Source organism: Lathyrus oleraceus, chromosome 7, assembly GCF_024323335.1.
Source record: "Lathyrus oleraceus cultivar Zhongwan6 chromosome 7, CAAS_Psat_ZW6_1.0, whole genome shotgun sequence".
NCBI classification, from domain to species: domain Eukaryota; kingdom Viridiplantae; phylum Streptophyta; class Magnoliopsida; order Fabales; family Fabaceae; genus Lathyrus; species Lathyrus oleraceus.
Genome location: NC_066585.1, coordinates 306932799 through 307004887, shown reverse-complemented (window position 1 = coordinate 307004887; position 72089 = coordinate 306932799).

Sequence of the window (72089 nt, the reverse complement as noted above, 5' to 3'; positions counted from 1 at the left end):
CGAACTTCAAGTGCCCATAACTTTCTCATGAAAATCCAAATGATGCAAAATTTGAGTCTAAATTGATCATCTTGAAAATATCTACAACTTTGATGTTGGAGGTTTTCCATTTGAGGCTTGCATCATTGAAACAAAAGGGCTTGAAGATGCTTGCTTTTGGTAAAAAAATTCAAAGGGAACCAAGACATGTTTTGTACCCAAACCTTCACAGCCAATTTTCATAAATTTCCAATTGCCAAATGAATCTTTGCCCAACATGACTTTTGTTCCTTATTTCAAGGGATTTCCAACCATTACTCACATTAATTTTTTGGACTTTCCATGAGTGAGTTTCGAAGAGCTTTATGTTTATGTTAATTTTTGCATTTCACATTATAAGTTGGTGTGCAAGCTTGTACAGTCCCTTGTGCACGTCCAATTCACTTCTATTTGATCTCAGGATGGATTTCCATTCATTCTTGGGCCTTACATGCGCCTGTACAAGCCCATGCAAGGAGGATTCAAACTTCATGCACACGAGGGAAGCATTGCCTTGCATCACATTTCAGCTATAAATAAGTGCTCATTCTCATTCAAATGGCAACCAAGTGGAGATCTGAATTGCTGCTGAATTTAAATCCAAACCCTCACTAAAGGAAGTTTCAGTTTTCATTCTCTTTTTCAAGCTTGAATTTCAACATCATTAGTTGATTTTCAAATCTCAATTCCTTAACCTAGCATCACCATCACACTTCCAGAGCAAAAGTAGATCAAGAGCTTGGAGAATTCGTGTTGTTTAAAGCTCCATTTCAGAGGTAGAACACCAAATTTTCTTGATCTAGGTCTTGCAATACAATGTGAATTCCTTTGGTTTGTGTTGTTTTCTGAAGTCCTCATACATGAGGCAGGCCAGTGGTGGTCTTAATTTTGCAAATCGTGTTATTTTAGTTCATGCACCATGATCTTCAAGCTGACGTTTCTCTCTAAATAGGAACTGTGAGGATGATCCATGGTTACAGGGGTGATGTACATCACCTCAGCTTCATTTTGATGTCCTCAATTTTCATTTTCATTAAACTTCATTTCCCTGTGCCTGGTGGCCGGATCTGGTTAGATCGTCGGAGAAGATGGTGGTTTCCACCACCATCCCCACGTGGTAGCTTTAGGGCCATTGGATCACGCTTCAACGTTTTAATCTTGGCCTTTCTTTGTGTTGACTCATTTAAATGTAAGGTGTAGCGCGTTTGACCAAGGCACACCATGTGAACGCGCCTCTGAGCCCTTGATGCCTTGCCACGTCAATTAATGAAGTGATATAATATTATAAAAATAGTATTATTAAATTATTAAAATTAAATGAGATTAATTAAAATAACTTTATTCATAGGATAAAAAAGTTAATATTTTCTTAGAAATTTGCTTTTATTTTGACCAAAAAAAATAAAATAAAATAATTATTAAAGATGTTAAATTAAATATTTTTTCTCACAACTATTCAATGGAGTGTAATTTAAATCCACTTTACGAGTTTAGAAGGAAAGAAAGGGTTTTGGTAAAAAGAACAAAGAAACATAAATAAAATAAACAATGACTTTTTTTTATAAGCTAAACAATGACTTCTTAACATGAGTCTGAGAGTTTGTTGATAAAGCACTGGTGTATCATGGGTTTATGGAACTACTTAAGGATGATCAATAGTTGAAGACAGAGTTGGAGCTTATAGGAGATTGAGGTTAAGGATGATGGTATTCTTCATGGATTGTTGAGGATCAGTTACAAGATGTATGTTGAGAAATGAAGTCTCAAACTTTACATCCATCATCTGCGTACCAGTTGATTTGAGTTGGTTTGTGTAAAGAAGAGTTGGACCTGGGGTCACATCAACCTATTGTGTTTCCTTCACTATTTTATTGTGTATGGGAGTATGATTTATCTACTGACTTTACTGAATGTGTAGTGTGAATCTGATTCATGCTGCTAACTCTTGTGTGAATAGGTTTTACCTGGTGTTTTAGGTTCAATTTGTTCCTATCATGTGTGTGCACACATGCTGAAGCATCAAACTCATCATCTGGACCTCGATTGTGCGTGTTAATATGTATGTTACTAGTATCTTCTACTGATTCTGACTTATCTACTAACTATGTGTTCATGCATGATTGATATTGTATATGCATGATTGTCTGCTTTAGAGCATTGACTTTTATGTGTAGCTACCTGTGTCTTTTGACACTATGCTACTATTTAGTGATGTTGCTACTCTGAATGCTGCTATGGGTTGGTTGTTGTTCTAATATCTAAAGATATATTTTCTTTTTATACCTTTGCCAATTTATGGAAAAAAGGAGGATAAATGTATGGATGGGACAAGATGTTCACCTACCTGTTGATTTGTAGCAATCACCTGACTTATGTGCTACTTCTATTGATGTTTATGTTGTTTTTTCTGATGATTCTATTAGGTGATATGATGTGTTATTTGTGTTTTTCATGAAGAGCGCATCTTGTAGTTGTTTTAGCGAAAATTTACCAAATTGGGAGATTGTTGTTCCCTTTGGATTTGATGCATTAGGAAAAATAACATATGTACAAGATGTATTTTAAGCAACATATGGAACAAGATGTTCCAACATGTGTTTCAACATCTGACTTTGTTTCCAATAAGAGTTGTTTGTTAAAGTGTTTGACAAAACTATTTAAGCAATATGCTTAAAGTTTGGGTTGCGGTTCTCTTCTGATGTCCTTCAGAAGTGTTGAGGTGCTGACTTCTTCATATGATCCAAAATTTTGCTTTTGAGAAGAATTTTGTGTTTATAATCCAAAATCTACTATAAGAGATTTAGATATGTTCCAATCAAAGATGTTTTGATTGGATGTACCTTCAAGGAAGGTTTGGTCCAAGAACTACTCTACAAAGAAGACTTATATGAAAAAAGAGTCATTTTTGATGCTATGGTGTAACATGTGGAACACGATGCTCTAACATGTGTTGTACAACACCCGATCTTCATCAAAAAGACATATGTTACTATATGCTGCAACATCTAACAACTATTGCAGTTGTGGTTCCGTATTTTTCTATCCAAGATTCACTCTCATCAGAAGATCTGCAAGATATGGAGAAAAGTTAATTTGGATGTACTATTGCAATATATGGAATAAGATGTTCTAATATGTGCAGTGCAACATCTGGCCTTGGTTCACCAAGCCAATATTATTGCATTTTGGAGTGAAAATCTGGTTTAGATTAGATCAGATTTTTTGTTGTATTTATGCAATGCGTTTGTGTGATTTGTTTGGCAATTATTGAACACCAAATAAATTTAAATGGATATTTAAATTTGAAGTTGAATTAATAACAAATCATATCTTTTATTGGAGAACTTTATGGAAAAAAACAAATCCAATAAGATTATGCTATTATTCTAGACGAAATTAAATCAAAAATCCAAGAAGAAAAGCCCAGGATAACATTGCTATTTAAGGAGACTAGGAAATCACTTTTGAGATGTGAAAGGAGTGGGAGTTTTGAAGATACCTAGTATTAGGGTTTATCTTTTGGGTCTTTATATGTGCACCACTCTAGCGTCTCATTTCATATCATAAGGTGTATAGTTTGGTTTTATTGAGTTGTAAACCTTGTTCAAATACACTAAGTACAACATTCTGGAAAACAACCAGGATAAACATCATTCTTAATCAAATAATCTTTAACAAACAGCAACAGAGTAGTCACCAAATTCACATCCATGATCAAATTCAAACTTTCACCATCTTCAATGGCATGGACTGAAGGAGAAGAGCGATCCAAAGCGCAACGGAATTTAAAAATTTCTCCTTTAGTGATCCTTATGAATGGGCATGATCAGTGATAGAATCGTTACCTCTTGTGGTGATTAAAACCTTTGATGCAGATTTACGGAGTGATCACGAACGTTGAATGGTGACAACGCCTCTACTCAGGCCACACGAACGGATTCCTTCAATCTCAGCGCTAGCTGCTACGAATGAAGGCTTTGAGTGAGTGAGTGAGAGAGAGAGAGAGAAACAAAATTACAACTGCACAAATGCTTCTGCACAATGGTTCTATTTATAGAACCACTTGTGTGGGCTGCAAGCTAAAAGGCCCACTTAAGTGTATGTGGCTCATATCTTACGATATGACAAAATCATTTAAGCGTGTGGTACCTTACCATATTTTGTATTCTACTTAAGTACACCGTACCTTACGATGTTCTACAATTCACTTAAGTGCGTCGTACCTTACGGCGTTCCTTAGTTACTCTATCTCTCATCAATCCGTCCTTTTGTGTGTGACCCTGTAGGTTTTCGCGACATTAGCAATTATATTAAATCACATAGTTAACATAATAAACAGTGAGCGGTATCTAGCAACACATCACTGCTACCCAAGACACGAAAATGTCATGTGATCTGACAAATCCTTTTGTGATAATACTTATGTGTATAATTACCCTTTTCCCCTATGTCTATATTGAACACAAGGCATAGACCGTGTCATCCTTATCCAGTTCAATATTGGGCCCGTAGACATTTATCCTGTTAGGCGGGATGGGAAAATTCCATCTAGGTCACTCATGTCCTTCAGCATGCTTCGTGGAGTACCCATTAACTATATTTATGGTCATCCAATTACGGACAATGTTTGATCAGCAATAAGGCACTCAACTCTACATCTAGGGTACATAGTGGTTTCAGGTCAAAGGGTGGTATACACCATTATCACCATGAGAATAACTTATGACACTTGGCATAACATTCTATATAGTATTCTTATAGCGGGTCAATCTAGTATAAATATTACTCTCAATATTCATACTTATGTTTAAGACTCGATAACTCCTTATCCATGATCCATGAGATGTGATCATCAGTCTATATACATAATAGTCTTAATGTTTTAATCTTATCCCACTTCACAACAAAGCTCACCTACGGGATCTCATGATTAAGTCACACTTGATACATTAAACGGACTAGCTATTTTAGGGACTTTATTAAACAAACATAATAAAGAAAAAGTCTTTTATTATTAATAAATAATTTGATACAAGTACCAAAAGTATTGGCCTCTAGGGATTACACCAACAATCCCCCACAAGCACTAGATACAATCAAGCATACCCCTAATGCTCATAGATCTAGTATGGCCATCATGCTTCTGCTGCGCAAGAGGCTTTGTCAGTGGGTCAGCAATATTGTCAAGTGTAGGTACTCTACATATTTTTACATCTCCTCTATCTATTATCTCTCGAATTAGGTGATAACGCCTAAGTATGTGTTTGGATTGTTGGTGAGATCTAGGCTCCTTAGCTTGTGAGATAGCACCATTATTATCACAATAATGACGAGTGGGATCCACAATGCTACAAATTATGCCAAGTTCACTAATGAACTTTTTGATCCAAACAGTTTCCTTTGCTGCACTTGAGGCAGCAATGTACTCGGCCTCAGTTGTAGAATCAACAATAGTATCTTGCTTTGAACTTTTCCAGCTCATAGCGCCACCATTTAAGCAAAACACATAACCAGATTGTGATCTAAAGTCATCCTTATCTGTCTGGAAGCTAGCATCGGTGTATCCAATTACAGCAAGCTCTTCCTGACCTCCATATATCAAGAATGAGTCCTTTGTCCTTCTCAAATACTTAAGGATATTCTTGACAACTACCCAATGAGCATCATCGGGATCAGATTGGTACCTGTAAGACCCTAATTTTGACCCTAAGATCCCTCATGGCATCATATCATTTGCTTAATGCATTGCCTCAAGGATCATAGCATGTGTGGCTCATTTACCCTATGGGGTGGGACTTGTGTAAGTTGGTTTGAGACCACCAAGCATGCTTGTATTGTACATTATTTATTTTCTTATTTTCTTACTAACCAAAAGCACAAAAATATGTCACTAACTCTTTTTGTTCTGAAGCTCAAGTGATCATGTGCTCCCTTGCTCCTAGGAGGCTCCTAAGCTCAATGAAGTGGCTAGATGAAGATGAGAAAAAGCATGACAATGGTCCACAAAGCTTTTTATCATCATATATGTCTCCCAAGTATCTCAATTTTCCAGTTTGATCAAGATAACCCAAAGGGCTTGAGGATTATTTCCCAAGGAGACCCTAATTCAACTGTGCTTCAACTATGCCTTGCTCATGAAGCAACCTCAACCTATGATAAAATTTAATCAAGGGAAGTTATTTAATTCATTATTTTACGCATATATGAGCCTATGTTAGTATCCTCAATCATCCATTCATCAAGATTTGAAGTTTGGCCTTGAGAAGTTGACACGTCAAGTCATCTGACTAAATTGAAGATCACTGAGATACAACCTTTAATGTGTTTGTCAAATGAAGATGACCCCAAGATGAATAATGTTCTTCATAACCATATGAACAACTTTCATGTTCATCAAAAATACATTTGAAACTTGGAAAGTCATCATTCATTTCAAAACATTATAAGTCATTTGACTGAAACCCTAATTTTGGGTCAACTTCCCAAGGATCCAACTTCCTTAATTTTTATGATTTTGAGGTGATACTAAATGCATTGGAAAGTTTAAGATGTATACTTAAAATGTTATGTTGGACAAAATTTCATAATCCTAAAATAAATACATGTGATAGTACAAACTATTATAGGTCACTATGTACCTAAGTCATTAAATTTGAAAAATGCCTAACTTCAAGTGCCCATACCTTTCGCATGAAAAATCCAAATGATACAAACTTTGAGTCTAAATTGATCATCTTGAAAATATCTACAATTCAGTGTTGGAGGGTTTTCAGTTTGAGGCTTGCATCATTGAAAATGAAGGGCTTGAAGATGCTTGCTTATGGTAAAAAATTTCAAAGGGAACCTAGACATGTTTCGTACCCAAACCTTCACAGCCAGTTTTCATAAATTTCCAATTGCCAAATGAATTTTTTCCCTACATGACTTTTGTTCCTTATTTCAAGGGCTTTCCAACCATTACTCACATTAATTTTTTGGACTTTTCATGAGTGAGTTTCGAAGAGCTTTATATTTATCTTCATTTTTGCATTTCAATTCACTTCTATTTGATCTCAACATGGATTTCCATTCATTCTTGGGCCTTACATGCGCCTGTACAGGCCCATGCAAGGAGGATTCAAACTTCATGCACACGAGGGAAGCATTGCCTTGCATCACATTTCAGCTATAAAGAAGTGCTCATTCTCATTCAAATGGCAACCAAGTGGAGATCTGAATTGTTGCTGAATTGAAATCCAAACCCTCACTAAAGGAATTTTCAGTTTTCATTCTCTTTTCAAGCTTGAATTTCAACATCATTAGTTGATTTTCAAAGCTCAATTCCTTAACCTAGCATCACCATCACACTTCCAGAGCAAAAGTAGATCAAGAGCTTGGAGAATTCGTGTTGTTTGAAGCTCCATTTCAGAGGCAGAACACCAAACTTTCTTGATCTAGATCTTGCAATACAATGTGAATTCCTTTGGTTTGTGTTGTTTTCTGAAGTCCTCATACATGAGGCAGGCCAGTGGTGGTCTTAAGTTTGCAAATCGTGCTATTTCAGTTTATGCACCATGATCTTCAAGCTCACGTTTCTCTCTAAATAGGAACTGTGAGGATAATCCATGGTTACAGGGAGGTTGTACTTCACCTCAGCTTCATTTTGATGTCCTCAGTTTTCATTTTCATTAAACTTCATTTCCCTGCGCGTGGTGGCCGGATCTGGTTAGATCGCCGAAGAAGATGGTGGTTTCCACCACCATCCCCACGTGGTAGCTTCAGGGCCATTGGATCACGCTTCAACGTTTTAATCTTGGCCTTTCTTTGTGTTGACTTATTTAAATGTAAGGTGTAGCGTGTTTGACCAAGGCACACCATGTGACCGCGCCTCTGAGCCCTTGATGCCTTGTCACGTCAATTAATGAAGTGATCCTGTGGCTGCGCATTTTTGCTATTTTTCTTATTTACTGTTAATTTCATTTAATACCTTTTATTTTCAAAAATTCATAAATATTTTATTTGAAGTCACAAAAATATGAGACCAATGCCAAAAAATTTCTTGAAAAATATAGTTTCATATTTTGATTTTTAATTATTTTTGTGACTTCATTTAATATTTTTTGTGAATTATTTGGTTTTTAATAGTTTTAATTCATTTTAAAATACTTTTTGATATTTGAAAAATCCAAAAATATTTTCCTAACACCTATGGATCATGATAAGTACATGAAAAATAGTCTCGTCAATTTCTTAATTGATTTGAGATTTATTTGAGATTTTAATTCATATTGTGTTATTTTTCATGGTTTTGAATTATTTTTAAATAGTTTCTGATTTAAAAAATTATTGAGAAAATTTGTCAAAGTTTGTTTGACCATGTTAGACCTATGAGAATTTAATTGGACTTGTCGAAGTTGATTTGAATTAAATTTGAGGTTTCACCATATTTTGTTTATTTTATTTTGCATTTAATTTTAATTCAAAAAATTACCAAAAAAATGTGGTTGACTTGTTGACTTGTAACATTCATTTCTTTTCTGTTTAGCATTGGTTGATGATGATTTGATTCACTTTTGACCAATTGTGTTTGACACTTGAATTCTCCTTCCATCCATTTCATCTTCATCCCATTCTTTTTTCTAATTTGGCCAATGAGTTAATGTCTTGTGGTTGGTCTTGACAAATGAGAGGTTTAACCTTCTTTGATCCAAACCACACTCAACTTGATCTAAAATTAAGTGAGCTGCTTTGTGTCCAAGATAGGTTGCTTCTTGGTCAAGCAAAAAACCTAAAGTCCATACAAGGCCCTTCCCCTTTTGTTTTGGCATGACAAGTTTTTGGAGCTTGGCTTACTAGTCATGATCTCTAACTTGTGTTTATTTGCCTATAGTTTTATTGACCGACCTCTGATAGGTGTGACTACTACATTAGTCCATTTACGATTGCTTAACATAGCGCTACATTGTCTTATGACAAGCTAACATAACTTCACTAATCACTAACTTTAATTTGAGCATTTAATTTCTTGCAATTTACATTTAATGCCATTTACTTCTTGCTCATTTATTCATATTGCTTTTTACTTTGCTCACTTGAGCACATACTTTATGTTTATGTCATTTTTCTTTTTCTCATTTGAGCTCATTATTGTATATAAATGTATTGTTGTTTTATGTTGGTTTTGCCTTTGTTTTGTGTGGACCCAAAGTCGCAAAGTCTAAAGCTTCTAGGAGATCCTATGTGCATTGATATGGTCAAGAGAAGATGAAAGCAAGCATGGCAATGGTTCCCAAAGCTCTAATCCATCAAATATGCCTCCCAAGTATCTCAATTCATCATTTTGATCAAAGCAAATCAAAGGCTTGAGGCTTATTCCCTAAGGAAATCCTAATTCATCTGTTCATCAACTGTGCCTTGCTCATGAAGCAACCTCAGCCCATGGTCAAATACAATCAAGGGAATTCCTTAATTCATCATTTCATGCATATTTTAACATATTTGAGTGTCCTCAATCATCAATTCATTAAGATATGAGGTGTGAACTTGAGAAGTTGATAAGTCAATTCATCTGACTATTTTGAAATACACTGAGACCTAACTTTTTATGTGTTTGGAAAATGGAGATGACCCCAAGAGAAACAATGTTATTAAGAACCATATGAACAAATTTCATTTTCATAAAAATTTTATTTGAAGCTTGGAAGGTCATCATCCATTCCAATACATTATAGGTCATTTTGACTAAAACCCTAATTTTAGGTTAACTTCCCAAGGACATAACTCCTTCATTTTTCATGATTTTTAGGTGAGACTTAATGAATTGGAAAGCGTAATGTGTCTACTTCAAATGTTATGTTGAGAAAAATTTCAAAATCTCAAAATAAATACATGTGATAATGCAAAACATTATAGGTCACTTTGGACCAAATGCATTGAAATGTGAAAAAGTCCAGCTTCAAGTGCCCATAACTTCTTCATCCAAAATCCAAATGATGCAAAATTTAAGTCCAAATTGATTACCTTTAAAAGATCTACAACTTTAATGTTGAAGAGTTTATCATTTGGAGCTTACATCATTAAGACAGAAGGGCTTGAACATTGGCCAATTTTGGAAATTTCACATATGCATGTTTTGCACCTTACACTTCAAGCTCAGTTTTCATTAATTTTCAAGGCCCAAATGGAGTTTTGATCAACATGACATTTGTTCCTTATGCAACAAGCTTTCCAACCATTACTCATAAGGTAGCATTTCAAGTTTGGACATGGTATTTTCGAAGGCTTGAACATTATGGCAGATTTTGGAAAATCATTTAAAATTGCATTGCATGATCCATTAATACACAATCTGCACGTCCAATTTGTACATGATGATGATCAGCTGCCAAAACAAGTGGAATTGTGCCCTCCATGCTCCTGTACAGGCCCATGCATGGAGGCCCTCTTCACCCATGCAATGCTTTGTTCATGCTTATACCTTGCCAATTGCTATATATAGGAGTGCTTGGCCTCTTATTTCTTCAACTTGAAGGCGCCCTAAATGTTGTGCAATTGAATCCTCACCCACACCAAAGGAACTCACCAATTTTTCTCTCAATTTTCAGATCTAGAATTTAGTTTCCTCGACTGTTTTCTTAGATCTAAAGTTCCTTAGCCTTCTTCGCCTTCATCCATAGAGTGAACTACAAGCTTTAGCACCAAGGAATTGTGAATCCAAGCTCTGCAAATCAGAGGTTTACTTTGATTTTAATTTCTTCGAATCACCTCATATATTGCTTGTTTCTTATTGTTGCTGTGTTGTCTGAAGTCCTCTTCATAGAGGCAATCATTTCATGCTTTGAATTTTCAAAATCCAACAAGTTTCAGTTGAACTCCATGAAATTCAACCTCTGATTTCTCTCTCAATAGGAATCTAGAGTGAATTTGGTTGGTACAAGAGTGATGTACATCACTCCACCTTTTGTTTGGTATCGGGATCGCGCATTTTGGTTGACATTTATTTCTCTGTAAATTTGGACCTTCGCCGGAGCTAGCCGGAGAAGACGGTGGCGCTGGCCACCGTCTGGTTGCCAGATTAAGTCGTGACCGTTGGATCTTGTTTTCAGATCTAATCTGGACCACTCTCTTTTATGACTTTTTTAATGCCAAATGTTTTGCATTGACTCAAGTGTTCGGTGGTCACGCGCACATGATCCGTTTGATGCGCCAGCTCAATTAATGAGCCCTTGATCCAACGCCTCATAATTTTTCTTATTTTTTATTTCTGATTTTAATTTCCATTTTATTTCTTTTATTCTATTTCATTTCAAAAATTCATATCTCTCTCATTATTGGTCCAAAAAATGTGAGATCAATTGCATTATTTCTCTTTTAATTTCTAGTTTCTAAAAATGATTTTTAATATTTTTTATTTTATCATTTGATATTTTTCATGAATTTTCTCTTTTCTGGTTATTTTTAATTCATTTTAAATAGTTTTTGAGATCCAAAAAATACAAAAATATTTTCTCAACCTCTTTGAATGATGATAGATCTATGAAAAATATTCTCATCAATTTATTAATTGATTTGAGATTTATTTGAGATTTTAGTTCAATTAGGTTATTTTTATGCATTTTTAATTGATTTAAAATAGTTTCTTACTTTTAAAAATGCTGAAAGTTTTTGTCAAACTTTGTTTGACCTTGTTGAACTTGGGATAATTCACTTGGACTTTTCAAAGTTGATTTGAAGTGAATTTGAAGTTTGACCTTTCTTTATCATTTTAATTCAAGTTTTATTTTAAATATTAAAAATGCCAAAAATGTTTTATTTGTTTCTTGACTTCTAATCTTCATTTTGCTTTTGTTTTCTATTGTTTGACCTTGATCCTCTCTATCTTTGGTCATGGCTTGTTTATTATCTCATTCCATTCCATTTAATGCACTTTAATATTCTTCATCTTCTTCTTTTTCTTTTTCTTTTCTTTTTTGATCAATGATTTAAAGATTGGTGGTTAGCATTGATTAAGGAGGTTTAATATTCCTTGATTCAAATCTAATTCATTTTGATCTTAGATCAAGTGAATGGCTTTGCATTAAGGATAGGTTGCTTCCTAAATCATGCAAAGGACCTAAGTCAATACAAGATCAATTTTCATCTTCTTTTTGGCATGGCAAGTTGTTGGAGTTTGATTCACTAATCAAGACCTCTAACTTGTGTTGTTGCCTACATTATTATTGACTGACCTCAGATAGTTATGACTTCTACATAAGTTCAATTACGATTGCTTAACATAGCGCTAAATTTGCCTTATGGAACACTAACTACTAACACTAACCTTTAACTATTAACATTTACTTCTTGCACTTTACATTTATGCAATTTACTATTCTTGTACATATTATTCATTTGCTTTTTCCTTTGCTCATTTGAGCACATGTTTATGTTAATGCAATTTGTCTTTTGCTCACTTGAGCACATAATTGTGTATATACTATTGTGCTTGTGTTTTGTTTTGATTGTTGTGAACCAAATGCAAAGAAATGGGCAAATGGACTTAGTTTCTAGGACATTCCCTATGCAAAATTGGAGTAAAAGGACCTTAATGTGAAAGATGGATTAGAAGGACCAAACCTCTAAACTCACTCTTGTCCATTCTTTATTTGCTTCATAAAACTCTTTGATGTGTGTGCTTTTGTGCTAGGGGATCCTATGAGAGCTCAAATTGAAGAATCATTGCCATGTTCATCCAAAGTGAAAGATACAAGAGACATTGGGGATCTTCTAAGAGCTTGTTTGATTATGATTGCTTGAGCTTACACTTATTTTGCTTGCTTATTCCAAAGGATGGGAGCTACTTGGATCATCAATATGATCTCAAGAGAGGAACTCCATTTGTGGTCTTGTTTCTTATCCCTTATCTCTTGTATGTTTAGGACCTTAGCCATTCTTCTTCTTCCCTCCACTCTAACCCAAGCCAAAACTTTTGTGCAAACATTTAACATTTGTTTTCAATATTAGAAACCTAAGCCTTATGCTTTTGATTTTTAAACTTTCTTTTCATAACACTTATTTTGAATTGAATTTTTAAGTCAACTTTGACCATATTTTATAAATACTTTTCATTGGTAAATATAACCCATTCAAATGTTTTTTGTGGTTTCAATGGCCACTCTCTTAATCAAAACTTCTCATAACCTTTAGCTATTAGGTTTGAGTTATCCTTGAGGTAGATGTAATACTCACCTATATCCTTAGTGATGGACAACGAGTCTTCCATGCTTATTATAGGGTTAACCCCTCACTAGCATGTTGAAGTTATCCTCACATGGTGGATTTGTGGTTTTAGGTTGAGTTTTCTCCCTTGGATAACAAAAGACCTTAAGGCTTTTGGACCAATCAATTCACCAAATTGTTTTGAGATTTTTATCCCGAACTACGAGGTTTTGATCATAATCTTTTAAGATGGTACGTAGGCAATGGGTTTATCCATCCAAACACAAAATGTAAATAACTTGTATATTCTCTTCTCATATCTTCAATCATGTTTGCACAAACAATTTTTCACAAAATACCAACCTTTCAACAAATGTGAAAAGGGCTCCCTAGGAGTACCTAGGATGTTTTGGGTGCTTAAAACCTTCCCATTGCATAACCAACCCCCTTACCCCGATGTCTGACATTTTTACTAGTTTTTGATTCAATAAAACTTTTAGGTTTTTGTTCGCTTTCTAACCATTCATTTGGATAAATAGAAGTGCGGTGACGACTCGACTTGTATGGTTTACCTTAGGTTTAATCAATATCTCTAATGGTACCGAATACCCCGCTACACCCTAATTTTGTCCGGGCATTTTAAATTTTTTATAAATTCGATTTTAGTTTCAGTTTGCATCATTCACATGCATTTCATCATGAATAATACCTAAAATATCAGTAAGAATAAACTCTGGAATATACAACTAATTTGGTTAAATCATTTCTTAAGTACGTGCAAAATCAGCTGATAAAAGTTTCAAAATTAAACTTACAGACACCAATATTATTAATCTACGGCTCACATAGTTTAACCTAGTGTACTCGTTATATTTTTCGATGACTTTTTCAGTCGCATTTTAATCCGTATGAGCCTTTTAACCGATGAAAATTTATTTCAAAATTAAAAGAAACATTGTATTTTTTCAATAAGTATATTTTGTGCTGATAATTTTAGTGCGTCCGATTTAATTTTCGGGAAAATTTTCACCCGACATTTATTCATTTTCAGTCATTTTATTTTTATTCTTTCGCCAAAATATTCAAAAAATTTAAATAGGAATATCCATGTCTTTATTTTATTTTTATCACATTCATTTTAAAAATTGTCGATTTTATTTGATTTGATGGATTTAAATTGTTTAAAAGAATTAAATCATCTAGAAGGGGCATTTTAGACATTTTTAAAGTTGGTTACAATTTGTGTTTCTTTCATTCGATCTCGGCCATTAAATCGAGATTAAGCAAAGACCCATATTTGCAATCCATGTAATTTCTTTCTTGCCAATTTTAAAAAATAATTAATTGAATTAATATTAATAAAAACCATTCAGCAAAATCTTAATTCCTCTTCCATGAACGATGCCACGTGTCCGTTTTCAATTGGGGAATATCCATAGGATTCCTCTATTGACAGCTAATGAATTATTTTTCTCACGTGTGATCCATAACGATGGACAACGAGCACTCTAGGGGATCTCTCTCCAACATTAAGAATAGAAAAAGAAAAACTCTGCTGATTCTTTTCGGACACGTCACCGGTCCTCTCTTCTCTCTCTAACAAAAGACGCCTCTTCAAACTTTAAGAGAAAAAGAAAACGAAAAATACAAAGGGAGGCTACTGTTCATCATCTTTACAACTTTCAATCCAAACTCTCCGCCTCAACCAACTCCATCGAAATCACTTTCTCCAAACACCAACTCTGCTAAACTCCACGCTCACCACACCACCTTCAACCGTGAAACCCACCGTCAAAATCGTTATCTCCTTCGAACGCCCCCTACACTGACGTCGACAACATCGACCCTTAAACACAATACTCCATCTCCCTCCGTCCATCGTCAACCTTCCTTCTTTAGCGCTATCCACAAACCTTCCTTGCTCCGCCACGCTGCAATCTTCGTCAAACGCAACCTTCACTCCATCATCCCGTCGACATCACACTTCCGTCTCGCACGACATAATACCACCACTCTTGCAACCCTAGCAACCCAACAAACTTTCAATTTGTGACTCCCTCACTCCTTCATAACTCCGATCTGTTCTCTCTCCCTCCGTCGTTAAACCCACAGGTGATACCCTCGTCGAACACACCATTTTCGAACCTCCTCAAAAACCAACAATGTTGCCTTACTTCCGGCGAATTTCTCTGTTTCGCGTAAACATCAATACCGCGACGACACAATACTTCTCACAACATCAGATTAATATCTCATCTGTTTCTCTTTTCAAAATAATCAAATGTGGCTTAAACGTATTCAGATCTTGGATTCGGTTGTTGGTGGTCTGATGTTGACTTTGATGCACAACAGAGTTTAGAGACTTTGAATCAGTAGTTATTGTAACTGCATGCTCAATTCAAAAGGTGAAAAAATGGTAATGGAGGCCTTTCGATTGACTGGTCCATAAGACAATTTCGTTGAGCAAGAATAGGGACATACATGGTCAAGTTTTCCAAAATTCTTCCATCAACAAACACTACACAAAATGTTCCATCTTCTTCAACCTCCATCCATTGTCTCCTCCGCCTCCATCAACAGACACCTATTGTCTTCCCTTACCTCCTCCGTGAGCCTCCGCCGTGATTTGTATTCTCTTCGTGGACGTGCCCGGTAACACCACGATGATGACCACACATGAAACCTTTGCGGATCCTCCATTTTCCGCTCAAGACTACCGCCGTATCCCTGATTCCGATCGGTACCTTTGCCCTTTTCCTTTTTTTCAAAAATCATTCATGTATCTCAATTGGTTTTCTCAAGGGCCCTTTTGTTTTGGTAGTGTTTTAAATTCGGGTTAGTAATGTTTGGAAAAGTTAGCAATGCAAGTTTTATTGTTTTTGACCCTTTTTTTAATAAAGGTTAAACGAGAAACAAGGAAGCATCATAACTATCTCTATTAATGTTTGTTTAAATTTTGAAAATACTATTTTGATTAATTTGGATTCTAGATTAGTGATGATTATTGGGCTTGGTTCAAAGCAATCAATAAGCATATCCTGCTATACCCCATATTTAGCTATTTCACTCCCTTTGAGTTGTTAACCTTTCATATTTTTATTTTTCGCATATATGTTGAATTGGTGAATGATTGTTATTCAGTCTCGATGTAATCTAATAATGTAATGTAATTTCATGCTTGTTCAAATTTCCTTGCAGTGTGCGAGTTAGACTTTGACCCGTGGATCCGACCATTTTATGTCGTCAATCCACCCAAGTACCTATACATTGATTGTGAATTTTCACCACGTTTCGATCTTTACATGCGATATTTCAACTCTGTTGTCGCTATGTATAAACCGGTTTATGAGCACATGGCGACCAACTCAATTCGATTAGCTAAGTATTCAATATTGTCACTTGTCTCTTTTTTTAAATCAATTAATTAATTAAAGTCTTGATTAATTAGATAATTTTGTTAACTAATTTTAATTAACTTAGTTATTCGATTATATTAATTTTTAATCAAATAATTTTGATAATTAATTTTAATTACCTCAATTAGATGGCTTAATTGAATTTTAATTAATTAATTTTATTAATCAAAAGTTGACCGACTTATTTCACAATCATTTTTCATTATCATTTCATAATACAAATTCAATTCCAAACCACTTTTGAACCACTAAAGTCACACAATTATCGATTCAATCGAGCCTCTTTTTCCATACTTTTATAAGTCGATTTCTTTTAGCATCGCCATCAACCGCACATAGCTTACTCTTGGGCTTTCTTACAATGAGACCTATTTGATTCTAATTTATCGAGTAGATGACTGACTCACTAGATAAAATTTAATTCATTCGCAAACACAAATTTAAAACCTCGATCCAATGTCGAGTATTTTTATTAAAATCAAATTAAATACCTAATCACAATCAAATACTATTTCATTTAGAAATCAAAAAGGGGGATAGTTTTGACTTTACAACTCCTCTCCTCGATTATTTGAATACGAGTTCTCTTACTCGGTTAGTCAAATAATCATCATTTCTAACTCGCCCAAACTTAACCTAATCAAATTATCTTCATAATAATGCAATGAAAAGGGGGATGGTTTTGAGCCTTCAAGTCCTCTCCTCGATTATTTGAATACGAGTTCTCTTACTCGGTTATTCAAATAGTTGTCATTTCTACCCGTTTAAGCTTAACCTAATCAAATTGTTTTCATAATAATGAAATGAAAAGGGGGATGGTTTTAAGCCTTTAACTCCTCTCCTCGATTATTTGAATACGAGTTCTCTTACTCGGCCAGTTAGACAATCGTCGTTTCTTTACAAACCTTAAACCAAGATTAAATCAAATTATTTTCAAAATAATGAAATGAAAAGGGAGATGACTTTGAGCCTTCAACTTCTCTGCTCAATTGTTTGAATACGAGTTCTCTTACTCGGTTAGTCGAACAATTGTCATTTTTCCGCAAATTAATAAATTAATCAAATCATTTTCATAATAAACTATACGAAAAGGGAGATGGTCTTGAGCCTTCGATTCCTCTCCTCAAATGCTTGGATATGAGTTGTCTTACTCAGCCATTCGAGTACTTGCCGTTCTTTCTAAAAATACATTAACCTATTTTCATAGTCACTCAGATGAAAAAGAAAGTGGTCTAGATTCTTTTATTCCCTTTCTCGATTATTAGGATACAAGTTGTCTTACTCGACTATCTACGTAATCATCATCCATTCAAAACACCTTAACTATTAACAATTCCTTTTACAATTAAGGATGAAAAAGGAGATGGTCTAGAGCCTTCGATTCCTCTCCTCGACTATTAGGATACTATAAGACCCCAATTTTGACCCTAAGATCCCTCATGGCATCATATAATTGCACATTGCATTTGCCTCAAGGATCATAACATCTTGGCTCTTTACCCTTGGGTTGGGACTTGTGAGAGTTGGTTTGAGACCACCAAGCATTCTTGAATTGTATATTATTGCTCTTCTTATTTTGTTTACTAACCAAAAGCACAAAAATATGTCACTAACTTTGTTTGTTTTGTAGCTTGAGCAATCATATGATCCAAGGCTCCTAGGAGACCCCTATACTCATTGATGTGGCCAGATGAAGGTGAAAGCAAGCATGAAAATGGTTCCCAAAGCTCTAAATCATCATATATGCCTCCCAAGTATCCCAATTGTTCAATTTGATCAAGATAAACCAAGGGGCTTGAGGATTGTTTCCCAAGGAAACCCTAATTCAACTGTGCATCAACTGTGCCTTGCTCATGAAGAAACCTCAACCATGATCAAATACAATCAAGGGAAGTTATTTAATTTATCATTTCATGCATATTTGAGCTTATGTGAGTGTCCTCAATCATCAATTCATCAAGATTTGAAGTTTGGACTTGAGAAGTTGATCAATCAATTCATCTAACTATTTTGAAATCCACTGAGACCTAACTTTTGATGTGTTTGTCAAATGAATATTACCCCAAGAGAAAACATGTTCTTAAGAACCATATGAACAACTTTCATGTTCATAAAAAATCCATTTGAAACTTGGAAGGGCATCATTCAATTCAAAATATTATAGGTCATTTTGACTGAAACCCTAATTTTGGGTCAACTTCCCAAGGACCTAACTCCTTCATTTTTTATGATTTTGATGTGGGATCAAATGAATTGTAAATTTTAAGATGTCTAATTAAATTTTTATGTTGTAAAAAATTTCATAATCCTAAAAGAAACACATGTGATAATACAAAACATTATAGGTCACTTTGGACCAAAGCCATTGAAATGTGAAAAAGTCCAACTTCAAGTGCCAATAACTTTCTCATAAAAAACCAAATGATGAAAAATTTAAGTCCAAATTTATTGAATTGAAAATATCTACAACTTTTATGTTGAAGGTTTTGTCATTTGAGGCTTGCATCATTGAAACAGAAGGGCTTGAAGTTTGTCCATTTTGGCAAAATTCTCATACACATGTTTTGCACATTGAACTTCATGGTCTGTTTTCATAAATTTCCCAACTCCAAATGGATTTATGTTCAACATAACATTTGTTCCTCAGGTCAAGACCTTTCCAACCATTACCCACATGGATATGTTTCAATTTGGAAAAGTGAATTTTAGAAGAGGAGAATATTTGTGTTCATTTATGGAAACCATGTTGAAACTTTGTGCACAAGCCAATGCTATGAAATATGCACGTCCCAAACACTTCAATTACACTTCAACTTGCATTTTCCATCAAGTTTGGGCCTCCCATGCGCCTGTACAAGCCCATGCATGGAGGCCCTTATTCCACATGCACACGAGTTTGCCATTACTTGTATCACCTATTGCTATAAATACACATGCCTGGCTTCATTCGATTCCAACCTTAAGGCGCCTAAATTGCTGCAGAACTGAATCCCCAACCTTCACTCAAAGGAATTTTTGCTTTTCTCTTTCGATTTTCAAGTTCAATTTTCAACTACACTGGTTGATTATTGAGCTTCAATTCCTTAGCCTAGCTCCTTTGCCATCTCAAGATCACACTGCACCAAAGAATTGGAAGAGATCGTGCCTTGTAAAGCTGCACTTCAAAGGTTGTTGTTCAAACTTTTTTGATTCGAAACTCCTTGGATCTTGCTCATTTATTGTGTTTGTTGGTTCCTCTGAAGTCCTCATGTGAGAGGCAATTGATCTGTGCATTTAATTTCATGAATTGATCAAGTTCAGTATGAACACCATGAATTTCTAGCTCAGGTTTCTCCTTCTATGAGAGTCTAGAGTAGAAACCAATGGCACAGGGGTGATGTACATCACCCCAGCTTTCCAATGATATGAGGATCGTGCATTTTGGTTAAGTTTTCAAAACCTACAAATTCTGGCCGGACGGTGAAGCTCGCCGGAGAAGACAGTGGTTTCCACCACCGTCCCCACGTGGCTGAGTCCTTAGCCAATGGATCTCATTTCCAGATTTAATATGAGCCATGCAATGTTATGACTATTTTAAATGCAACGTGTTTCTCCTTTGACTATGGTCTACCATGAGCGTGCGCCTGGGAACCTTCAGATTGGACACGTCAGTTAATGAATGTGATCCAACGCCTCATGATTTTTCTTAATTTCTGATTTTCCTTTTATTTTCTTTAATTTCATTTTATTTCAAAAATTAATATCTTCTTCATTTTTAATCCAAATAATATGGGACCAATTGCATTATTTCTCTTTTTAATTCTAGTTTCTGAAAATGATTTTTAATATTTTTTATTTTGCCATTTAATATTTTTTTGTGAATTTTCTCTTTTCTGGTTATTTTTAATTCATTTAAAATAGTTTCCAGTATTCAAAAATGCCAAAAATATTTTCTTAACATCTTTGAATGATGATGAATCTATGAAAAAATATTCTCATCAATTTCTTGATTGATTTGAGATTTATTTGAGATTTTAGTTCAATTATGTTATATTTTCTTCATTTTTAATTGTTTAAAATTAGTTTCTGGTTTCTAAAAATGATGAATTTTTTTTTCAAACCTTGTTTGACCTTGTTAAACTTAGGATGATCCATTTGGACTTTTCCAAGTTGATTTGAAATGGATTTGAAGTTTGACCTTTCTTTTGTTCATTTTAATTCAAGTATTATTTTTTCTTGACTTCTAAGCTTCATCTCACTTCTGTTTACCATTGATTGACTTTGATTCCATTCATGTTTGATTAATGTGTGTCGGTTGTTTCATTTGAATTCTATTTACGTACATTTCCATTTCTTCTTCTTCTTCCTCTTTTTCTTTTTGATCAATGAGTTAATGATTGGTGGTTAGCCTTGACATATGAGGGGCTTAACCTTCTTTGATTCAAATCTAATTCATCTTGGTCAAAGATCAAGTGAATGGCTTTGCATTAGAGATAGGTTGCTTCTTGGTCAAGCAAAAAACCTAAATCCATACAAGATCATTCTTCTTTTCTTTTGGCATGGCAAGTTGTAGGAGCGTGGCTTACTAGTCATGGTCTCTAACTTGTGTTTGTTGCCTATAGTTTTATTGACCGGCCTCAGATAGGTGTGACTACTACATTAGTCCACTTACGATTGCTTAACATAAATTTCCTTATGGCACACTAACACTAACTACTAATCACTAACTTTTAATCCAAGCATTTAATTCTTGCAATTTACTTTAATGCAATTTAACTTCTTGCACATTAATTCATTTGCTTTTCCCCTTTGCTCACTTGAGCTCATGTTTATGCTTATGCAATTTTCCTTTTGCTCACTTGAGCACATTATTGTGTATATAATATTGTGCTTGTTTTGTTTTGTCTGTGTGAACCCAATGCAAATGGAGAAAGGACTTAGATTTTAGGACCTTACCTATGCTAAATGGAGTCAAAGAGCAACTAGGCCTCCTGCCTTTAGAATGCTATAAATTGTCAAAGAGCAACTAGGCCTCATGCCTTTAGAACGCCTAATCTTGAAGAAGACATTGAAAGGACCCCTAATTCTAAACTCACTCTTGTCCATCCTTTTATTTGAATTGTGGAACTTTTTGATTTGTGTGTTCTTGTGTGCTAGGGATCCTAAACTTGAGCCAAGTAGAAGAACCATTGTCATGAGCATCAAAGTTAGAGATACAAAAGCCAATTGGAAGATTCCTAGGAGCTTGATTGTTATTTGCTTTATTGCTTGAGTTATTTTCTTATTTCTTGCTAATCCAAAGGAAGGAGCAACTTGGATCATCTTTATGATCTCAAGAAGGGAACTCCATGTGGTTTTATTTCTCTTCCCTCATCTTTACATGTTTAGGACCTAGCCCTTCTCTTCTTCTCTCCACTCTATCCCAAGCCAAACTTTTGTGCAAACATTAACGTTGTTTTAAAAAATTAGAAACCTAGGCATTATGCCTTTGATTTTTCAAACTCTTTTTCATAACACTTATTTTGAATTGAATCCTAAGTCAACTTTGACCTTATTTTGTAAATATTTTTCATTTGTAAATATAACTCACTCAATTTGTTTTGTGGTTCCAATGGCCACTTTTTCCAAAGCTTTTCATAAACATTAGCTATTAGGTTTGAGTTATCTTAGTGGATGATATAATACTCACCTATATCCTTAGTGATGGACTATAAGTCTTCCATGCTTATTATAGGGTTAACCCCTCACTAGCATGTTGAAGCTCTCCTCACATGGTGGATTTGTGGTTTTAGGTTGAGTTTTCTCCCTTTGATAACAAAAGACCTTAAGGCTTTTGACCAATCAATTCACCAACTTCTTTTGAGATTTTTAGCCCGAACTACGAGGTTTTAATCCTACCTTTTTAAGATGGTACGTAGGCAATGGGTTCATCCGTTCAAATACAAAATTGTAAATAACTTGTATATTCTTCTCTCATCTCCCCAATCATGTTTGCACAAATAATTTTCACAAATACCAACCTACCTTACAACATTTGTAAAAAGAGCTCCCTTAGAGTACTAAGGATGTTTTGGGTGCTTAAAACCATCCCATTGCATAACCAACCCCCTTACCCAGATCTCTGACATTTTTATTAGTTTTTGATTTGATAAAACTTCTCGGTTTTTGTTTGCTTTCTAACTTATCCTTTGGACAAATAGAAGTGCGGTGGCGACTCGAATTGTATGATTTACTTTTTATTTAGTCAATAAATCTAAAGGTAACGAATACCCCGCTACAGATACGAGTTTCCTTACTCGATTATCTAAGTAATCGTCATTCAATAAAATATCTGAACACATTAATTCTATCTCTCCTTGCTCCCGTGCGATCGAAACCAACCAAACAAAACATCAAACATATTAACTCAACTTGTCACCCCGTGTGACCAAAACTCTTTTCAAAAAGAACACTATTTAATACTTTCTAATGCGCACAACAAGCTAGTACTTAAGCCTCCGCCGAGAGTAAACAAGCCAACATTTAGCCTTTAGAACGCGATCTAAACAGTTTTTCGATAAAAGACACCAACCATCTGTAGTTCCCCGAACTACGAGTGCTCTGACTTCCTTATTGCACCATAAGGATACGTAGGCACGAGATTGCGAGATCTTGGCGAGCACACTAATAAAAAACCTCCCTTTTCCCCCTTCTGAGGTTACCACACATCTCTATTTTTAATCTTTTATTAACTCAAAGAAAACAAACAACATTCAGCTAACACTCAAATCGCACAATTGAACTAAAAGGTTCCCATTGAGTACAACGGACGTGAGGGGTGCTAATACCTTCCCCTTGCGTAATCAACTCCCGAACCCGAATATGGTTGCGACGACCATTATTCTATTTTCTAAAGGTTTTCTCGATATTTTCCTATCCCTTTATTGCGACAAATAAAGTTCGGTGGCGACTCTGTTCGAACAATATTTTTCCGCGCCCATTGCGAGGGATCGCATTTTTTTCGAGGTGCGACAAGAGTGTTTTTGAATTTTGATTAAGAAAAGCTTTTAGTTTTGGAGTGGATGTAAAGGAGAAAAAGATTAACAAAAAGGGAATCTCAATCCTACTTGTTGTCATGTAATGTGGACCTAAAGTTAGGATCCAGGAAGATTCTACCTAATTTTTTCATACATGGATATCAATCCTAAGGTCTACTTGGTTCAATCTTGACCAAGAAAAAATTAAAGAATCCTATGTGTCGCAACCTGAAAAATACAGTGCGCAAAAAAAACAACCGGCGAAAGAAAAAGACAGAAGAGTCGCCACCGTGCGTTATTCATCCCAAAGGAGGGAAAGGAAACGCTCGAAGTAAACCTGAAAAAGGAAAGGACAAGACGGGGTCTCGCAACCAAATCTTGGGTTCGGGAGTCGGTTATGCGAAGGGAAGGTATTAGCACCCCTACGCATCCGTAGTACTCTACGGGATCCACTTTTGTAGTTTTCGTCTAAAGGGTGTGAGTTTATCTTGTGCTGTTTACCAAAAAAAAAGGGTTAAATGAAAATGACTCGCGCGGATGTCGCATCCACTGCATACGTATCTCATCTGAATATGAGAATCAGAGTCTTCGTAGCTCGGCTGACCTATGGGTTGGGGGATGTGTGCTCGCTAAGACATCGTGTCTTATGCCTATGTATCTCATCTGGAATGAGAATCAGAGCAAGTCGTAGTTCGGCTAACTACGGGGTTGTGGATTGGGTTTTGGACGAACAACGTCACTACGCAATCTACCGGATGCTCGACCTTTGGAGACTTACTCGCCTGTAGTAGAAGGAGTAAACGTGTGTTATGGAGAAGAAAAATCAATGAAGGGTTTGTTTGCATTGTAGGAACGCGCATGCAAAAGGGTAATGAGGATAAGACCTCATAGCTCTTAACCCTGGACAAAGGAACCTGCATAAAGTAAACACAAAAGCATTGCCTCCTATCGAGGTCTTCCAGCTAGGAAAGCAGTAAAATGCGGGAAAAATGTAAAAGTACCACGCGGATAAAGATCCGAAGTAACAGCAATTAGAGGAATGGGAAACCCTGAGATCCTTCCAAGCTAACATCATCAAAGAAAGTGGGTCAGTACAGGTAATCGGAATGAACCTCCAGGGGTTATCCCACAAATAAAGTGGGAAACCACGCAAGTTATCCCTGCAAAAGTCATGTGCCTTCACAAAAACTCAACAAAAGGGTTAGTGAAACAAGATAGGGTAACCAAGAGTTGCCCCCAAATCAAAATGTAACCACATGAATAATTCCATCAAAATTCACAAAAAGCTCACAAAAAGCAACCAAGGGTAGGAGGCCTAAACCTCTTGTCAAACACATGCATCAAAAGGGTATCAAATTCACCCATAATACCTCATACATTTAGAGCATTCAAATTAAAGGCATAAAGATGATGGATATAGGGCAAACCTGATTGGAGAGCTTGATTTAAATTGAGTTGCACCCGTGAGGTTTACAAAACAATCTTTAGGGTTTATGTGAGGCAAAGGTGATTCTGTGCAGTTGAGTTCCCTTCAGGGTTTGGAGGCTGCTCTGAACTCTGTTAGTTCTTCTCTCACTATCTTTTTCCTCAGGGTTTTGTTCCAAGGAAACCTCAGAGTATTTTGCTTCCCCTTTTTCTCAAGTGAAGCCTTAGTATTTATAGACTGAATTTCATGGTTTTGTGGGCTCAAATGAGAGAGACCCAAGTCCAAAAAATTTTATTATATTTTATTTATTTTTTTATTATTATTTTTATTTTTTTATTATTTTTGTGAAAAATTATTATTTGTTTTTTTTTCGTTTTTTTTTTCGGATCTAATTCTGATTGACATGATGAAATGCAATATGAAATGCTAAATGAATGCATGAATGAGGAGGGCCAATTTTGGGGTGTTACACTATGGGGAGCATGCAATCTCACAAGGAAATGAGAAAAAAGGAGAGGAAATAAAGCAAGCAATCAAGCACTAAAACAAGGTCATGAAAGCAAGCATACATCACATGAGAAGTAACCACTTTCTCAATAATTAGGCACTTAAATAAGGTACTTAAATCATTATTGTTTTGCCATAATTATTGTTTTGTAATTTATTGGCTATGTCTTGTTTGGGGCTCTCTGTTAGTGGTGCTTTGTGAGATAGGCTCTCTACCCGAGTCTGAGAAAAACCGTAAGTTTAAGTTGGTGGTTGCGTAGTGGACGCCCACAAGGAGTCTTCCTTGTTGGGAAGATATGAAGACCCCGCCTAGAGGAGATTCTCTTGAGATATTATTGCCCGACGAGTCTTCGTCACGACGATAGTATTTTCAAGTTGGATCAATGACTCTAGGGACCTTTTAACCCACCCTATTCGGCGGTTATGTAGTATTAACCTACGAAGTTTCAGACTTGTTGGGTTAATACGAAAGCCCTAATCAGATGAGATCCCTTGGACGTATTACTATCTTACAGTAATATTTCCACCCTCGATCTATAACTCTGAGAACCTTGTTAGAACCTTGGACTCGAGAGTTGTGTAGTAGAATCGCCATGGAGCCTTCCTTGTTGGGATAATACGAAGCCCTCACCTAGACGAGATCTTCTTAAGGATATTATTGTCCGACGAGTCTTCGTCACGGCAGTGACGTCCTCAAGAAATATCCATGACTCTGGGAACCTACGAACCGTAGAGCCTACCTATGGGGTTCCATTAATCAGAGATACCTGTCATTTACCCATTATTCTGATCTATCTGAAAATACCTTGAACTTGTGGTCCTGAACATGTCACTACATTCATACACATATCATTGCATCTGCATTCATCATGCATCTTATATCATTTTTCACAAAAAATATATTTAAAAAAACTCATTTATCCTTCATCCATAACCTGCAGTTGATTTCCCAACACTCATATCGGATTTGAAGTAGCTCTCGAAAGATCATGGATCCATTGGAGCAAAGCCACATTGCACTGAGAGGAGATGTTGATTCGATGAAAAACCAGATAGACCAACTTTTGGCGGCTATGCTAGCTTTAGTAAAGAGAGAGGATAACATTCAGCAGACTGCAGCGGTTGAGAATGTTGTGCCAGCTCCAGTAAATAGTCCTACCCAACCTCAGTCAATGCGAACCCCAGTTGATAACTCTGTGGTACAAGAACGTTATATCATTCAAGATGGGGGTCCCTCACATCACGATGTTGTTGAGTATCACAACTTTGCATTCTCTGTGCCAGATTCTCATGGAACAAGCCTAGTGGTTAATACTGAACAACCACAGGATGGTGAGATTGCTAAAAGATGCCACATGCTAGAGAAAAGACTCAAGGCCATAGAAGGACAAGATACTGTTGGACTGAATGCCTTAGACATGTGTTTGGTATCTGACCTGGTTATACCCGCAAAATTCAAAGCACCAAAATTTGAGAAGTACAAAGGGGATGGCTGTCCAAAGCACCATTTGGTGATGTTTTATCGAAAAATGACCTCACATGCCCACGATGATAAGCTAATGATTCACTGTTTTTAGGATAGTTTGACCGGGGCATCATTGATTCGGTACATGAAGTTAGAAAGGAATCATGTTCAGTCATGGATGGATCTAGCTAGCGCCTTTTTGAAGCAGTACAAATATAATTTGGACATGGCTCCCGACCGCATGCAGTTAAGAGCCTTATCTAAGGAGAGCAACGAATTCTTCAGAGGGTATGCCCAAAGATGGAGAGAGTTAGCGGCTTGTGTTGAACCACCTCTCTTAGACAAAGAATTGATGGAATTATTCAGAGATACCTTGCATAGTCCTTACTTCGAAAGGATGATTAGCAGTGCAGTGTCAGACTTCGCTCACCTAGTTTCAATTGGAGAACGCGTCGAGTATGGCCTTAAAAGTGGAATAATCCAATACGCCTTAAATAGCCAGAGCATTGAGAGTGAATCTGTTTCCAATTCCCAAAAGGAAGAAGAGCCTGAAGTTAATGCAGTCTGGGAAATCCCACAAGCTCCATATCAGAGACCATTTTCTCCTCATGGTCACTATCCTACAAATCAAGGATCTCCCCAATATCAACAACGGATTCCACCTCAGCAGCCATACAAACGACAGGATGTTCCATGTCGACAACACCAACATGCTCAACAAAGGCCAAGAAAGCTAGAGAGACACATCGATCCGCTTCCAATGCCATACAATCAAGTACTTCCATATTTGATTCAGAGAGGACTGATAGTGCCAAAGGAGATAAATCCAGTAAGTCCTTCATATCCATCATGTTTTGATGCCAACTCCCAATGTGACTTCCATGCTGGGGCACAAAGGCATTCAACTGAAGACTGTAAGGTGCTCAAAAGCAAGGTACAGAATCTGCTTGATTCCAAAATGTTCTCATTTGCGCCTCGAGGCCTTCACATCAACAATATTTCTTCGCCTAGCTATGCGGGTCCATCAACCCAAACTGTGGAAGAGATTTATGAGAATAAATCTGAAGATGATTATCATGCTAGTCTCGATGAGCAGAACTACCACTACTCTGAAGGAACCTAGCCCAGCATTGAACCAGACACGAGAGAGCTTCCTCTACATTGGCAACCATTCGGATATTTTTAGCATTTCATTTGTATTTTTCTTTGCATGGTAAAGTACTTATCTACTTTCAAGTATTGTTGATTTCCTTTAATGGTAATATTAATGAAATGACCATGCATGTTTTGAACGAGTCCTTTCGTATTCACTCATATTTTCCACTTATATATAAAAAATAACATTACTCCCATTCACTTATCAAATTGTATTTTAGCAAACATTGAAGGGAGGAAGACGAAAACAAAATACCCATAATTACTGTTTGTATGCTTTCAGATAAATTCTTGTTGATGATGTACAAGCATTGTTTCGAATCCCCAAACACTGGAGAGATAAGGAGTTAATCCCTAGTCAACCACTTAGAGCCTAGAATTAAGAGTTTCTTTCGGATCTATGAACCCTTACATTTAACCTGGGGAAGGATAGTGTTCGGTTAATCTGACTACGCATTCAAATCACAAGGCGAAATGTCCCGTCTGCGGATCAACTACATGTCATTCTTCACACACATCCTGAAGTGTCAAAGGACCCTTGAAAAATACAAAAGTTATGTCGGTTGTTGTTCAATGACCAATGACTTGGCAGTCATAATTCATCAAAGAAAAAGCCTACTAAGTCGATACTGTAGCGGGAAATTCATGATCATTAAGCTATTGACAAGCTAAAGATTAATTAACAAGAGTCGCCACCGCGATTTTATTGTTTCCAAGGGAAAAGGGAAAAAAATGCAAACAAAACCCAAATAGTAAGAATTTTTCAGATAAAAACTAATAAAAGTCAGAGATCACAGGTAAGGGGGTTGGTTACACAGAGGGAAGGTGTTAGCACCCAAAGTGTCCTAGGTACTCCTAGGGAGCCCTTTTTGTGTGCATATGTATTTTGTACAAATTGATGTTTATAAACAAATAGAATGGGGGATGAGAAAAGAATTCATTAATTATATTTTTGTGTTTGACAAGACCTTCGGTCTTATGCCTACGTACCAACATATAAATGAGGGATCAAAACCTCGTAATTTATGCTATAAATTTCAAAATGAGTGTGTTGGTTTTAACAAAAATTAAGTTGGAAAGGCACGAAGACCTAAAATGGTTTGGATGAGTTAGTTCTTTTTTGGCTTTTGAAAGATTAAGTCAAGTATAGTTAAGTTCATTTACAAGTTTGATTTAAGAAAATAAGTTTGAAAAATGCAATGGCATAAAGCCAAAGTTTCTATCTTTTATGAAAGTGGTCTAAGTTTAGAACAAAAATAGTTCACACAAAGAAGGTTTTTAAAATGGAGGGAGAGATTTTGAAATTAAAGAAATGGGGAGAAGATGAAGAGACTACCCTAGATACAAGAAATTTAAAAGTTTAAAGTTGAAAAGATCTGACCAAATGGGAGCAATCCAATAGACAAGTATGGCAATAGAAACCCAGAATTCCCTTGGACTTTTTTAGAATCAAGCAACACACAAATGCACAATTATATCAATCTTGAAGAGCAAAGGCATCAAATAAAGATGGCCTCATCCAAGCTTATCCACTTCAATGATCTTCTTTAGAATAACCTATATAGCAGATGAATTCCATAAGTCACAGGTTCAACATAACAGCTTAACAAGGATCAATGTTGCAAATGAATTAGGAGAGATATAGAATGATGTATCAGATGAATTCCAACTTGCAAGTTCTTGGTTCTTCAACAAATTGGCATTGGCCAAGTCCATTAGCAAAGGAATGTTACCTATGTTCTAAGTCCAATTGGTGAGATCAAAACAATAGTCCACTCAAATGTCTTTTAGGGTTTTTATTATTATTATGTGCATTAATGGTCAAAGACCAATCAAACAAACAAAGCAACAAAGTGTATCACACCATATGGTCCAAGTGGACAAAGATGAAAATTGCATAAACATAAACAATTAGAATGATATGTACAATGACAAATGATAATAGAGCAATAAAAATAAATTGCATTCAAAGTAAAAGCTTGAAAGTAAAAGTTAATGGTTAGTAAGTTAATAGTTAGTTTTACTTTGCTTTTGATTTCAAGACATTCTTTGGAGAACACTCAACCCACTTGCCACAAGCATGGATCCTTGAACCAAAACATCTTCCAAAGGAAGGAAAGAATGTCAATTTTCCACACAATACCATGGAAGAGGGGAGACTTACAATCTCAATAACTAGAATGCTTATGCCTTTTATGTCACAAATTTAGCGCTATGTTAAGCAATCGTAATTGGACTTATGTAGAAGTCACAACTATTTGAGGTCGGGCAATAAACGTTTGGTGTTAATGCATGTTGGAGACATAGTATTAAGAATTATGCTCATTAAACATACCACACACAAAAATATGCAAAGGTGTGGCCTAATCTCATCCATACTCATGTTAATCTTTCAATCAACTAGCATTTGGACCTTGAGATGTCATTGGCCAATTGAAAATGAATGGATGAAGAAGGGGAATTAGATGAAGAGGGAAAGGGATGAATGAGATCACAAATTGGTCAAAGGAGGGCTTTTACCAAATTAATATTATTCATTCATTTTGGGAGATGGAATGTACATTCCATCAATCCCCTAAATCCAATAATATTAACTTGACAAAGTCAAATCAACCTTGACCAAGGCCCAACAACAAATGAGAAACTCAAATGAGTCAATCCAAATGGTCAACACAATTAAAATGACATTTATTCAATTAAAAGTATTAAAACAATGCATTAAATTCAAATATGTTTTGTCCAGATCCTAAATCATATCAAAACACCAAATAAATGGCCATGTGATTTATCATAGGTCAAATAAGGTCAAAGGACCTTGGATAAAAATATTCATAATTTTTGGACACTTAAAAATATTTTTAAACAATTAAAAACAAATGAAAAATCAATTAATTCATGAAAAATATTAATAATGATCCAAAAAATAATTTTAATTCAGAATATGAAAGAGAAAAATATTTGAATTTTTTTGGTGAAAGTCCCATATTTTTTGGATCAATATTGAATTTAATATGAATTATTGAATAAAAGGGAATTAATTGGAAAATTAGAAAATGCAAAAATACGTGGACCATCAGATCTCCCTCATTAATTGAGGTGGCAAATCTGATGATCCACATCGCGCGTTCCACCAAGGCATTGGTCAACTGTGCTGCAAACTTGTTAATCACAATGCACGGCCAAGATTAGAACATAGGAATTGGATCACACGGTCTAGACCTCAAACACATCATCACCGGAGCCAGAGCTCCGGTTGTCTTCTCCGCCGAGCCTCACCGGACTGGTCATCATCAACCATCACCAAAATTTCAACCAGGGACATGATTTTAAAGAGAAAACATCACTGAGCAAGAATATCACCTCCATTTCTTCCCATTCCAACTATATTGAGAGATATGTGGAATTGAAAAATGAGGTTCATGATCTGAGTTGCTTTGATTCAGCATCAAAACAACTCAAACACCTTGCCTATATTGGTAGGACTTCAGCCAACACAATAATCAGGAGAATTGAGCAAGAAACAAGGAGAATCGAAGAGATCAAATTTTCTGCAAAATACCTTCAATGGAGGTCTGAGCTTGTAGATCTTGATCTGAATCGTGCTTTGCTTCACTCTAATTGCTTGCAGAAGAGGAATGGAATGACTTAAAATCAATGGACTCCTGGAGAATTAAATTTCAAAATAATGGAGATTCAAGCTCAAATTCAACAGAATTTTTCAGGTTTATCCTCTCAATATGAAGGGTTTTCTATGGGAAATCAAAGCTTGCGCAGTGTGTGTGTTGATTATGAGCAATTGAGCTTCAATTTATAGAGAATCCAAGTGTTAATTGCACACTCCATTCAAGTTTCCAAAATTGGCAAAGTGATGTAAGCAGCTGCATGGGCGTGCATAGACCCATCAAATGATTTTTCAAAGGTCCATAATGAAGTTCAGATATGTTGAAGCAAGCTTGGAATGCAAGGCAATTAAACATTGATACCTGAAGTTGGATCCATGACACATGATACCAGCATGTTTAAGCCATGCGCAACCTATGCATTTCTCATCCAAAATGCATGCATTTTAGCTCTTTGGAAAGGTGAGACCAAGAGGAACAAGTTTGATGTTGAACACTTTTTCATTTAGAGCTTGGAACTTGGAGATATTTGAGGTGGAAGTTTGGAAAATTTTAACATATTGAAAATTTTCTAAGTGTCAAGCCATATGTCTTAATATTCCACCTTGCTTAACTTTTTATGGGAGCTTCAAATGAGAAACGTGTCTTTATCAAAGTTGTAGATCTCTCAAATACCTTCAAAATGGTCCCCAATTTCATGTCATTTGGATTTGAAATGATAGAGTTAGGCATTTTTGAATTTTGGCAAAATCACTTGATCAATGGTAAAGGTCAAAAGTGACCTATAATGTAGCCTCATATCACATGTGCAAAGAAGTTGAATTAGCTCCCACTCAAAACATAAAAGTTAAATTAGACACATTGAATTTGATTGTGCAACTTGTAAATATCTCATATCATAAGAATTGATCAAGTTATGGCCTTGGGAAGTTGACTTTCAAATTAGGGTTTATACAAAATGACCTATAATGTTTCAACATAGAAAATGCTTTTACAAGCAAAACTAGCTTTAGGTATCAACATGAAAGTTGTTTATAATGTAATTTAGAGTAATTTGTCTCTTGGAATCATTTTCATATGGTGAAAGTTGTAGGAGATAGGGTCTAGGGAGACCCAGTTTTGATCAGATGAATTCATCTGGCCAACCACCATCAACCAACTTGCTAATTTCCAATTCTCTTGACTTTATTGGCTCATGGTAGATCATATATGCATAAGATGATGAACTTTGAAGTGTCCCTTGAGAAATTTGATCAATTGATGAGATATCTTGTTGGAGAAGTTACTCGAGATACCCAGTCAAACTAGGGTTTCCAAGGCAAACCACCCTTAAACTCTTGAAGCAAATTTGATCAATATAACATGTAGTAGAAATTGGGACTCATACATGATGCTTATAACCATTCTTGAATCAATTCTTGATGGTTCTCTTTGTTCATGAGGGTCTCAAACCCTAGATGTGATCAATGAATCAAGGAAATCATGTCCCTTACCTACAAAAGAGTTAGATAGATACAAAGACATATTTTTGGTATTTTGGTTAGTAAAAATGATAAAATATAAGTATGATATAATCACAAAATGCTTGGTGATCTCTCCCAAAACAAACCCAATGAAGAAGTGGTAAGGAGGATACCAAGGTATGATACCAATGCTAATGCTTGTGATGAAATGCATGAGGGATCTTAAGGTCAAAATTGGGGTCTTACAGTTGCCCCTATTTAAGGAAATTCTAACTGAGGAGGTGAAGGTTAAAATCTTCGGCTCGACTCAGTAGAATGGGCTTAAATAACAACATAGAGAAACAAATTTTGGTCCCTAAGAGACCTCATGATGCATATGATATGAATGCAAAAGTTAATGCTTTGTGGGGAAATATTGCCACAAAGGAAAAAGAAATCATAGGGACCGAAAATCCGCAGGAGCACAATGCATTTCATAAGGAAAACTCACTGGGGAGACAGAGACTCTGGGGGATAAAAGGAGTTATGCGTACTCCGGGATACGACTTAAAACTACTGGGGGACTTGAGGGGATCCATAAAAAATGGAAAGACTCAGCCAGGGAAACAAACATCTACAGGGGACACGAATAAGCCAAGATAAAACTGAAATATTCGACTCGTGCAGGGAAAAGTGATTTCACTAAGGAAATGCACACTCGACTCGACTGAGGAAGCGATAAACTTCAATACAGGAGGAGCAGAAATCTATTATCTACTACCTGTTACTGGGTAAGGAGATAATACAGATCTAACAGAGAGAACACCTGTCATCAGTTAGGATGAACATATCAAGGATGACTCGCTAAGGAAAAGCCAGGAGGAACATTCGTTACCGATTACTAGGTAAGAATAGCCTTGCTGGGGAAAACTGCAGGAAATAGGATTTACAACTACCAGTTACTGGGCAGAAGACCAAAGGGTGAGAGTATCCGTCATCGGTTAAGATGAACATATCAAGGATAAACTCAACAGGGAATAAAATCTGTCACCGATTAAGATGAACATATCAAGGATAGACTTGCCTGGGGATGTCAAGGAGGATACCTGTCATCGGTTAGGATGAACATATCAAGTATATACCAACTGAACAAAAAAAAAGGGGAATTACATCTATCGAAAACTGGATAGAAAACCGTCGGAGAGAGAATCCATCACCGGTTAGGATGAACATATCAAGGATAAACTCTGCGAGGGGATAAAGTAGGATTTACGACTACCGGTTACTGGGTAGAAGACCAACCAAAGAGAAAATCCGTCACCGATTAAAGTGAACATATCAAGGATAGACTCTGAAAAGGGAGAAAATAGGGATTACATCTATCAGTTACTGGATAGAATACCATAGAAGAAGAGAAAATCTGTCACCAATTAAAGAACATATCAAGGATATACTCCGTTAAAGGGGAACAATAGGATTTACAACTATCAGTTATTGGGTAGAAGACCAAAAAAGGAGAAGAAAACCCGTCATCGATTAAGACGAACATATCAAGGATTAACTCTCTGGGGAAACAAAATAGGGATTACAACTACCTTTTTACTGGGTAGTGTAGCGGGGTATTCGTTACCATTAGAGATATTGACTAAATCCAAGGTAAATCATACAAGTCGAGTCGCCACCGCACTTCTATTTATCCAAAGGAATGGTTAGAAAGCGAACAAAAACCTAAAAGTTTTAACAAAAACTAGTAAAAGAGAAACAGAGATCTGGGTAAGGGGGTTGGTTATGTAATGGGAAGGTGTTAGACACCCAAAACATCCTAGGTACTCCTAAGGAGCCCTTCTCATACTTGTTGCAAGGTTGTTGTTTTGTGAAAGTTTATTTGTGCAAACATGATTGAAGAGATGAGAAGAGAATATACAAGTTATTTACATTTTAGTGTTTGGATGGATAAACCCATTGCCTACGTACCATCTTAAAAAAGATTAGGATCAAAACCTCGTAGTTCGGGGTAAAAATTTCAAAATGAGTTGTGAATTGATTGATCCAAAAGCCTTGAGGTCTTTTGTTATCAAAGGGAGAAAACTCAACCTAAAACCACAAATCCACCATGTGAGGATAGCTTCAACATGCTAGTGAGGGGTTAACCCTATAATAAGCATGGAAGACTCATTGTCCATCACTAAGGATATAGGTGAGTATTACATCTACCACAAGGATAACTCAAACCTAATAGCTAAAGGTTATGGAAAATTTGATTAAGAAAGTGGCCATTGGAACCACAAAAAGACATTTGAATGGGTTATATTTACCAATTAGAAGTATATACAAAAATGGTCAAAGTTGACTTAAAGATTCAATTCAAAATAAGTGTTATGAAAAAGGTTTGAAAATCAAAAGCCTAAGGCTTAGGTTTCTAATGTTTGAAAACAATAGTTAAATGTTTGCACAAAAAGTTTTGGCTTGGGTTAGAGTGGAGAGAAGAAGAAGAAGGGCTAAAGTCTTAAGCAAAGTAAAAAGATGAGGGATGAAGAATCAAAACCACAATGGAGTCCCTCTCTTGAGATCATAGTGATGATCCAAGTAGCTCCCATTCTTTGGAATAAGCAATCAAACAAAGCATAAGCAATCATCAAACAAGCCTCTTAAGAGATCCTCAATGTATCTTGTGCCTTTCACTTTGGATGAACATGGCAATGGTCCTCCAATTAAGCTCAAATGGGAACCCCTAGCACAAAAACACACACATCAAAAGTTCCATGAAGTAAATCAAGAATGGACAAGAGTGAGTTTAGAGATTTGGTCCATATTCATCATTAAGGTCCCTTTACTCCAATTTTGCATAGGGAATATCCTAGAATCTAAGTTCATTTCTCCATTCTTTGCATAGGGTATGTCCTAGAATCTAAGTTAACTTCTTTGTATTTGGTTCTCAACCATCAAACAAAACACAAGCATAATAATATATACACAATTATATGCTCAAGTGAGCAAAAGGCAAATGACATTAACATAAACATGTGCTCAAGTGAGCAAAGAGAAAAGCAAATGGATAATATGTGCAAGAATAGTAAATTGCATAAAAGTAAAGAGCGAAAAGTAAATGTTAATTGTTAAGGGTTAGTGTTAGTAGTTAGTGTGCCATAAGGCAAATTTAGCGCTATGTTAAGCAATCGTAATTGGACTTATGTAGAAGTCACAACTATCTGAGGCCGGTCAATATAATGTAGGCAACAATGCAAGTTAGAAGTCTTGATTAGTGAACCAAGTTCCAACAACTTGCCATGCCAAAAAGGAAAAGAGAATTGATCTTATATTGGTTTAAGCCTTTTGCATGATTTAGAAAACAACCTATCCTTAATGCAAAGCCATTCACTTGATCAATTGATCAAGATGAATTAGATTTGAATCAAGGAAGATTAAGTCTCCCTAATCAATGCTAACTTATCAACCTTCAACTCATGGATCAAAAAGAAAGAAGAAGAAGAAGGAAGAAGGAGATGAAGAATGGATAAGGAAATGGAAAGATCAAAATGCATAAGATGGAATAAGATGTACCAATCCATATGTATTGACCAATTGACATTGAAAGTCAAAGTCAAACAATAAGAGATCAGAAATGAGATGGAGATTGGAGATCAAACAATAAGCATAATATTTTTGGCATTTTTAATATTAAAATAAACTTGAATTAAAAATAAAAGAAAGGTCAAACTTCAAAATTACTTCAAATCAACCTTGAAAGGTCCAAGTAATTTATCCCAAGTTTGACAAAAAATTTCAGCATTTTTAAAAGTCAGAAACTATTTTTAATCAATTAAAAATGAATAAAAATAACCTAATTGAACTAAAATCTCAAATAAATCTCAAATCAATTACAAAATTGATGAGAATATTTTTCATAGATCCATCATCATTCAAATAGGTTAGGAAAATATTTTTGTATTTTTTGAATATCAAAAACTATTTAAAATGAATTAAAAATAACCATAAAAGAGAAAATTCACAAAAAATATCAAATGATGAAATAAAAAATATTAAAAATCAGTTTAAGAAACTAGAAATTATTTGGAGACTAATGCAATTGGTCCCATATTTTTTGGATTAAAAATGAAGAAGATATGAATTTTTGAAATAAAAGGAAATAAAGAAAATAAAATCAGAAATATGGAAATTGCTAAAAATCCTGGCGCGTTGGATCTCCTTTCATTAAATGACGTGGAAGATCTGAAGGCAATGGCATGCGCGTGCATCATAGGACCAAGTCAACCGAGCCACACATGGAATTAAATAAAGTCATAAAATGGAAGGCCCTGATTCATTCTGGAAATCATCATCAACGACCTAGATTGAAACTGGAGAGGTGGACGGTGGTGTACACCACCTTCTTCTCCGGCAAGCTCCGGCGAGGTCCAGAATTTGCAGGTTTTCAACCCTCAATTAAAATGCATGATCCATACATCTTTGGAAAGCTGGGATGATGTACATCATCCCTGTGCCACTCAATTCCACTCTAGATCTCTATATTGAGAGAAATCAGAGATGGAAGTTCTGTGGTGTTCATCATGAACTTAATAGATTTCAAAAATTAAATGCACAGTCATGATGCCTCTGTTGAGAGGACTTCAACCAACACAAGATCCAAGCAAATAGGTCAATATATGATGAGTTTCGAAGAAAAAACCAGTTGAAGAACAACCTTGATTTCTGGAAACTTGAGCTCGATTCCTTGCTTTCTTTGCCAAAACAGAAGATCAATGAGCTGAATGATGAAGGTTTAGAAGCTTTAGATCCAAGGATTCAACCAGATGTAGTTGAATTTTGGATCTGAAAAATTTGCAAGAAAGTGAGATAGCTTCTTTGGTAATGGTTATGGATTCAATTGTGCAGCATCTTAGGCGCCATTAGGTTGAAGAATAGTGGAGCTGAGCACACTTATTTATAGCAAATGGCAAGGCTAGCAAGGTGAATTCTCATGTGCATGAATGAAGAGGGCCTTCATGCATGGGCCTGTACAGGCGCATGGAGGGCCCAAATCTTATTGGAATGGCAAGCTGAAGTCAATTTGATCTGAAATGGACGTGCATATGTGAGGTAATTGGAGTGTGCAGTGAGTTTGAATCAAGTTTCCATAAATGCACCAAAATATTCCCTTCTTCGAAAATGCCATTTCAAAAAATAAAACATGGCCTTGTGGGTAATCGTTGGAAAGGTCTTGACATGAGGATCAATTGCTATGTTGAACAAAACTCCATTTGAAGTGTGGAAATTAGTGAATTTTGAGTTTAAAATGTAAAGTGCAAAACATGTAAAGGCAAGGTTTCCAAATTTGGCCAATGTTCAAGCCCCTCTGTTTTGATGATTCAAGCCTCAAATGGGAAAACCTCCAAAATCAAAGTTGTATATATTCTCACGAAAATCAAAATGGACTTAAAGTTTGCATCATTTGGAGTTTTGATGAAAGAGTTATGGGCACTTGAAGTTGGACTTTTTTGCCTTTCAATGCATTTGACCCAAAAGGACCTATAATGTCTTGCATTATCACATGTATTTCCTTTGATATTTTGAAATTGTGTTCAACATAACATTTGAAGTAGACATCTTAATATTTCCAATGCATTTGATCCCACCTCAAAATCATAAAAAATTAATGAGTTATGTGAAGGTGAGAAAAACAAGAAAGGGGGGGGGGGGGTTGAATTGTTTGGAAAAATAAGCGCTTTTCAAAATGAAAATCACACAAGGATTTTATACTGGTTCGCTTATAACACAAAGCTACTCCAGTCCACCCGGCCGAGGTGATTTCACCTTCAACAAGGACTTAATCCACTAATCTTGAAAGATTACAAACAACGTCTAAGAGAAAAATCTCTTAGTCCTCTCAAGTATACAGACTACACAGAGTCACTTGAGGAAATCAACAATCAATAGATGAAAGATTTATGTAATCTAGAGTGCTTCTAAGATAAGCTAATATTACAATAGTAAGAACAAAGTGATTCACGTTATAAGCAAAAGCTTCGTGAAGATTTAGAGAGCAAGAATGTTTTCTTGTGCGTTGATGTTTCAGTATAATTTCTGCTTGTATGTGTTGTATGTTGAATGTTGATTTGCAGTTCTTTATATAGATCAGTGAGGTGGTAGTTGAAACTGATGAGTAATAAGATGAATTTACGCCATAACATAAATAGCTTCTGCAGGATAACTTTCTCTCCTTGAAGTGACTACTTACCACATATAGTATCTTCTTTATTGAAACTGGAGATTAACATCTCTTTCTGTTTTAGGAAATCCATTTGCAAATCTCTACTTGACTTTAACGTTACTCTTTCATAATTAGCAATTTTATGATCAGAGTCTTTGTGTATTTGAGAATCTTGGAGTCTTACTTCTGATGTTGATCTCTTTTGGATTCTGATAGATTCTTCAGATAGCGCTGATAAGTTCTGGAATTTAGAGATAGCGTTGTTCAGAGTCAGAACATCTAGAGCTTACTTCTTGTTCAGATGCTTCTGATACTTGCTGTTTTGTTCAGAGTTAGACTTTCTTGAACGTGTTTCCACTTCAGATGCTTCTGATCATTTGCTGTTTTGTATCTGATCTGGTTCTGTATCTGATGACGTCATCAGATTTCTTCCTTCTTTCCTTAGAACCCTGCACACTTAGAAACTTTTCGTTAGAGTGCCATTTTTGGTTTCATCCTTTGTTATCATCAAAATCAAGGAATCTGTTGTAGAACAATTTTTGTTCTTACAATCTCCCCCTTTTTGATGATGACAAAACAAACTTTAATTAGCAGATGAAACATGAATAATATCAGATCAGATAGATAAGAGCTCCCCCTGAGATAGTGCTAGGGAGTTCAGAAGTTCTTACCAGAGCTTCCAAGCAATGAGGTTTCTGAAACTTTATGCATTTTCTTAAGTCCAAGTTAGATAATTTTATTTTTAAGAAAAATATGTTGTAGAGTGTTTAAGGTATTTAGACAATATTTTCATCAGAGCTATTAATGACTTCTCCCCCTTTTTGTCAGAATCAAAAAGACATAGCAAAAATAAATAAATAAAGAGAAAAACAATGTATTCAGATAAAAGCACAAAGGCAACAAGAACATGAAAACATCAGAAAGCAAAAGACAAAACAACAGGCAAACAAAAATCCTAAGTGTCTAGGGGTTCGGAGGCAGAGGCATTCTCTGAAGCAACATAGCAAGCATGTTCTGGATGTTGTCGTTGACAGTATCTTGCTTGTCCATTCTGGCCTGGAGTTCATTCTGATCTTGCTTAAGTTCTTTCAGCGTCTGGAGAACCATAGGGATGACAGAAGAGGACTCCCCCAGAGTCAGAGCCTGTTGTGCTTCAGCTTCTGCAGCAGCAGCAGCATCTGCCAGAGCCTTAGCTTCAGCTTCCTTTTCCCTTAGGATTTTAGCTTGACGAGCTTTTTCTTCTTCCAGCCTTCTGGCTTCTTCAGCTTCTCGCGCAAGTCTCTCTTCCTCTAGCCTCCTGGCTTCTTCAGCAGCTTCTCTGGCAAGTCTTTCCTGGAGTCTTGCCTCAGCATCTCTGATGTAGCCATTTCTGACTTGTTCAGAGATGTTCTTCAGTCTAAAAGCCTCAGAGGTCATCCAGCCAATGACTCTGTTCCAGTGTGTCCTTACAGAATCAGGATCATCACTGATTTCAGAGTTGGTGGTCAGAGACTTGACCTTTTGTACTGAAGCCCCTGCTACCAGCATGATGGCTTCCTCAAGGGTAGGTACAGAAAGGTTTGGTTCAGAGGTTTGAGGTGAAGATGTTGGAGGGCTGAGATTTAATGTGAGAGGTTCAGATTCTGCTTCAGGTTCAGATCTTTGGGGTGAAGCGTAAAGAGGGTTTAAGTCTAAAGGTTCAGTTTCAGTTTCTGATTCAGGTGCAGCAGAGGTGTTTGGTGGGTTGATATCAGAGGTGGGAAGGTCAGAGGGTTTGTCTTCAGAAGGTTGGTTTTCAGAAGGGATGGTGGTTGTTTGTTGTGGTGGTGAAGTTATTTCAGGTTCTGTTGGTTGTTGTGAAGCGAGGTTTTGAGCATAAATTTGGGCTAGGGTTGGAGAGTTAGGGTCTGAGAGTTCTGGGTCAGAAGAAATGTTGAGGTATGGTGGTGATTCTGGGGCTGTGGAAGATGAAGAGGAAGTGTTTTGGTTTATTTGTTCAGGTTCAGAAGGAGGTATGAATGTACGGGCGATATTTAAAATTGGTGAAGGTGAGGTTCTGGTGGTTGAAGGTGGGATTTCAGAGGTTGTAAAAATAGGTGGTGTTGGGAGAGGATTAGAGGAAGGGGTAGAGGAAACCATCAGAGGTTCAGAGGAAATAGGAGGAACAGACGTACCAATAGAAATTTTCAGAGGAGCTGGAGATCTGCTTCCAGAAGATTCTCCAAGTCTGGCCTTCTTTGCCTGTGATGCTATCTTCTTCTCAGAGAGACCTCTCTTGTACCTGACGAAGTCTTCTTCTGAATCTAGACAATCGTCGAGGCTGAAGTCAGATATGTCAATACCTTCATCCAGCAGACGCTGAAGATAGATAGCAACCGCATCTCTGGGTTCATCCTTGAAGAACCTTGCAAGACCATGAGGCAGCTTCCTCTGATCTTTCAACGAATCCCAGGATGTGTCCAGAGTGGGTCTGACTTCAATCTTCTTGATTATTCCCATACTCTTGATATTTCTGGCGTTCAGAGGCTTCCCAGTATCTATTGCCAGATCATCCATCAGTTTGGTCTTTTCCATATGATCTACCAGTCCATTCTCGATGAAAACATCAGATAGCAATCTTCCCAGAGGGATGTAGGATCTGGGCTTCATGTTATTTCTGGTTTCCTTGACAGAATCTCTGAGGTATCTGAAGAGAAGTGCAGGAAGGCAGATCTTCACACCCTTTTGAATGCAATACAGAATGCATTTCTGATCTGCATTGATGTAATCAGAAGAGTTTGATGTTGGGCGGTGGTGAATAGTTCCCAGAATGATCTTCAGCCACACTCTGAGGTTCTGATGCAGCTCTTTGTTCTTTGAAGGATTTCCTTCAGTGTTGGATTTGAAGATGGTTGGATTGATTACATCAGTAATGCGCTTTGACCTAGGAGGGATGTTGTAAATCCTTTTTCCTCCATCTCTCTCCATGTTCAGTAAAGAAGCAATTGACTCTTCAGTAATTACTATCTTTACTCCCAAAACAAAGGAGACGATGAAATGGTCATCAGCATCTGCAAATCTCTAGAACTCCTTGATGAGAAGTGGGTAAACAGGACCATAAAGCCTTTGGAAGTAGTTTTCCCACCCTTGTTGACGAAGTTCTTCAGTAAGATCAACGCCATTTCTCCTCAAGTTGTCGAAATCTACTAGCGTTTCACACAACACTTCCAGTCCTTCAAAAGGGGTTGATAGGTTAATATGGGGTTCACGGTCAAGAACATGGGGTTCCTTCTAAACAGGGGTGATGGAGACGCCTGTAACCGTTGGAGTTGGAATGCTTGAAGTTTGAGCAGTAGAGCTTGATTCCATTTGTTGTGAAAAGTTGAAAACTTGTTGTTGTTGAGCGTCCATGGTGAAGAAGAAGATGAAGATTGATGAAGATGAAGAGCTTTCAGAGAATGCTTCAGAGAGGTTTAGGGTTTTAGAGTGAGTGAGAGTGATAAATGTGTGAAATGTGAGAAAAGTGTTTAAATACTCTAAGTAAAACACATGCAAAACGACACATCAAAATGCGTTAGCACAAAGCTCAAGTTTGCACGCTTGGGGGAGAAATGATTAAGGCTAATAAATGAATGTCTAATCCCAACAGTACACACTGCTCGAGGAGATTTCAAACGTCTGTCCTTTGAATTTCTTTTGACAGCTGTCTAGAAGTTCTAAGGTTAGACGCTCAGTGCTCCACGTGTTGATGTATCTGATCTTCAGGAATACCAAAAGATTGGTTCCTGGAGATTTCTAACTCAGATATCTTCTTAACTGGTAGAAGTATCAGAGTCAGAGGCAGAAGTATATTTGTTTTTATCAGAGTCTCATTTTACATTTTCAGAGCCATACTTCACTCAGGGCAATTTTTAATGTTCAGATGTTCTAAGATAAAAAGAAATCTATCTTCAGCTAGAGGCTTAGTAAAGATATCTGCCCATTGATGTTCTGTATCAATGAACTTCAATGTTACTATCCCTTTCTGAACATAGTCTCTGATAAAATGATGTTTTATTTCAATGTGTTTAGCTCTGGAATGTAGAATGGGATTCTTACTTAGACAAATGGCAGCAGTATTATCACAGAAGATAGGAATGTTACTCTCAAAAATTTGCAGATCTTCTAACTGATGCTTCATCCAGAGCATCTGAGTTGTGCACAGTGATGCTGAGATATATTCTGCTTCTGCAGTTGATAGAGCGATAGTTGACTGTCTTTTGCTAGCCCGGGATATCAGATTGTTTCCCAGAAGCTGGCAATTTCCAGATGTGCTTTTTCGTTCTAATCTATCTCCTGCATAATCTGCATCACAGTAACCAGAAAGTCTATACTCTTATGTTTTCTTATACATCAGGTCCAGGTTAGGAGTTCCTTTCAGATACTTAAGAATTCTCTTAACTGCTGTTAAATGAGATTCTCTAGGATCTGATTGGAATCTGGCACAGAGACAGACACTAAAGAGAATATCAGGACGAGTAGCAGTCAGATAGAGAAGAGAGCCTATCATACCTCGATAGAGCTTCTGACAAACCTTGTTGCTTACCTCTTCCTTTTCAAGAATGCAAGTTGGGTGCATGGGAGTTTTTGCAGAGTTGCATTCAGTCATGTCAAACTTCTTCAGAACGTCTTTAATGTACTTGCTTTGATGAACGTACGTGACTTCTGGAGTTTGATTAATTTGAATTCCCAGAAAGAACTTTAGTTCTTGCATTAAACTCATTTCAAATTCTGCCTGCATTAACTTAGAAAATTCTTGGCAAACAGAGATATTAGCAGAACCAAAAATAATATCATCAACGTAAATCTGGCATATCATGAGATCATTATTAAGGTTTTTACAGAAGAGTGTAGAATCAACTTTTCCTCTGATAAAATTTGTTCCAGAAGAAAATTGCTTAATCGTTCATACCAAGCTCTGGGAGCTTGTTTAAGTCCATATAAGGATTTCTTAAGTTTAAAAACATGTTCTGGAAAATTTGAATTTTCAAAACCTGGAGGTTGGTTGACATACACTTCTTCTGAAATATAACCATTAAGGAATGCACTCTTGACATCCATTTGGTATAATTTGATAGAGTGATTAATAGCAAAAGATACAAGAAGACGAATAGATTCTAACCTTGCGACTGGAGCAAAAGTTTCATTAAAATCAATACCTTCTTGTTGACTATAACCTTGAGCTACCAGTCGAGCTTTGTTTCTGACGACTTCTCCTTTCTCATTCAGCTTGTTTCTGAATACCCATCTGGTTCCAATAACGTGAGTGCCTCTGGGCTTTGGAACAAGATCCCAGACATCATTCTTTGTGAATTGATCTAATTCTTCTTGCATGGCTGAAACCCAGTTGTTATCTTGAAGTGCTTCATCACAGGACATAGGCTCAATCAGAGACACTAGTCCCAGAGGAGTATCTTCAGAAGTCCTGAAGGTAGATCTGGTTCTGACAGGTTCGTCCTTGTTTCCCAGAATCAAATCTTCAGATATGTTGATACGACTTTTGACTTTCTTTGGGATTTCTGGGGATTTTATTTCTTCAGAGTTCTGAATGACAATTGCTTCTGGAACTTTATCAGATCCTACAAGAGTGATTTCTAAATCTGCAAAATTTTCAACTAGCTTTGACTTTTCAGAGTCAAGCTTATCATCAAATCTGACATGAATTGATTCTTCCACAATTTTGGTTTCTGTGTTGTATACTTTGTAGCCTTTAGAGCGTTCTGAGTATCCTAACATAATACCTTTCTGTGCTTTGGAATCAAACTTGTTCAGATGTTCTTTAGTATTTAAGATAAAGCAAGAACATCAAAAAGGATGAAAATATGAAATGTTTGATTTTCTTCCTTTACACAGTTCATAGGGAGTCTTTTCCAGAATGGGTCTTATAGAGATTCTATTCTGAATGTAACACGTTGTATTTACAGCTTCTGCCCAAAAATGCTTTGCCACATTAGTTTCATTGATCATGGTTCTAGCCATCTCTTGGAGTGTCCTATTCTTCCTCTCTACAACTCCATTTTGTTGTGGAGTTCTAGGGCAGGAGAAATCATGGGATATTCCATTAGAGTCAAATAATTCTTCAAAATCTTTGTTTTCAAATTCTCCACCATGATCACTTCTGACTCTAACAATTTTAGCATCAAATTCTTTTTGCACTTTGGAGCAGAAACTAGTGAATACAGAGTGAGACTCACTCTTGTGCTTTAGGAATTTTACCCATGTCCAGCGACTGTAATCATCAACAATGACTAGTCCATACTTCTTTCCATTAACTGATGCTGTTTTCACAGGACCAAATAAGTCAATGTGAAGAAGTTCCAGAGGCTTAGAGGTAGAAACAACATTTTTCTTTTTAAAGGAAGTTTTTGAAAATTTTCCTTTCTGACATGCTTCACACAGAGCATCTGAAGAAAACTTCAGTTTAGGTAGGCCTCTGACTAACTCGAGTTTAGTTAGCTGAGAAAGTTTCCTCATGCTAATGTGGCCCAAGCGTCTATGCCATACCCATTGCTCTTTATGAACAGACATCAGACATTTAACATTTTGTTCTTTTAAATCAGAAAGATTAATTTTATAAATGTTGTTTTTCCTCTTGCTAGTGAAAAGGACAGAGCCATCATTCTGATTAATGGCTTTACATGTTTTTTGATTAAAGATTACATCATAACCGTTATCACTTAATTGACTTATGGATAACAAATTATGCATTAATCCTTCTACGTAAAGAACATCAGATATAGAGGGAAGAGTACCATTACCAATAGTTCCGGAGCCTCTGATCCTTCCTTTCTGATCTCCTCCGAAACCTACGAATCCAGCATCTTTAAGTTTCAGGCTTTGGAACATAGACTTTCTTCCCGTCATGTGTCGCGAGCATCCAGAGTCCAGGTACCATGATTGGTGTCTGAACTTTGCTGCATAGGATATCTGCAACATACACAATCTTATCTTTTGGTACCCAGAATCTCTTGGGTCCTCTTTGATTAGTCTTCCCAGAGTTTCTCATAACTTTAGGTTTTCTGGCATTTTCAAATTTTTGTTCTTGTGTGTGTGTATAGTGATATGAAAATGGAGATTTAAGTTGGTTACTAGAAGAAGTTTTAACTTCCTTAGGATCATACCCAATTCCCTTTTTATTGTTCTGTCTGACTCCATAAATCATGGATGCCATAATACTCCTACCTATTCCATTTTTCAGAAATTCTTGAAAGGCTTCTTCGTATTTATAAATTATTGCATTTGAAGTTTGTGGAGTTTGAGATAACGCTTCTTCTAATTCTAAGCTTTTTCTTTTTGCTCCATCTCTTTCTAATGTTAACAATCTGATTGTATCTTCTTGTGCTAGAATTGTCATCTCAAGCTTGCCACAATCTTCAAATTTTGCTTTAAGACAACCTTTAATGTTTTTAAACTTTTGTTTTAATTTCTGATATGAGCTAAGAGTTTCTGACAAACAAGATTCTAGATCAGATCGAGAGAGTTCAGAAAATACGTCTTCAGATTCTTCATCTGAGCTACTCCTGGATGTGGTAGCCATAAGTGCCACATTGGCCTGTTCATCAGAGTCAGATTCTGATGATCCAGATTCACTATCATCCCAGGTAGCCATCAGTCCTTTCTTTGTCCTGAAGGTATTTTTCTTGAAGCTTTCTTTTCTAGGGTTGTCTTTCTTTAGCTTGGGGCATTCATTCCTGTAATGACCTGTTTCTTTACATTCATAATAGGTAATATCTTTGTTAGATTTACCTTTTGAAGTTGATTCTGATCGATCCCCTCTGGGTCTTGGTCTTCTGAAGTTGTTGTTCCTCTTTTTCCAGAGTTGCTTAACTCTTCTGGTTAGTAGGGACAATTCTTCTTCATCATCAGAGTCTTCTGGTTCAGAGTTGTCAGCATCTTCAGTTTCTGCCTGGAGAGCTTTGGTTCTGTCAAGTTTGCGTCTTTCAGGTCTGGACTTTAACGCTACAGACTTGTTCCTTTTCTGAGGCTCATCTTCCTCTAGTTCTATCTCATGGCTTCTGAGAGAACTAACAAGTTCTTCAAGGCTAATATTGTTCAGATCCTTTGACAGCTTCAGAGCAGTAACCATAGGTCTCCATTTCTTTGGCAGACTTCTGACTATCCTTTTGACATGGTCTGCAGTTGTGTATCCTTTGTCTAGAACCTTGAGACCTGCAATCAGAGTTTGGAATCTAGAGAACATTGCCTCTATGGCTTCATCATCCTCCATTTTGAAGGCTTCATATTTCTGGATAAGCGCCAGAGCCTTTGTCTCTTTGACTTGAGAGTTTCCTTCATGAGTCATCCTCAGAGAGTCAAGTATGTCTTTGGCTGTTTCTCTGTTGGTGATCTTTTCATACTCGTTGTAAGATATAGCATTTAGGAGTATGGTTCTGGCCTTGTGATGATTCTTGAAAACTCGTTTCTGATCATCTGACATCTTACTTCTGGGAACTTCAGCTCCATCCTCTGTGACAGGAGGTTTGTATCCATCTGTGACAATGTCCCAGAGTTCAGCATCATAACCCAGAAAGAAACTTTCAATTCTATCTTTCCAGTAGTCAAACTTTTCTCCATCAAAAACAGGAGGCTTAGCATTGTAACTATCTTTTTCATTTGAGTGGGCCATAGTTTTTCTCGTACTGGATCTCTCTACACTATTAAGTGTTTGATTAGAAAATCAATAACAGAGCCGGAGCTCTGATACCAATTGAAGGTGAGAAAAACAAGAAAGGGGGGGTTTGAATTGTTTGGAAAAATAAGCGCTTTTCAAAATGAAAATCACACAAGGATTTTATACTGGTTCGCTTATAACACAAAGCTACTCCAGTCCACCCGGCCGAGGTGATTTCGCCTTCAACAAGGACTTAATCCACTAATCTTGAAAGATTACAAACAACGTCTAAGAGAAAAATCTCTTAGTCCTCTCAAGTATACAGACTACACAGAGTCACTTGAGGAAATCAACAATCAATAGATGAAAGATTTATGTAATCTAGAGTGCTTCTAAGATAAGCTAATATTACAATAGTAAGAACAAAGTGATTCACGTTATAAGCAAAAGCTTCGTGAAGATTTAGAGAGCAAGAATGTTTTCTTGTGCGTTGATGTTTCAGTATAATTTCTGCTTCTATGTGTTGTATGTTGAATGTTGATTTGCAGTTCTTTATATAGATCAGTGAGGTGGTAGTTGAAACTGATGAGTAATAAGATGAATTTACGCCATAACATAAATAGCTTCTGCAGGATAACTTTCTCTCCTTGAAGTGACTACTTACCACATATAGTATCTTCTTTATTGAAATTGGAGATTAACGTCTCTTTCTGTTTTAGGAAATCCATTTGCAAATCTCTACTTGACTTTAACGTTACTCTTTCATAATTAGCAATTTTATGATCAGAGTCTTTGTGTATCTGAGAATCTTGGAGTCTTACTTCTGATGTTGATCTCTTTTGGATTCTGATAGATTCTTCAGATAGCGCTGATAAGTTCTGGAATTTAGAGATAGCGTTGTTCAGAGTCAGAACATCTAGAGCTTACTTCTTGTTTAGATGCTTCTGATACTTGCTGTTTTGTTCAGAGTTAGACTTTCTTGAACGTGTTTCCACTTCAGATGCTTCTGATCATTTGCTGTTTTGTATCTGATCTGGTTCTGTATCTGATGACGTCATCAGATTTCTTCCTTCTTTCCTTAGAACCCTGCACACTTAGAAACTTTTCGTTAGAGTGCCATTTTTGGTTTCATCCTTTGTTATCATCAAAATCAAGGAATCTGTTGTAGAACAATTTTTGTTCTTACATTATGTCCTTGGGAAGTTGACCCAAAATTAGGGTTTCAGTCAAAATGACCTATAATGTATTGGAATGGGAGATGGCCTTCCAAGCTTCAAATCAATTTTTGATGAACATGAAAGTTGTTCATATTGTCCTTAAGAACATGTTTTATTTTGTAACCATATCCATTTGACCAACACATAAAAAGTTAGGTCTCAGTGCATGTCAAAATAGTCAGATGAATTTACTGATCAACTTCTCAAGTCCATGACTCATATCTTGATGAATTGATGATTGAGGACACTCAAATAAGTTCAAATATGCATGAAATGATGAATTAAAGAACTTCCCTTGATTGTATTTGATCATGGGGTGAGGTTGCTTCAAGAGCAAGGCATTGTGGTGCACAGATAAATTAGGGTTTCCTTGGGGCACAAACCTCAAACCCTTTGACTTGCTTTGATCAAAATGATGAATTGAGATGCTAGGGAGGAATATTTGATGGATGAGAGCTTTGGGAACCATTACCATGCTTGCTATCATGTTCTCTTGACCTTATCATTGCACAAAGGATCTCCTTGAAGCTCTTGTCCTGGTGATTGCTCAAGCTACAAACAAAAGATGTTAGTGACATATTTTTGTGCTTTTAGTTAGTAAACAAAATAAGAAAAACAATGATATACAATTCAAGCATGCTTGGTGATCTCAAACCACTCACAAGAAGTCCCTCCCAAAGGCAAAGGGAACCAAGATACTAATGATCCTTGAGGCAATGTAAATGCAATGTTATGATGCCATGAGGGATCTTAGGGACAAAATTGGGGTCTTACAGGTAGAATACCAAAGAAGAGAATATTCGTCACCGGTTAAAGTGAACATATCAAGGATAGACTCCTGCAGGGGGAAAGAAAGATATCTGTCACTTGGTTAAGATGAACATATCAAGGATATACTTCCGGGGACTCCACTGGGGAGAAGAGGGTACTTTTGTCGGGTATTGGGCAAGCAGTAACAAACCATAAACTAAGAAGAATATTACCAGTTACTGGGTAATAGACTCTTAGGAGACCAAAATATCTATCTAGGTAAGAGCTAGAAAGACCAATCAATCAAGACTCAACCCAATGAGGACATAACTCAAGGGGAGTAATTCCTTCCAGAAAACTTGCTGGAGAGGAAACTGAAATAACAATCATCCACAAGGAAATAAACTCAGTGGGGAAACAGAGAAAGGTTAAAGTCTTTTCTACTTAGGGGCTGATACTCTACAATTGAGAGAGGACAGACACCAGATTTGGTATGGGGATAAAGTACCGCCATAACAGAGAATGAGAATCTCAAATTAATCAAATACGTAAGATATGCAAAATCATGAAATTACATGAATGTATATGTGTATGTATATATGGTGATTATGCTGACAAAACAATCACGAAGGATACAGAGGTGTCGCAAAGAATTTGAACCACTGGTACAATCCTCGGTCAATCCACAAAAAAAATCATGGAGACAAACTGCTGAAGAACAAAGAGATCAACATCCCAAAAGCTCAAACCCTAGTTGGGGAAGGAGGAGATCTGCTGAGGAGAAAACACATCCAACTGTATGGAATTTTAGGTCAACACCATAAAAATGGGAGACAACCCTACTGGGGAAGAATCAGAAAAGCTGCTCAGAAACCAGGAAGGAACTCTGACTGGGAGCAAAGATACGACGATCGGTGGGGATACCAAAGCGATCTACTGGGGAGAGATCAAACATCTTCTGATGACGATCTACCTGCTGAAGAAATATGAACTCCGCTGGGAAGGCTGTGTAAGTTGTAAATGCGTCTAAGAGGGGGGGGGGGTGAATTAGGTGGTAAAAAATTTCTTCGATCTTGTTTCCGGTTCTTGGTTATTTTTCGTTTAAGTGCTGAAAAATAAATTGCGGAAAGTAAAAGGACACCGGAATTTATAGTGGTTCCCTTCACACTCCGAAGGTACTCCACTCCCCTTTCGACTCGAAAGAGATTTCACTATAGTTAGAATTATTGTGCAGCCTACTCACACCAATGGTGATGCTTACTATCTAACCTATAGGTAATCAAGTGTGCAAGAACAATCCTCTTGCAACACCAACCCTTGTGTCCAACAATCCTGGATCACAAGTCAAACAAAAATAAATCTTCTTTGATGATTTGAATAAAGTGTAGTACTATCAATCTTCTCTTGATTGATCTTCTCCTTGGATAAATAATTCATTCAAATAATAATATATAAGTGTTCAACAAGAAATGGAATGAGATGAAACAAGAATGTTTAAAAAAGTTTCTTCTCAAAAATTGGTTATGAACACTTTTATGAGAAATTGACAAATATGAAAGAGTGATTATCTTGAGTCTTTATGAAAGTTCTTGGAGGTATTTTTTCATTTAAAAAATCCAGAATTTATATTGATCAAAACACCTTTTCAAAGAGGTATAATTTTCTTCATAAAAATTAGTGAAAAGGTATAAGTATTTGAAAACATTTTTCATGAAAAGAGGCCAAGAAATACTGAAACGAACAATGTTAACCGGTTAACCAAATGGGTTAACCGGTTAACGCATCTAACGTTAACTTCAGAATTTCAAAAAACAGGGCCGTTAACCGGTTAACCCATATGGTTAACTGGTTAACACTGTTGAAACACAGAAAAATATTTTAAGTAAAATGTGTTTTTCATTTCAACATGTTAACAAATGGTTAGGTTAAATATGGAAATTCAAAACATGATTGTTGAACACTTGTATACTAATTTAAGAGTGAATTAGATATACCTTAGAAGTGATTCAACAAATTTGCAAAAGTGTTGGCTTGATAATGAAGCTTGAACCAAATGTTGCTATGCATATGTGGCTTGATTAACTTGATGCTTTGAATTCTCTTGAAGCTCTTACTGATATATGTTGTCTTCATCAAAATTCTTTTGGATTAAAGCATGCTTCTACAATCTCCCCCTTTTTGATGATGACAACCAACTTTGAGAGAGATGCTTAAGAATGAAGTTTCTCTAATTTGATTCTCCCCCTAAGTTCAAGAACTCCCCCTAAATGAGAAGCATAACACAAAAATTCTGCATAGAGAGAATATTAGAGAAACAAGTCTTCTCCCCCTTTGGCATTTGCAAAAAGGAAGAAGCTTATGGAAAAAAACATATAAGCATACAAGCATTATGTAATCATTAATATAGTATAAGCATTCAAACACACACGATAACATAAACATAATTGGATTAAATGGGTGAGAGTACGGTAAACATAAAACCGAGCATCATCATAATCATAAACTAGAACAAAAAAGCATAAGAAAACATAACAACAACACAAAGAGACATGGTGCTTTAATCTTCATCCGACACGTCCTCACTATCCACTCCTTCCGCTTCACTACCGGCGTCACCTTCATCATCATCCTCGGGAAGGTTACGGGAACTCAACACAAGGTTACGGAGGCTTTTGATAGCACGGATAGTTTCACGGTGTTGGCTCATAATGGTGGTATAAAGGAATTCGTTGGTAATGCCACCATCCGGGATAGGAAAGTTGGATGAAGAGGACCCGTCATCATATTTATACGATCTGTCGTTGCATTGAACTATGCCGGTATTCTTCATGATTGTAACTCCGTTGATCTCATTTGCGGTTGTGGTCATTGCAATGAATGGTTCTCTTCCGATTTCCATGTCGGTAGATTCCAAAATTCTTGAAATAAGACGACCATAGGGCAGCCTAGTCTTTAGGGTGAGTTGTTGTTTGAGATGGTACAACATAGTTGGAAGCCAATTAACTTTGATCTTGTTCTTCACAGCAAACATAACCTGCATCTCCAAGTCATTGATTTGAGAAAGATTTGAGTCCTTTGGCAATAAAACATGACAGAGAACATAGTGTAGCATTCGATCATCAACTGACAAATTCTTCGCATAACAGAGTGTGCGAGAAGTACGTTGACCCGAAACAATAACAGCCCTTGGAAACCTGTAGATTGAGTAATAATACTCCATTTTGTCATATTTAACCCATTTGCCATCCACATGGTTAACCCCTTTCCGGAGAAAAAATCCTGAATCTGGAATCCTAAGAGAAGCAACCAGCATACCTAGGTTTGTCTCAATCTCACAGTCTCTCACAGTAGCAAACAGCATATGTTTATCATTATCATCCAGGTTCAAAGTGAAATGGTTCAAAAATGACTTTACCAAATCAGGGTAAATTTTTCCATTATCAGTGATAAACTCATGCATCCCTTGAATTTTCAACAGCTCAGGGAAGGTGAAAGTAAGAGGTGTGAAGGATTTTAGGTTCACATACTTACCCTTGAGAAGATGTCTGACCCTGACCTTGAAATCCATTCTTCTCTTTTTTGCTGTTTCCATTTGCATCTCTTCCTCTTCACTGCTTGACACTGACACAAGAGCCTTTCCCTTTCTTGGAGGAGCCATGGATGAAGATGGAGATTCTAGGGTTTGTAGAGGGATTTTTGGAATAGTGTTTATGGTGAGCCAAAGTAGGAAGAATAGGAGTTATGAGGTGTTGGTAAGGATTAAAGCACATGCACCATAAATAAAAACGCATACCAAAACTTAAAAATAAAAACTTTAAACATTCTGTACTTAAAAAAATAACGCAGAACTGCTGTCTGGGAAGCGTTAACCGGTTAACTGATTCCGTTAACCGGTTAACGGGCTAAAATTTTCAAAAAAAAAAAAAACAGCAGCTTTGTTTTGAAGAAATGGGAAAAGATTTTCACAAAGTATTAGCACTTATCAATACGTAACTTTCGATCAAAAAATATTTTGAAACCGATAATTTTCGGACATACGAAAGTAAGAAAAACTAAAAACGGCTAAACAAGAGTGCTGGCATTATATAACACAAAAATGAAAATAAGCATATTTTAAGCTACTATACCACATAACAAGCAATTTTAAGAAAAGGTTAGATGTCACCTTCATTGAGAATACCAAGTTTTCGCCGAACCTTGAAAAATTGCTCTTTAGCCAATGGTTTTGTGAATATGTCGGCAAGTTGGTTATGTGTATCCACGAACGTAACATCTACATCTCCGTTAAGCACGTGATCTCAAAGGAAATGATGTCGGATATCTATGTGCTTTGTCCTTGAAAGCATGACCGGGTTCTTTGTGATGTTGATGGCACTTGTGTTATCGCATCGAAGAGGAATGCAACCGAGATCTACACCAAAATCAAGAAGTTGTTTCTTAAGCCATAAAATCTGCGCACAACAACTGCCTGCTGCAATGTACTCTGCTTCGGCCGTGCTAAGTGCGACACATGCTTGCTTCTTGCATGCCCACGACACTAGTGCATTCCCGAGAATGTGACAAGTACCACTTGTGCTTTTCCTATCGGTCTTACATCCTGCATAATCAGCGTCAGAATAACCAATCAAGGAACATATACTACCTTTTGGATACCATAGTCCGACGTTCATTGTTCCTTTGAGATACTTCATAATCCTCTTCACGGCGGTGAGATGCGATTCCTTCGGATTTGCTTGAAAGCGTGCACACAAACATACACTAAACATAATGTCAGGACGGCTTGCCGTCAAATATAGTAATGAACCAATCATACCTCGATATTTTATGATATCTATTGAAACTCCGGATTCATCTTGATCAACATACGTCCCATATGAGTGGACATCACTTTGCAACTATCCATATCGAATCTTTTCAACAATTCCTTGCAATACTTGGATTGGTTGATGAAGATGCCATCCTTTGTTTGCTTGATTTGTAGTCCAAGAAAATAGTTCAATTTTCCCATCATGGACATCTGAATTCTCCTTGCATCATAAGTGAAAACTCTTCGCAAAGTTCTTTGTTCGTTGAACCGAAGATGATGTCGTCGACATAGACTTGAGCCAATAAGGTGTTACCCTTGATCTTCTTTATGAACAAAGTCTTGTCAACCTTTCCTTTTACAAATCCCTTTTCACATAGAAAGTTGCTGAGGCGGTCATACCACGCTCTTGGTGCTTGCTTTAAGCCATATAGTGCTTTCTTCAACTTGTAAACATGTGAAGGATTCTTGAAATCTTCAAAACCCGGAGGTTTTTTGACGTAGACTTCTTCATTGATGTAGCCATTCAGGAAAGCGCTTTTGACATCCATCTGAAACAATTGAAAATTCATAGAACAAGCATAAGCAAGTAATAATAGAATTGCTTCTAACGTTGCTACCGGAGCAAACGTCTCACCAAAATCAATTCCTTCCTCTTGGTTGTATCCTTGTGCGACCAATCTTGCTTTGTTACGAACTATGATCCCATTCTCATCAAGTTTGTTCTTGAACACCCATCTTGTTCCTATGATGTGCTTGTTGTTCGGTCTTGGTACAAGATTCCAAACTTGATTCCTTTCGAATTGGTTGAGTTCTTCTTGCATTGCTACTATCCATTGATCGTCGCCTAAGGCTTCATCGACTTTGGTTGGTTCTATTTGAGATACAAAAGCCATGTTGAGACAAGCATCCTTGAGATTTAGCCGAGTTGCAACGCCTTGGCTAATATCACCAATAACTTTATCGATCGGGTGATCTCTATGAGTTCTCCATTCTTTCGGTTGATCATGATGTTCTTCAATGATTGGTGAGTCATCTCCTTGTGGTATTGGTTGATCATTTGGAAATTCCTTTTGTTGTTGTGACATATTTATTATATCATCATCATCAACAACAATAATGTTATCCTCTTTCGAGGGGTTAGTTTCATCAAAAGATACATGCATTGATTCTTCAATAGAAAGAGTTCTTTTATTGAAAATTCTAAATGCCTTACTGGATAGGGAGTAGCCAAGGAAGATACCTTCGTCGGATTTCTCATTGAACTTACCAAGGTTGTCCTTATCATTGTTGAGGACAAAACATTTGCACCCAAAAATGTGAAAGAAAGATATATTGGGCTTCCTTCCTTTGAATAGCTCATACGGAGTCTTTTTGAGGATCGGCCGAATGTTGACACGGTTGCTTACAAAACATGTTGTGCTAACTGCGTCCGCCCAAAAATATTTAGGAAGGTTGGAGTCACTGAGCATTGTTCTTGCGAGCTTCACCAAAGATCTATTCTTTCTTTCTACGACACCGTTTTGTTGTGGTGTTCGTGGTGCAGAGAAGTTGTGGGAAATTCCGTGCTCTTCGCAAAATTCTTCAAAGAATGTGTTTTGGAATTCTCCACCATGGTCACTTCTTATGGAGGTTATTGTGAGGGACTTCTCGTTTTGAATTTATTTCGCATACTTCTTGAAAGCCTTGAAAGCATCACTTTTCTGCACTAGAAACAATGTCCATGTATATCTAGAGAAATCATCAACAATTACTAAAGCGTAAAGATTACCTCCGAAGCTTTTCGTTCTTGATGGACCAAAGAGATCCATGTGCAAGAGTTGAAGTGGCCTAGACGTAGATACAACATTCTTGGATTTGAAAGTTGTCTTGGTTTGCTTTCCCTTTTGACATGCGTCACATAGCTTATCCTTGATGAACTTAATCTTTGGAAGACCAACAACTAGATCATGCTTTATCAACTTGTTCATGTGCTCCATGTGAATGTGAACGAATCTTTTATGCCATAGCCAAGCCTCGTTATTATTCGTCATTAAGCATTTTACCTTCAAGGAAGAGTCATCAAATGAAGTCATAAAAATATTATTAAACCTTTTACCTTTTAGCAAAATGTCATGGGTGACTTCATGTTCTATTAAACATTCATCCTTTGTGAAGTTGATTCGGAATCCTTTTTCACACAATTGACTTATGCTAAGTAGGTTGTGCTTTAGGCCTTCAACATAAAGGACATCTTCGATGATGGTAAAAGGAGGTGCTTCAATGGTTCCTACTCCAAGGATCTTTCCTTTATTGTCATCACCCTATGTAACATATCCTTTGGCCTTTAAAGATAGATGTGAAAATTTGTTGACATCGCCCGTCATATGCTTTGAACAACCGCTATCAAGATACCATTGATTCGAAGTTGTCTTCAAGCATACCTACAAAACAAAATCAAGTTTTGTTAGGTACCCAAATTGCTTTGGGTCCTTGGTAGTTAGTACCCTTTTTAACCCACACATAATGCCCTTTTGCAACGCCAAAGTTTCGCACATAACAAGCATTAGGTGTGTGACCTTTGATTCCACAATAAAAACAAGTAGGTTGAAAATGACTTCTATATCTAGGAACATAATTCTTCTTCTTAGCAATCATTTTATTTTTATGACTTTGATGCACACTTTTAGAATTGTTTACTTTTTCTTTAACAACTTGTTCACTTGCTTTAACAAAAATGGTCTCATTTGTGCTTGGTTTGGAAAACTTAGAATATCCTAATCCACTTTTATCATTAGGATACCTTTGGTGCTTAAGAATTTCCTCCAAGCCAATTTGACCTTTTTCATATCTTTCTAAAACTCTTTTAAGTTGAACAATTTGGAAAGATAAAGACTCACAATTCTTACATACAAGACTTTGTTTTTCATCCATCAACTTTTGTTTTTCACTTTCAATATATTTTTCCAAAGCAATATTATTTTCTTCTAAAGATGAAATTCGTTTCTTTTGGGATGAAATACTTTTATACAACGTCTTGCATTCTTTTAAAAGTTCATCTATAACATCTTGTGCGTCATTGTCATAAACTGAAAAGTTGCTACTAACCTCATCGATTTCTTCATCAGAGTGATGTGAAGCCATAAGAGCCATATTCGCACATTCATCGCTTTCTGATTCCGAAGATGAACTTATCTCATTATCGTCCCAAGCAACATAAGCCTTTTTGTTCTTGAATTCCTTCTTGCCTTTGAATCCGCCTTTCTTTGCAAGTTTCGGGCAATCCGGCTTTATGTGACCTTGCTTTCCATATTCATAACAAGTGACGTCTTGCATTGATGTGGATGCTTCCTTTTTCCTGAAATGTTTATTCTTTTTAGGGTAAGAGGAATTTTGATTTTTATTAAAAAACTTACCAAGCTTCTTCACAAGAAGCATAAAGTTCTCATCTTCGGACGTCTCATCATCTTTGTCATTTTTTGAATCAACCTTCAAGGCAATTCCCTTGGACTTCTTTTCTTGACTTTCGTGCTTCTCGGGCCTTCCAAGTTCCAATTCGTGTTCTTGAAGTTTGCCAAATAGAGACGCGGATTTCATCGTTGAGAGACTCTTCTTTTCCGAAATAGCGGTCACCTTCGGTTGACATTCTCTTGTCAAAGATCTTAGGACTTTCAGGTTGAGATCATCATTGGTGAAGGTTTTATCGAGAGCAATCAAGTGATTTGTTAGATGGACGAATCTCTTTTGTAAGGCAACTATAGATTCATCGGGCTGCATGCGGAACATCTCATATTCTTGACTTAGAGTGTTTAGCCTCGATCTCTTCACTTCAGCGGTTCCTTCATGTGTTTCTACCAAGGTGTCCCAAATCTCCTTTTCCGATTTACATTGAGATATACGGAAGAACTCGTCCATACTAAGAGCGCTTTGGAGTATGTTGATTGCCTTCTTCTCATTCAGAATCTTTTTCCTATCATCTTCGTCATAGGTGTTTTTCAACTTTGCGGTACCAACTCCATTCACCACATTCATCGGTTTGTGTGGACCTTCTTCAACTGCTTCCCATATACCTTCTCCTTGGGCCTCAAGATGTGCCTTCATTCTGATTTTCCAGAAATCGAAATATTCTCCGGAGAAGAGTGGGGGCTTGTTGCTACTTCCACCATCTTTGAAAACCGGATTTATGCTTGCGGAAGCCATGCTGGATCTCTAGGAACAAGTTACCTATAACTTGCTCTGATACCAATTGTAAGTTGTAAATGCGCCTAAGAGGGGGGGGGGGTGAATTAGGTGGTAAAAAATTTCTTCGATCTTGTTTCCGGTTCTTGGTTATTTTTCGTTTAAGTGCTGAAAAATAAATTGCGAAAAGTAAAAGGACACCGGAATTTATAGTGGTTCCCTTCACACTCCGAAGGTACTCCACTCCCCTTTCGACTTGAAAGAGATTTCACTATAGTTAGAATTATTGTACAGCCTACTCACACCAATGGTGATGCTTACTATCTAACCTATAGGTAATCAAGTATGCAAGAACAATCCTCTTGCAACACCAACCCTTGTGTCCAACAATCCTGGATCACAAGTCAAACAAAAATAAATCTTCTTTGATGATTTGAATAAAGTGTAGTACTATCAATCTTCTCTTGATTGATCTTCTCCTTGGATAAATAATTCACTCAAAGAATAATATATAAGTGTTCAACAAGAAATGCAATGAGATATAATTTTCTATCTAAAAATTAGTGAAAAGGTATAAGTATTTGAAAATATTTTTCATGAAAAGAGGCCAAGAAATACTGAAACGAACAGTGTTAACCGGTTAACCAAATGGGTTAACCGGTTAACGCATCTAACGTTAACTTCAGAATTTCAAAAAATAGGGTCGTTAACCGGTTAACCCATATGGTTAACCGGTTAACACTGTTGAAACACAGAAAAATATTTTAAGTAAAATGTGTTTTTCATTTCAACATGTTAACAAATGGTTATGTTAAATATGGAAATGCAAAACATGATTGTTGAACACTTGTATACTAATTTAAGAGTGAATTAGATATACCTTAGAAGTGATTCAACAAATTTGCAAAAGTGTTGGCTTGATAATAAAGCTTGAACCAAATGTTGTTATGCATATGTGGCTTGATTAACTTGATGCTTTGAATTCTCTTGAAGCTCTTATTGATATATGTTGTCTTCATCAAAATTCTTTTGGATTGAAGCATGCTTCTACAGGCTGAAACTCTGTTAGGGACCAAGACACGTCGTTGGGGATTTGAATCAATCAACTCAGTTGGGAAAAGAAAAGAAATTCCACTGGTGTATCAAACACTCCACCGGGGGACTGAATCCACTAGCTGAGGACAACAACACTCTAATGAGGACATGAATCAACACTGATGCCTAGAGATACCCGAAAAGTTACTGCTTGGGGAACCTCGGATGCTTCACACTTAAGGACTTACTTCTTACTGAAATGTTGTTGATATTACTGTTACTTGCTTTGGAAAAGTTTTTGCTTTTATATACTTAAGAAAATTTGATTTTTGATTTAAAAATTTAATTTCAAAATGATCATAGTAAATTTTAAAACTATTGGCTGAAGTAAATAAGAGTAAAAACAGTTGGGTAAAAGCTCAACTTTATTTAATAGGATGGTAGTCTGTAAATGATAAGACTCCATGGATTTTACAAAGTTGAAAATGGTAATTTACTTGGAAAAGGGTTACATTGAATACAAATGATCCTTAATCCTTTCTACCAAATCTTGGCATCCACTATGCTTTTGACCGCTGCTGAAGATGAATTGACGCCAACTCTTGTGCTCAAACAAGGTCTTCAAAAATCACTGAAGATCAGCAGAATGCAGTTACTGGCCATAATCCCTAATTTTTGCACAAGTTTCCCCAAGGTAGGGTACTCAACTTATCGGGAAATTATTTCTGTTTTTATGTCTCTAATTTTTGCCTGAATCGCCCTTTCGGGTTTTCAATCCACCGAGACGCTCATTTTTGCCTAAGTCGCCCTTTCGGGTTTTCAACTTAGCGAGTTGTTCTTTTATTTTTAGGCGAAGTATTTCTTGACTGCATCTGCGTTCATAGGACAAGTGAACTCTTCACCATCCATAGTTGTAAGAATCAATGCACTGCCTGAAAAGGCTCTCTTGACAACATATGGGCCTTCATAATTGGGAGTCCATTTTCCTCTGGAATCTGGCTTGAACGACAAAATCTTCTTGAGCACAAGGTCACCTTCTCTGAACACTCGAGGTTTGACCTTCTTATCAAAAGCTTTCTTCATCCTTTGCATATATAACTGACCATGACACATGGCAGTCAATCTCTTCTCTTCAATCACATTCAACTGGTCAAACCTGGTCTGGCACCATTCAGCTTCAGTCAACTTGGCTTCCATGAGCACACGTAATGAAGGAATCTCAACCTCTACGGGGAGTACTGCTTCCATACCATAAACAAGAGAGAAAGGGGTTGCCCCTGTTGAAGTGCGAACAGATGTACGATACCCATGCAAAGCAAATAGGAGCATCTCGTGCCAATCCTTATACATGACAACCATCTTCTGGATAATCATTTTGATATTCTTGTTCGCAGCTTCCACAGCCCCATTCATCTTGGGTCTATAGGGAGAAGAATTATGATGTGCAATCTTGAAGTCTTTGCAAAGAGCTTCCACCATATTGTTATTCAAGTTCGATCCATTATCAGTAATGATCTTACTTGGCACACCATAACGGCGTGTAATCTGATTCTTGATAAACCTTACAACAACTTGTTTAGTTACATTTACATACGATGCCGCTTCAACCCATTTTGTGAAGTAGTCAATTGCCACCAAAATGAAACGATGTCCATTCAAAGCTTTGGGCTCAATCATCCCAATCATATCAATTCCGCACATGGAGAAGGGACATGGGGAAGAGATAATATTCAATAGTGTCAGAGGAACATGAATCTTATCAGCATAAATTTGACACTTGTGGCATTTCTTCACAAATTTGCAACAGTCAGATTCCATTGTCAGCCAATAGTAACCTGCTCGCAACATCTTCTTTGCCATTGCATCTCCATTGGAATGAGTACCAAAGGAACCTTCATGCACTTCGGTCATCAACAAGTCTACTTCGTGTCTATCCACGCATCTGAGCAACACCATGTCGAAGTTTCTCTTGTACAGTATATCACCATTCAAGTAGAACTTTCCGGCTAATCTTCTCAAAGTCTTCTTATCTTTCAAAGATGCCCCAGGCGGGTAAATTTGACTTTGGAGGAAACATTTGATGTCGTAATACCACGGCTTCTCGTCTTTGATCTCTTCAATAGCAAACACATGAGCTGGCCTATCAAGACGCATCACAGATAAATTGGGAACTTCATTCCAATACTTCACCATAATCATTGATGCCAACGTTGCAAGAGCATCTGCCATCCGGTTCTCATCTCGAGGGATATGATGAAACTCAACCTTTATAAAGAAAGTTGAAATCATCCTCGCATAATCTCTATATGGTATTAAACCGGGTTAATTTGTCTCCCATTCTCCTTTGATCTGATTCACTACCAAAGCTAAATCACCGAAGACATCCAAATATTTGATTCTGAGATTCATGGCCTCTTCAAGCCCCATAATGCAAGCTTCATATTCTGCCATGTTGTTTGTACACTTGAAAGTCAATCTAGCTGTAAATGGTAGATGCGTGCCTTGAGGAGTAATAATCACTGCCCCAATGCCATTTCCATATTGATTAACAGCTCCATCAAATACCATGCCCCAACGGGAACCAGGTTCTAGCCCTTCATCTAGCAATGGTTCATCACAATCTTTCATTTTCAAGTACAAAATCTCTTCATCTGGAAAATTATACTACACTGACTGATAATCTTCAATTGGTTGGTGAGCCAAATGGTCAGTCAAGATACTACCTTTGATCGCTTTCTGAGATCGGTGTTCTATATCATACTCTGATAACAACATATGCCAATGGGAAATTATCTCGGTTAAAGGAGGGTTCTCAAATATATACTTGATTGGATCCATTTTGGATATCAACCAAGTGGTATGATTCAACATATACTGACGCAGATGCTTAGCAGCCCAAGCCAATGCACAACAAGTTTTCTCAAGCATTGAATACCGAGTCTCACAGTCGATGAATTTCTTACTGAGGTAGTAAATTGAAAGTTCTTTCTTCCCAGTCTCATCTTGCTGACCAAGAACACAACCCATACTATCTTCTAGCACAGTCAAATACATGATCAACGGTTTTCCTTCAACAGGTGGAGACAAAATCGGAGGCTCAAGCAAATACTCCTTGATACTATCAAAAGCTTTTTGGCAGTCTTTGGTCCAATCACAAGACGGATCTTTCTGAAGAAGCTTGAATATAGGCGCACATGTGGTAGTTATGTGGGAAATGAATCTGGAAATATAATTCAAGCGGCTGAGAAAACCTCTGACTTGCTTCTCAGTTTTGGGCACAAGCATCTCTTGTATTGCTTTGACCTTGGCAGGATCAACTTCAATACCCTTTTCACTGACAATAAAGCCCAACAACTTACCAGAACGAACACCAAAAGTACACTTATTGGGATTCAAGTGGAGTTTATACTTCCTCAAATGCTGGAATAGCTTCAACAAATGCTCAACATGTTCTTCTTCATCAATTGATTTAGCAATCATGTCATTGACATATACTTCAATCTCTTTATGCATCATATCATGAAAAAGAGTAGTCATTGCTCGCTGGTAAGTCGCACCAGCATTCTTACGACCGAAAGGCATCACTCTATAACAGAATGTTCCCCAGGGTGTAATGAATGTGGTCTTCTCCATATCCTCGGGTTCCATCTTAATCTGGTTATATCCGAAAAATCCATCCATAAACGAAAAGACTTTGAATTTAGCAGTATTGTCTACCAACATATCAATGGGTGGCAGAGGGAAATCATCTTTCGGACTGGCTTTATTCAAATCTCTATAATCGACACACATGCGGACTTTTCCATCCTTCTTCGGCACATGCACAATATTGGCCACCCATTGCGGATATTCAGCAGTTACAAGGAAACCGACATCAATTTGCTTCTGAACTTCCTCTTTAATCTTCAAAGCCATATCAGGATGCGTTCTTCTCAACTTCTGCTTGACTGGCGGGCATTCTGGCTTCAACGGCAATCTATGCTCCACAATATCAGAATCCAACCCAGGCATGTCTTGATAGGACCAAGCAAACACATCTGAATACTCTCGAAGAAGATCAATTAACCCCTTCTTAGCATCTGGACACAGTCGAGACCCAATCTTGACTTCCTTCACATCATCTTCGGAACCCAAGTTGACAAGCTCAATCTTCTCTTCAAATGGATGAATAATGTTTTCATCTTGCTCAAGAAGACGAGACAACTCATCACTCACTTCTACATCACGTTCCTCCTCGGCCTCAAACACAGGGAATTCAAATTTTGGAGAAGGAGAAGGATCATTTTATTTAATGGGGTTAGGAACCAACCTGCATAATGATTTGATATTTTAATTTTAGAGAAGTGAATTTGTGACCAAATATTATGCAGATGGACAATATATATTTTTTTTTTTGTGATTACCATTTTCAGAAATAAACAAAAAGTAAAAACAAAACATCAAAGATATGGATGAATAGAATTAATTTTATTGATGATCAATTTAAAATGCCCAACAATGTTCACTTCTCCCTTAGGCATAGGAGAAGGATTTTAAAATATAAAAAGCAAATTACTTAGATCGATGCAAAATAACAGGAATATCAACAGCAGTCCAATTGTTGTATGTCTGTCCATGCGTCACAAAGTTGGTGCAGTCTTCCTCTTCATTGTCCTCTAGCACAGCAGCCAAGTGTTGTTCATTCCCATGAATGAACCCTCCGCTACGGAAACTGAGTTGCATCTCTTCTGATCTAACGATTGATGAACCCTTCTGGAACCCCAAACCAGTTCTTCCTTTGTTCTCGGCGACCTCTACCACGCGCCCTCACTGATCAACAGGACCTTCTTCAACAATCTTCTGTGCATCTTTTAGAGAGGACATAGGTGCCCCAACTCTCTTCTCAGCAGCAATAGATAAGGCTTGGAACAGAGTTCCAACCTCATCCTCAAATTCCACATAGGAGAAAGATGACAGATGGCTGACCAACAGCGCTTTCTCACCTCCCACAATCACCAACTTGCCATTCTTGACAAACTTGAGCTTCAGATGCAGAGTGGAAGTAACAACACCTACTTCATGAATCCATGGCCTTCCCAACAAACAGCTATAGGCTGGGTGAATATCCATTACCTGGAAAGTAATTTGAAAGTCACTCGGACCTATCTTGACTGGAAGGTCCACTTCACCAATGACAGTCTTGCGCGAGCCATCAAAGGCTTTTACAATTACTCCACTATACCTCATGGGAGCTCCTTGATACGATAACTTTGACAAAGTTGATTTTGCAAGAACATTGAGTGACGACCCAATATCCACTAGCATGTTTGACAAAGCATCTTCCTTACAGTTCATCGAAATATGCAAAGCCAGATTGTGATTTCTACCCTCCTTAGGGAGTTCTTCATCGCAAAAGCTCAAATTGTTGCATGAAGTGATGTTATATACAATGTGATCAAATTGAGCCACAGTAACATCTTGCTCCATGTATGCCTGTTCAAGAACTCTCTGGAGTGCTTCTCTGTGGGCTTCAGAATTCAAAGGCGGAGACAACACGGAAATCTTAGAGGGAGTCTATAGCAACTGCTCAACCACGGTAAATTCACTCCTCTTGATCAGTCGGAGTAGCTCATCATCATCATAATTGGCTTTCAAATTGCTGGATTCACCAGACTTATCTCTTGAACAGCCCACAGGATCTACCATATGCACCTCCGCCTTCTTACCAACAATCACTTCTTCCTTACTCTCTGGGAAAACTGGCCCAAAAACTCGACCACTACGGGTCACCTTCGTAACATTTGCAATGCTTACTATTGAACTGGTCATAGGCAACAAGACCTCTTGACCTTTCTCAATCATCGTAGCATTGTATTGGTACGGTACAACTTTATCATATGCATACGGGACTATGCCTGCCAACCGTATTACCAACGGCGAAACTGATCTATTGCTGACGTTCTTGCTGCTATCATACTGCATCACCAACCGCTCTGGTTGCTTGAAAACGGTAATAATGACATTAACATCGTCATCTTCATGAAGGGATTGACAAATCTGGATCATGCCTTCATCCATCAGGCGCTGGATGTCCCTTTTCACAACAATGCACCCCCTTGGGTTTACACCAGAAATATCACAACCTTCGTGATCATGTTCACATTCACTCACCATACAAATGTCCTTGTGTATCTTCACCAAGGATCCACGAATGAAACACACATCAAAAACTTTATATTCACCTGGACAACCGTCCACCATATTCACTGAGGTATTCCCATGAGCCGGCAAAGGATTAGCTTTCACGTTAGGCACGTGGTCTTCAAAAGACACCATGCCACTCTTCAGAAGCTTTTCTACCTCATATTTCAGTGGATAAAAATTCTCAATATCGTGCCCAGGTGCACCCTGGTGAAAAGCACAGCGAAGCTCGGGTTTATACCACCATGGAAGTGGTTCTGGTATCTGTGGCGGATTCCTCGATTGAATCAAATTCTTGAGGACTAAAGATGGGTACAACTCTGCGTATGACATAGGAATCCGGACGAAAGAGACCTTCTTCCTCTCGAAATTTTGTTGCTGGTGGTGATTGTTGTTGGAATTGTTGTTGTTGTAGGTGCTTGTTCTTTATTGCGGTTGTTGTTGTTGACGTTGATTTTGATAATGATGTTGTTGTTGAATTGGTATGGTTGACTGATTCGAAAACACTAGAATAATAGAAGATACTTGATGATGATGATGTTGACGGGGTGGTAAATTCCTTCTTGCTTGAGGCCTCCTCTGCCTCCCACTACTTACTGCATTTGTTTCATTTTCTTTTCTCTTGCTAAAATTGCTCCCATACTTTTTACTAGTTGACGCCTCTTCTTTCGACAAACGTCCCTCATGGACCCCCTCTTCAAGTCTCATCCCCATGTTTACCATTTCGGTAAAATCACTGGGGGCACTGACAATCATACGTCCATAATAAAATGAACTCAGGCTTTTGAGAAAGATCTTCGTCATCTCCTTCTCCTCTAAAGGAGGAGTAATCTGGGCAGCCAAGTCCCTCCAGCGTTGGGCATACTCTTTGAATGTCTCCTTGTCCTTCTGAGACATGGACCTCAGTTGGTACCTATCTGGCGTCATATCCACGTTGTATTTATATTGTTTCACGAAAGCCTCTTTTAGATCATTGAAAGTGCGGATGCTTGCACTATCTAGCCCCATATACCAACAGAGCGCAACACCTGTCAGGCTATCCTGGAAATAGTGAATCAATAGTTGATCATTATTTGTCTGGGTTAACATCTTGCGGGCGTACATCATAAGATGACTGAGCGGACATGAGTTTCCCTTATACTTCTCAAAGTCAGGCACTTTGAATTTGACTGGGATTTTCACGTTGGACACTAAGCATAGTTCAACAACACTCTTCCCAAACAGGTCTTTGCCTCTCAGTGTTTTCAGTGCCTTGCGCAGCTCAAGGAATTGGTCCTTCATCTCGTCCATCTTCTCATAGACGTTCGGGCCCTCAGATGGCTCGGAGTGATAGATGGTGTCTTCTACTCGCGGCAAAGTGTGCATAATGGGAGGTGGTACAGACATGACAGGGGTAGATGCCGGCATGGAAGCAAAAGTGGGAGTGAAAACCTCTGGCACAAAATTAGGTGGCATTCCCCAAGGGAATCCAGCAGGAAGATTCAGAGCGAAGTGGGCAGTGGCAGCAAGCACTGTAGAGGTAACCACTTCATAAATGACAGTCCTCGCGGGAGGAGTTGTAGGAGTTGGAGAAGCTTGGCTCTGGGCAGCAAGAACTGACTCCATCATGGTAGTTAGTCGGGCAATCTCCTCTTTCAAGTCTCAGTTCTCTTGCTCAAGGTGTTCCATGATCTTTGGACAATTAGCTCGAGTGTTGTACCGGTGAGTCAGCTTGGCTAAAGCACAGAAGAACACTGATCAGACACCTGGCAAAAACCTGCTTATGCAAATGATGCATGAAATGCAATGCTTGATTTTTTTCTTTATTTCCAAGGAACTTACTATATCATTTGCAAATATATAAAAATTGAAATGGCAATTGCAATAATTTGATGTAACCAAAAATCTCTTTTCATTTATATAAATTGGAAGGATTACACTGAGTACAATTTCAGAAACCAAAATAAAAGATACAAGAGAAAAGGGGACTAGTCATCCTAAGGATCCCTAACAACAGTGTCAGAAGATCTGGATGAAGGCGCGTACTTCCTTCAAATTCGATGAATCTCGGTCTCAAAAGAAGCCTTCATCTGAGTCTTCTCGAGGACAAGCTGGTCAACAATCTTCTTCCAAGCAACGGAAGGCTGAGGCATGCTAGAAGATGAAACCTCTGGCTATCTCTGTCTCTTTGTCACTCGGTCTTCAAGTAGCTCAATCAGTGCATCTTTGTCCTTAGACTCCAATAGCAACTCTTCATGCTTCTTGCTCAAAGCATGGAAATGCTCTTCCCACATATCTTTCTCTTGTTTCATCTTGATGAGCGCGTCTTCCAACTCCTCTACATCTTGGTTAGGGAGAGTTAATGGCTCAACCACAACCATAGACATAGGTCTCTCGCAAGGATAAGGCATCTTCAACTCCAAAGCTCTCTTCTTCACCCAAAGAATGTAAGCTTCCAAAGCTACACAATTGCGTAGACCAAGCTAGGATCTTCATTTCCTATGCACATTATGCCAAGCGTGTACAATCTTTTGCTTCAAATGTTGGGGATCTTTACCCTCTTGATAGAAAAGACCTTCTAACAACATGTTATTAGGTTTGTCTCTCAAGGGGAACCCAAGTTGACGACGAGCCAAAGCAGGGTTTTAGTTAATTCCTCCTTGTGTACCAATGAGAGACACATTAGAGAATTCACCACAACTATCAATAATATTCAAACTGCTTAGGGATGGATCATACCAAACTATATCATCATTAGTGAGAGACATAATTCTATGAGACCACCTTAGACATTGTTTGTTCTCCATAAAAGCATGCGTCTGAGGCAAGTGCGAAATAAACCACTTGTACAGAAGAGGAATGCAACAGACAATCGTTCCACCATCCTTAGAATTCATTAGATGCAAAGAGAAATACATATCACCCAACAAAATAGGCATAGGATTCCCAATCAAGAAAAGTCTAATGGCGTTAACATCAACAAAATCGTCAATGTTAGGGAACAGAGTTAATCAATAAATGAGAAATACAAAGATAGCTTCAAAAGCGTCCACACTACCAGCTTGAGCAAAAGTGGTAGCTTCCTTGATGAGGAAAACAGATGGCAATCCAAATAACCCTCCTTTCTTCATCCAATGAGCCTTTATCTCAGACTTCTTCAAGTGAAGAGCTTCAGTAATAATACTAGACCGGGGAATCTCCTCCAATCCACTAAAAGGCACTCTACTAGAAACAGGTATCCCCAAAAGATGAGAATACTCCTCCAAGGTAGGCACAAGCTGAAAATCTGGGAAAGTGAAACAATGGTAGAGAGGATCATAGAACTGCACCAATACACTCAACAATCCTTCAACTACACCAGCAGACAAAATGGACAGAAGCTTCCCATAACGTTGTTTGAAGTCCAAGGGATCTAATACAAAAGATGCTAGCTTCCTTAACTCTTTCAAGTCGGGACATCTGAAACTGTACTTCTTAGTGTTCCTTCGTCCATAATCCATGGTCTGAAAATATTTTCAAATGACACCTTAGTTCCTCAAAATGTTGTGTGATGAATGTTATGATGTACATGAAATGCATGAATGCAACAATCACAAGTAAGGGATCACACACAAGGCAAACAAAGGTCAATGGATGAATCAAGTCATTGTCAAGATCAATCATCCATTTTGGTGGATTATGGTTTACACCTTATCAACATCCAAGTTCCATTTATATTGACAAGACTTGATTGGATCAACCAAGAATCAAAGGTTTGTTGCAAGTCACGAGCATGGAGTCTGGGTAAGAACCATCCCAAAGGAATGAACTAAGGATAAAACCTGTAGATCATGTTCTAAAAAGTTCCCAGAGTCTTAATTCCATCTATCGGATATTACAAGTTAAGATGACAGACTCATCGACCCATAATATACTCAAGAGAAACTCGTCTGAGTGTAGTATCGCGTAACAACTGTTCTCAAGTCTACACTAGTTTCTGCACTACATCCTAAATAGGCCAAGATGGGTTAGGTGTTCTAAGTTCCTCAGCTTCTCAGACCCAATTAGAAATAGTCATGCCTAACCACAAATACTTGTGTGACATTTCCAAATCCAAAGGAGTCTCCACTGAGCAGATGGATCTCAAGCCAACTTGTTAAGGACTACTCCACACAAGTCGACCATGACTATACCATCCTCCTATCTTAATTGCACTCAAGTTCGGGTTACAACTTATCTCACCACTCAGAGATCACCAAGCACAACAAGCAGATTATATCACACATACATATATACAAACATCACATATATACAAATATATTCACACAAAAAGTAGGCTAAACCCACCAGAGACTACTCCCCAGTAGAGTCGCCACTTAATTTCTGTAGCGGGAAATTCATGATCATTAAGCTAATTATAAGCTAAAGATCAATTAACAAGAGTCGCCACCGCGATTTTATTGTTTCCAAGGGAAAAGGGGAAAAATGCGAACAAAACCCAAATAGTAAGAAGTTTTCAGATAAAAACTAATAAAAGTCAGAGATCACAGGTAAGGGGGTTGGTTATATAGAGGGAAGGTATTAGCACCCAAAGTGTCATAGGTACTCCTAGGGAGTCCTTTTTGTGTGCATATGTATTTTGTACAAAGTGATGTTTACAAACAAATAGAATGGGGGGATGAGAAAAGAATTCATTAATTATATTTTTGTGTTTGACAAGACCTTTGGTCTTGTGCCTACGTACCAACATATAAATGAGGGATCAAAACCTCGTAGTTCATGCTACACATTTCAAAATGAGTGTGTTGGTTTTACCAAAAATTAAGTTGGAAAGGCACGAAGACCTAAAATGGTTTGGATGAGTTAGTTCTTTTTTGGATTTTTGAAAGATTAAGTCAAGTATAGTTAAGTTCATTTACAAGTTTGATTTAAGAAAATAAGTTTGAAAAATGCAATGGCATAAGGCCAAAGTTTCTATCTTTTATGAAAGTGGTCTAAGTTTAGAACAAAAATAGTTCATACAAAGAAGGTTTTTAAAATGGAGGGAGAGATTTTGAAATTAAAGAAATGGGGAGAAGATGAAGAGACTACCCTAGATACAAGAAATTTAAAAGTTTAAAGTTGAAAAGATCTAACCAAATGGGAGCAATCCAATAGACAAGTATGTCAATAGAAACCCAGAATTCCCTTGGACTTTTTTAGAATCAAGCAACACACAAATGCACAATTATATCAATCTTGAAGAGCAAAGGCATAAAATAAAGATGGCCTCATCCAAGCTTATCCACTTCAATGATCTTCTTTAGAATAGCCTATGTAGCAGATGAATTTCACAAGTCACAAGTTCAACATAACAACTTAACAAGGACCAATGTTGCAAATGAATTAGGAGAGATCTAGAATGATGTATCAGATGAATTCAAACTTGCAAGTTCTTGGTTATTCAACAAATTGGAATTGGCCAAGTCCATTAGCAAAGCAATGTTACCTAAGTTCTAAGTCCAATTGGGAAGATCAAAACAACAGTCCACTCAAATGTCTTTTAGGGTTTTTATTATTATTATGTGCATTAATGGTCAAAGACCAATCAAACAAACAAAGCAACAAAGTGTATCACACCATATGGTCCAAGTGGACAAAGATGAAAATTGCATAAACATAAACAATTAGAATGATATGTACAATGACAAATGATAATAGAGCAATAAAAATAAATTGCATTCAAAGTAAAAGCTTGAAAATAAAAGTTAATGGTTAGTAAGTTAATAGTTAGTTTTGCTTTGCTTTTGATTTCAAGACATTCTTTGGAGAACACTCAACCCACTTGCCACAAGCATGGATCCTTGAACCAAAACATCTTCCAAAGGAAGGAAAGAAGACCAAGTTTCCACATAATACCATGGAAGAGGGGAGACTTACAATCTCACTAACTAGAATGCTTATGCCTTTTA